We start from the raw sequence: 71,877 nt of genomic DNA, 5'->3' as shown, positions 1-71,877 counted from the left end.
AGGTAGATCCCAGGCCTCTCCCTCACAGCCCCGAGCTTGAGACCTTCTGCACTCAGAGAGCAGCTGGTGGTGCTGTCAGGCCTGCAGGCCTTCTCTGTGCTGGCTCTCTCATTGCCCCAGCCATCTAGAAAAATGAATGCAGATGATTCTGTTAGCAACGCACCGTCTGTCTGCTCTCCCAGTGACTGTGCTGTGCTTCCCCAAGGGGCAGAGGTGCTCCCTTCCCAAGCTACAGCTCTGCATGGGCAGTGGCTGCTGTAACATCATGGGGCACAGGAACATCCCTGTGCATGTGAAGCACCATGTAACACCTCAGGGTTTGTATGGCTGTGGAATACAGCTCCACAGTGCTGCTGGAATATCAGTCACACGGCACTGCTGGCACTGCTGCAGCCTCACGACCACCCAGCCCTCACTGCCATGTCACCTCACATCCAGCTGGTATCAAACACAGGGGTTCTGTAGAGCAAAAATGAAAAGAGAAAGCAGTAACTGTGATCACATTTGGGCCTTCTGGCTCTCAAAGCACTGCAAATGTTACCACACCAACAGGATGCATTCCTACATTTTATCTGAGTGGGAAGAAACCTTCAGGGAAGAAACTCCCACTCTCTACACAGAGAGCAACTGACCCACCAGGGTCTGGGGGAACGCTCTCTGCCCACATGCTTCGCATGGCCACACTCTCAGAAGAGCTCTGTGGTGATGGCAGCAGTGGAGCTGCTCACAGGGCACAGGGAGCTGGGTTGTGGGGGCTGTGAGCAGCTGCAGCCATATCAGGGATCACTGAGGTGGCAGCCAGCTGCCACTGAGCTGCTTGCTCTGAGCAGGCCCCGTGTGCTGGAGCGGTGGTTTGGTTTTGGTAGGGAAGGCACTGTTGGAAGCACTGGGAGTTCTGCAAAGGCTCAGAGCTTCCTCAGCATCAGTCAGACATGGATTATTTTCCAGCCATTAGGCTGGGTGGCAGCATTTGGCTGAAATGAAGAAGCCAGCAAACAAGAAAACGCTCTCACAGGTTCCATATATTATACAGTTTGGAATCGAAGCTGTTGATGTCCCCAGAGCTCATAAGAACCTGAATTTAACAGGGATATGAGTGCGTCCCAAATGCCTCAAGATAATATGATTCCTGAAGAGAAAATCTGGCAATCTACAGCCTTGCTGCAAGATGTTGCTGCAGGCACAGCATTTCTGCAGCAGTGGGTTGTGATGCACAGCACTGCTGCTGTTAGGAGTAGTGGGGTAGGGGCAAGGAAGGCCCCGCCGTGCCCGGACGGCGCGGCACGGGGTCACCGCGGGTCCGCTACCGGCGCACCCAGCAGCACCGCCCAGCAGGCCCGGCACCGGCTCCCACCTCGGCACACGGGGCCGCTGGGGAGAAACGCAAGAGGGCTGCGGGCTCACACGGACCCTTCCGTCCGACAACCGGCAGCTCCGGCCGCGCGGAGGCGCCGCCGCCCCCCGAGGTTCCACTACCGGGACCTCTCTGCGGGCGGCGGTACCCAGAGGCTGCCCCGGTCCGGGCGCGGGGCGGGGCGGGGCCCGGCGGCGGTGCGGGCTCTGCGCACCCCTCGGAGCGCGCTGCGGATTGGCGGCGGGCAGGGCAGTGACATCAGCCGGCGCACTTTCCATTGGCCGGCCGGTTGCTGGGACGGCAGGGCTCCCGGCGAGACACTTAACCCGCGAGGCGCTGGGCGGCCCCCTCCGAGCCGCCCCCCCCGCCCCGACACGCGCCCCCCGCCCGTCCCGCCGGCCCGAACCGCGGCCTCCCGGGGCGTCCGCCGCGCCCGCCGCCCCGCGGGGCCGCCGCCGCCGCCGTCCCTCCTGGCCGAGCTCGGCATCGCCCTTTTAAGCGGGCGCGGCGGGGCGCCCGGAGTAGCACGCGGCCTGCGCAGGGAGCGCGGCGATTGGCGGGGCGCGCGGCGGGCGGACACACCCCCCGCCAAAAGGCGCCCGCGAGCGGCGGGGGGAGAAGGTAAACAGAGCCGGGCGGCCCTGCCCGCCGACCAATCGGGGGGGCGGGCGGGAGGGGGCTCCGCTCCTGACGTGATGGGCCGCGGCGCGGCCGTGCCCCGGCAGCAGCGTGCGGGGCGGGCGGGCGGCGCGGCGGGCGCTCAGCACTCCTCTCCCGCGGCGCCCGGCTCCCGGCCGCGCCGGCTCCCCCCCGCCGGCTGCGCGCCGCCCCCGGGGGGCGGCGGTGAGGGCGCTGCCCGCCCGCCCTCGCGCCGCCGCCGCTCTTTATCTGCCCGCCCCCCGCCTCGCCGCCCTGTCCCGCTCGGCGGACGCCCCGCGCCCCGCCGCCCCGGCGCCCGGCGGGCCATGGCGTGCGGCGGCGCGGCCCCGGCGGCCCCGCGCTGACGGCCCCGCCGCGCCCACGGACCGGGCGCGGGCACGGCGCGGCCGCAGCATGTCGGCCGTCGCCTACGTGGACTTCGTGGCGGCGCAGTGCCTGGTGTCTATCTCCAACCGCTCGGCCGGGCCGCCCTCCCCCGAGGCGGCGGCGCGGCTGAAGGTGCCGGGGGAGGCTGAGACGGGCCGCGAGATGCGCGACCCGCGGGACGCCTGGAAGGACTACTGCGCCCTGCTGGCCATCGCCAAGAGCCTGCTGGAGCTGAACAAGTACCGCCCGCTGCCCGCGCCCTCGGTCTGCAGCGACAGCCTCGAGAGCCCCGACGAGGACGCGGGCTCCGACAGCGACGCGGCCGCTACCTCGCCGTGCTCCGGCCCCGAGCCCGCGCCGCCCTCCCGCCTGCGCGGCGCCGCCGCCGCCGCCGCTCCCAAGGCGAAGCTGGCGGCCGAGAAGCGGCACAAGTGCCCGTACAGCGGCTGCGGCAAGGTGTACGGCAAGTCCTCGCACCTGAAGGCGCACTACCGGGTGCACACAGGTCAGCGCCGCCGGGCGGGAGCCGCGTGTCCTCGGGTGAACCCGGCCAGCGCCGCGCCGCCCCCCGCCCCTCCTCCCGCTGCCCGCGCGCGCCCCCCCGTGCGCTGCCTTTCTCCGCTCTTCTCCCTTCGCTCCTTCCACCGTTTTCCCCCTGCTCCTTTCACCCTTTTTCGCCCCCCTCCCCGGGCAGTGCCGCGGGCCGGGACCGGGAACCGGGGAGCGGGGTGGGAGTGGGGTGGGGGGTGGGGGTGCGGCCGCTCCGGGCGGGGCCGCGGGGCTGCGGCAGCCGGGGCGCGGGCTGGGGGCGGGGGGCAGCTGAGTGGGGAGGGTCCGCCCGGCACACGGCGCTGTCCTGGGGCGGGTGCGGCGCTTCCCGGGGCCGTGAGGGAGGAGGGCGTGGCTGAGCGGGACCGGGCGCGGGGAAGGAGCCGCAGCGGCGCTGCCTCCGGATCCCGGTTGCGGGGGATTCTTTGCTGCTTTTTTTCCCTTTTTTTTTTGGCTCCCCCCCTCCCCCTTAATCCCTTCAGTGCGAGCGGCCGAGCTCAGAATGACGTGTGTGAGCCGCTGTCGGGGTCACTGTGCAGCGCAGCTGCCTAAAAACTGCCTCGAAATCAGGGGTTGTGCGCTGGTTCAGGGAGGAGCGGCTCACGGCGACAAACGCTGCCCGCGCGTATTTCATGCGCTTCGTATGTACAATAGGCGGGCGCTGCTCTCCGCGCTGTGTCTGTTGGTAGCGACAGTCAGCGGCCAAGTACAACGCCCCGCTCCCGGCGGATCGTACCGCGGGCGCTGCCCGAGTCCTGAGCGCCGCGGGGGTCGCTGCGGCGCGGTGCTGCCCGGCACGGAGCTGCTCCAGCGGCGGGCGGTGCCGCCCCCTGCCCGAGCCGCCGTTATCGGCACGGAGAGCCGAGCCCCGGGGAGCCGGAGTGTAACCGTGCCCTGCTTGCTGCAGGAGCTTGGCTCGCAGCGGCAGAAAAAAGGGATTGGCACCGTTTCTACTTAGCGCCCAGTGCCCGGATACCCGCCCCGGTCTGGGAACCAACGCAGGCACGCACGGGGCGGCGTGCAGGGGATGACGTGCGGAGCGATGCGCGGTGCAGCCCCGCGGTGCTGCAGCGGGCGCGGTGCGCGCAGCCCCCGTGTGGCGCGGGAGGGAGGCAGCGCCCCGGGCGGGGGTTCGGTTCGGCCCCCGACTGCTGCGTGGGCAGAGCGCTGCCGGCTCCGGAGCACCGAGGTCCGGCGCCTCCCAGCGCGGACAGGTAACTGCTGCGGGTGGGAGCACGAGCGATGTGGCTGGTGCCAATTGTTTTTATAGATGGCAGAACAATTCCATAGCAACAGTGGGATTCGATTGGACCTCCGGAGTTATTCATAGCGGCATACTGCAGAGCATTAGTACTCCCTTCTCAGTACCATTTTCTTCCCCCCCGTTCCCCCTGCCCAACCCCCCCCCCCTTTTTTTTTTTTTTTTTTTTTTTAATTATTACTAAATATTTTCTCTCTTGTTTCTGAGCCTCTTGAATCACTCACTCCCATCCATCTTCCGTCAGGCCACCAAATTAAATCACTTGCTGCTTCATTGCCTTTACTTGAAGCAGTTATACTGTCGTGGGAAGAAGCTTCCTTGTCTTACATCTTTAACATTTATTCTCTGGTCTCCTGGTCTTGGAAAATAATCCTGTTCATTTTTGAGCTTCCTGTAACAGCATCTGCCCTTATTTTGAATAGACACTCACTGGGGTGTAGAGCTGGGATCTAAAGCTGGTGGGACAGATGGGGAGTGAGAGACAAAGTGTCCAATGAAGGCAGAAGAGCAGAAGACAAGAGACTTGATGCCTGAAGTTGGAAGTCTGTATCTTATGAATGGTGTTTTAATGTTGCTTGTTCAGAGGTTTCCCTTATTTCAGAAACCAAAAACACCTGTACGCATTTCCTTGGAGTTTGGCCCTATCAGCTGAGCTCACGCTCCAGAGGGCCCAGGTTGGCTGTGTGTCAGAACCCATCAGTGGCACTATCCTTAGTGGTGCCAATAGCACTGCACACCTTCTACCTGCAGTGAGCTGTGCTTAGTGGGACATGGTGGTGTGGGATGAGGAGGGAGCCAGGCAGCCTGAGCCTAACCCTGTCCTGCAGGGATAGCTCCAGGTCACTTGGTGCTTCTGCCATATGAACAGGCACTCCTTCACTCATTCATGCGTGCAAACCTGAGCGTATTAGCATGCAAAAGCCCATGAATGTGAGGACAAGCCTGCAGCTGAAACTAAGCCGTTGCCTTGCCTGTCTCATCACTGCTATGCAAGTAGATTGGAATTGGTTGTTTGGGTTCTGAGGGCGTGAGTAGGAACGTGGCTCGCTAAGAGCTCTGCAGCAGCCCCGAGGGGTGTGGCACTTCGTGTAGGAGAGCCGAGGTGGCTTTGTCCCTGCAGCTCTCAGACAGAAGCTGTGTCAGGAAGGCAGGTGGAAGAGCAGGCCTACAAAGTGACCTTACCTTGGTCTCATAGGCATCCCCTCCCTCCTGGGACGGTGCTAGTTTGCTCAGGATGTGCAAACACAGCTGGAGTTCGGCTGTGGCAGGGGAGGGTTACAGGAGCATTGTCTCTGCAAGATAGTCTCCAGCATGGAGGTGACATGGCCAAGTCCTGCACAGTGCTCCCTGGGGGCCTGCAGAGCAGAGGAGAGATGCGAACAAGACCAGAGCCCTAGTAGCAATGCGGAGGTCAGGAGGCAATGAACAACTGCCAAGCAAGAAAATGAACAGTATCAAATACATAGAGGGTTACCGTGAAAATGCAGAGACTCAAACAGGTGAATCCATGCCAGTCAAAGAGCATGTGGCTACCGAGAGCAAGCCCTCATGGTTAGGAAGGTGGGACAGAGGATACTATGAAGCTGGACTCTAAGATGCCTCTTGCAAGACCAATCAGTTTACTTGTCTGTGGAAGTACACCCCATTGGATGGGGAATTCATATTTACATTAGATGCCCCTGATAATGAGCTTAGATGCTCCAAAACTGTGGCCACCTGAAAAGTCCACCCTCATCAACTGGCATCCAGCCCTGTCATCGTTGAGACCAGATCCAAGCCACACGAAGAACTTTGTCATGAGGCAGCTGAAGGATCCTATAGTTGTCCTGGCCATGCCTCTAAGGGACATTCAGCAGGTGGCTGTGGGCAGAGGCCATGGTTGGCATTGGGTGAAGGGAAGCTGAGGAGCATTTCTGGTGGAAAGAGAAGAACACTGCAGCTGCTCACTGCTGCTGTCTAGGTATCATGTTGTCTTCCCAGCCCTGTATCAGTTTGGTTCCGACTGTGTTGCTTGTTATTTATGTTCTAGATTACTGCTAGCTTGACAGACTGTACAGATGCTGATGTGTTGACAATCCTCTGCTTGCCCAGAGCTTTTTTGGGTATTTTGTGGGAGCATAATCTGAAATTTAGCATTTTAAGTCCTTCTTATCCAGCTCATGCAATGTCACATTGCCAGTTCCTTTAGAAAAAGATGAGTAGGAAATGGAGCCAGCAGGACATTTTTGACAAAACCAGACCTCCATCTGAAGCTCCCTTTTACAGGGGTTAACAGAAATGTGTAAATTGCTAGAGTTCTGCTAGGCACCTTTCCAGGGCTCAGAGAAACATGACTGTACTGACTGGAAGAGCTGCCAGCTGAGTAAGGTAGGCACGAATCCTCAAGTGCAGTGTTTCCTGATTTTTTTTCAGTTTGGTTTTCACATGTGTTGTTTGTTGTTTGTTTTTTCCTTTTAAAATACAAACATTAAACAACTGCATATGTCACAGTGCAGGAGCACTCCAGAAATATTTTTGTGGGTTATATTAAATTTAAAAAGTCCTGTTTAATGGAGTGCACGTGTAGGACAGAAGCAGTAAGCAGGCATCACCCACTCCTGTTTCCAGATGGCAATACTGAAAATGCAGCTCTATTTCAGTTCCTAAACACTGTTGTGACACTGATAACTGTGGCTGGGTGTCAGCTGCGTCTGTCAGCTTGTGGTCCCAGCTGTGTGGATCCACCTGAGAGTGACCACTCCCCACCATGGGCTGCCCTTCCTTGCCTCACCGAGTTCCCAGGCCTGTGGCTGGAGAAGCAGGGAAGAGGTGAGCTAGGACTAACAGGCCAGACTGATGGCAAAGCAGTATGCTTCAAGTAGCTTTTGTTTGTGGTGGCATAGTACATCATCCAGGTCAGATAAGGGTAAATAGCCTGGGAACACTATCTCTACCGTAATTTGAAGGGTCTGTTGAAATACTGGCTATTGAATTCACACCAGATTGCTGAAAATCATCTTCCTAAGTGCATGTAAAAGTGAGACCAGTGTACAATTTGTTTCTGAAGGGATGGACACAAGTCATTAAGCACAGTCTGTGTGCACTGCTGGCCTTCAGTACTGAGATCATCTGCACATGAGCAGTCCAAAAAGACAACTACTATGGGTCCTCTGCCCTGGAAAGTGTTTAATTATCAGGATGGGTCAGGAGCCTAGGCCCAGTGTTCTTTGATCCTATATAAGTGCCCTGAGCACGAGATCAGAAGTTGATTTCTCTCCATTGCTCAGTCAATATTTAAGCATTACTGCAAAATGGAGGAAGTTCAAATGAAGATAAGATAGACAAGGAAAAGAGGTAGAAACTTATCAAAGGCCCGTAGAGTCTACTGCCAAGGACACTGCTCACTGATGACAAGTGTAGATTAAACTCTCTGATGAGATTGTTCACCTTCCAGAGGTCCTCACTGACTATTAAGTACAAGGAAGTACAATTCCACAAAGAAAGGCTTTTGTAAGACAGACAGAGAGGGGTGCTAGTAGAGAACCCGAAGGATGCAAAGACTGTTTACATGTGGTGCTTTGGGGGGTGATTTAGTAGAGCGTTGTTAGAGTTAGGGTAGTATGGTTAGGTTGTGGTTGGGCTTGATGATCTTGAAGGTCTTTTCCAACCTGAGTGATTCTATGATTCTATGTACCTTACATCTGGTGATTAGTGGTAGGATTAAGTCTTACTAGACTGGAGGGATGAAGAGCAGCTCAGCAGTGCTGGCTCTTAGCAGGTGGTTTTGCATCTGCTCCTTTGAAAGAAACTCATGCACCTGCATTTATAAGCAGCTGTTGAATGGTGGTTTTAAGAATGTCAGGGTAGTGTAAATACATGCTGAAAGCAGCATTTTAACATCTTAATCTTCCTGTGATGTTCGGTCCCGAGTGCTGGTGAAATAAACACCTTGGTGCAACCCCTGTGCCCATTGCATATCCTATAAGCAGTGTATGATCTTCATGCAGGATGGGCTGGCCATGGTTTAAGCATTCTAGGAATCCTTATTCTGTGCAAACAATACCCAGCGTCCTCACTGCTCTGTTGTTTCTCATCATCTTCTCTACTCTGTGGCCATGTGTTTTAATGCTTTGGTTTCTTGGAACATCTTGGAAAAGGAAAATGGCAACCTGAAAAGCCTTCAGTCTGTAGGCCTAGAAATAGGTGTTTGTAAGTTCCATCTTCATCATAACGTCTTGAAAGAGGACATTCTGTCAGAATCCAGTGTAACAAAGGAAGCTGTTGATTCACGTATGTGGGGCAAGCAACTACGCTGGATGAAAAAAAGCAAGAGACCTAAGAGACCTGTCTTTTGGCAAGGAAGAAAGACTGTCCTTACTTTCAATTTATTTATTTTTCTTCTTGTAATGAGCTGGAACATGCTTTAGATACTTACTTGTCTACGGAACCTGTGATCTTCAGGGGACACTGAGACACACAGGAACAGCAGCTGAGTGAGTTCACAGGAAAGCATGGAGAACATAGGAAAGGATATAATTGTTGTATCTAAGCCAGGAAATTATTGTTCAGGACCAAGTCTTCTCCAGGTACCATGATTTCGTGCAAAAGTTCTGAAGGCAGGAATTACATTTTCTTATTTGAACCGTACAGAGTTGGTTATACACACTGAAGCTATGGGCATGCTTTTTTTTTCCCCCGTTTTTCTTCTGCCTTCATGCAAACGTTAGACCTGGTTTCCTAAGATAGGTCTTGCCTCATGGCAAAAAATTTTACTCTTTGAGCTTTCCTTGTTTGTTTGCTTTCTCTTTTCCATCTTTCCTCTCATTGTCTCAGTTTTGATGGTATGGGTCAGAAGCACACAACCTGCTCTACACCTGGGCTTTCTGGCTGGTGCTATGAGCAGAAATGGATGCTGCAGCAGAAGATGGTGGTTAACTGTGCTGTGTCCCACGGCCAGAGACAAAGTGAGAGTCAAGCACATCTGCTACATCCCAGAAGTCAAACTTGGAGTGATTCTTCAGTTTTAATGCTTAATACTTCATTATTTGCTGCTATGAATATCAGGCAGAATAGTTCTACCATGTGCCCGGCAGTCTCTTCTTTAATATGCAGGTTTGTCGGGGGTGTCCATTCATGCAGCTGTAGCTAAATCCATTTGGCTGTAGTGCTTCGATGGCAATCTGTCCTGTGTTACCATAGATCCTAGTGTGCAACTTTGCTTCTGTCAGCCAAAAAAAAAAAAAAAAGTACAAGGTTAGCAAAGCATCCATCTTGGTCAGACTGTCATCCACGTTCAACAACAGCCATCTCTGAATGTCTTTTGTGAAGTCAGTGCTCAAGCAATTTTTGTAATTCCCTTAAAATTAGGATCTCATCACAGAAGCTCCATTTGCTCCAGTACCAGTGCATGCCCTGTTACAAGACAAATGTAGAATTGTCCGCTTTGTCTTCAGCTATTCCAAACATGGCTTTTTTTCTTCCCCTGCATGGGAAAGCTATAGACCTTCTCTATCTCTTGCTTGCCTGAATAAAGTCAGCTTTTCTAAAGACACCATGAGCTGCTGATCCTAACCTCGGTCATCCACATCAAACACAGCGATTTATAGCGAGAAGGCAGATGAGAAATCAGGATCTTGGGACTACCTGCACTATTAACAAGACTGCTAATGCCCGTTCTCTCTCTCTCTATATATATGTATATTTTCCCCTTGAAGCCCTTGCTGCCTAAGAATACCAAGTGGGAAAATCAGGAACATTTCAGGGTAGAGCGAAAAGCTAAGTAATTTTCGGTCTAGTCAGAATAAAATGGAAACAAAATAATGTGGCGCTACCTCAGGCTGTACAAAGCAACCTGGATTTAGAGTTTAAACTCTCAGAGAAAGAAGGTACAAACTACTTGCAGTGGAGAGCGAGGAGGAGAAACAGGGGTGGAAAGTCAGGTAAAACAAGAGGAGCAGTTTGAGAGGATCTACAGTGGTCTTTGTATCTATAGGGGATTTAAAGCAAGCCGGGGTTGCAGGGGCAGAGAAGGCCCCTGAAGGGCCAACATTGAGTTGCACTGTGATGTCATCTTGGCATAAACTGTTTCAGCTCATACTTCTGTGGTTACTTGTGTAACCTGAATATTTCTATTGAAGATAATTACTTACACCTTTGTATATTCGGGCAGAGTCTGTCACACACAGTTTTAAGGTACTGTGGCGCACCACTGGCCCTCCCTTCATTGATTGGCAGAAACCCAACATCAGGCACGCTTTAGAAATATAAGTAGCATACTGCCACCAAAGGCAGCCACGTATAGCAACACCCTGTTTTAGTGGTTTGTTCTGTTCATTTCAAGCCATAGCCATACTGCTCTCAAAACCGATGGGGAAAAATCATATGGAAAAAGTACCTCAGGATTAGACATAGAACCAAAATGGATGCCTCTGGGTGGAGGCAGCTCAAGTGGTAGCGCAGCCGTGCTGTGGCTTGCCCACCTCTGCTATACTCTAAGAAGCAGCGAGTTAAACTCAGCCAGCAACTGCAGGGTCCAGCTCTGCCGAGCACACAGCCATCGCCTGTCATCAGGCATCTCTGCCTTGCCTTGAGAGCCTCCCAGTGCACAGTCCGCTGCTGTGCTGCATCTACTCAGTCAGTGAAGTGCTGTCGCTCTGAGTTCATGTAATTGGCGATGGCTCCGTAACTGAGGGGAGCAGCAGGTCTCCAGGCTCGGAGATAAACACCCTGAGCCTGGAGAAGTCTCCCTCCCCCTTGTCTCTCTGCTTGTGGAGTTCTAACACTTCCTTGTGTCGCGGATTATGCCTGGCCTACTTTTACACATGCATTTCTGAAGCAGTTGTGACAGTCTTCTAGAGTTTGCACCACCCAAGTGAGGAAACCCTTTGCTGCTGCTGCGCTCTGGTGGGTGGCAGGAGATGGCCTACATCAGGCCCCAGCTCCGTGCTTCAGGAATCACCACCGTCTGTGTCCGTCAGTGCCCTGAGCCCAGGGCATGACTCCACCACACCAGGCCCCCATGCAGAGAGCAGAGAGGTGTGGTTGTTTCTGCAGGGAAGATTTCCTCCCTTCCCTGGGAAGCGATGCTTGTGTCTGGACACTGTGATACTGTGATCTGGCATGAGGGATCCCAGGCCAGTGCTGCCTCTTCCCAAAGCCTCATGGATACCTTGCACCCCACAGAAGGCAAAATGGCTGTGCAGGGCAGCGATGCTCCCATCATATTCCAGAAGGAACCAGAAAATAGGCTCTGTATTTTTTCTTAACTTCTGCAAGCACCAAAACCCTGCTTTAAGCAACCAGTTTGGGATACTGCCATGCCTAAACAGCAGAAGGCCTGAGCCCCAGAGACCATGGCCCACAGGCTAGATGCTTGGTCCCTATAGCAAATCTGGCACTTGTCAGGCTGAAGATCTGTCCCGAAGCAGATGATGGGAATGCATCTTCTGGTAAGGGCTGAGATGCTGAGCTGCCTCCAATGCCCTGAGCAGTGCAGCCTTATATGAGATGTCTCATACATGCAGGAAGAGCAGTACCACTACCAAGTACACCAAGTGCAGAGGATGCTGACTGTGGGCAGTGGGCAGAGTACGGGCAGATAGGACCCATGACCCCATCACACGGTGCCTGCTGGTGCTGCACTGACTTAGCTGCAGCCAAGGCCTTCATACATGTGGGCAAATATACAGCTTCAATTAATATCTTTTACACAGGCAGTGGTTGTTCGGAAAGGCTTCCAGACACTTTGAAAAGAGCACAGCAAGGAGATAAGAGGTCTGTAAGAAAGCCCTGCCAGCCAGGGTGACTTGGGGCTCCATCTCCTCCACCAGGATGTACCAAATACTGATCAGCCAGGCTCAGAGCAGTCTGTGCAGCAGGGAGCACTGTGTAAGTAGAAGGCTGAACCATTGCAACATCTGTGTTATTTGACAGATTTCCACCAAGAGCTCATTTATCTCTGGAATCTCAGCTTATCTGATCCACTGTCAGATGACTCCTCACCATGGCATCTTTGGGATGCCAAGACCCATTCCCCTGGCCCCTCACGATACTCCATTCTCCTCCCAGGACCTCAGTTTCACTCCTGGCTGTCCTTCTGCCTGCTGCACTGTCTGTGCTGGTCTTTGTTCTCAGCTGTTGTGGCTGGGGAGTTCTCAAGGGCGCACACTCTTGTAAAGGACTCTTCTTCTCACAATCTGCACATGTAAGCAAGAGAAGTTCGTATTTTGAACCAAGAAATACTGGAGTTCTTCAAATTTCTTTCCAGTTCTTCCAAGATGGAAGACTCCTGGGACAGTTTTTATATTTCATGGTTGACTATAAATAGCTGTCACATAGCTGTCGTTTGTATTCCCTTCAGGAGATTCTTAAGAAAAGGAATTAAGGCATCAAACAGCTCTGGTACATGATGTATGTGACTGAAAGCTTTTGTGCAAGCCTTTTATTTCCTTTTGTGTCACAGAATAGTCAGCTTAGCAGACATTTGTGCAAGGTCTGGGCAGCCTGCAGAGCTGAACCACAGGGATCTGGGGTGTCTGGAAGGTGACAGTGGGTACTGTTCGCTCCTGACAACCTTGCTTTCAAAACAAAGGTGCAGCATGTTCAAGGTTAAGGTGTTTGGTTTGGTTCCTTGCCACCGCTGCAAACGTTTGTACCAGCAGAGCTGTGATAACAAAATAGTTGTCCTGTCTTTAGATAGACTGCAGACATTTAAGATACAGAGGGGAGAACATCGCCTGCTGGAACATCTCAAACTTATGGGGGAAGGGAGGTGAGGGGGCAGATGCCTTCCACTGGCAGGCATCATGGTTTCTGCTCTGCAGATTTGCAGCCCTGAGGCTGCAGTGCTCTCCCAGTTCCCTCCCTGCACAGTCCTTCCTAGGCAGGAAGTGCAGGTGAAGGATTTTCTTTGGCTGCTTTTCTAATAGTTACAGATGGTTCTGTTCAGCAGAATGGAAGTACCAGAGGAGCAATACCAGCATTCCCCTCTCAAACCGCCGTAGCTCACTCGACATAAGGAACACAGAGGCGTAGGCAGGTCTCATCTGTTGTTATGACAGTCTGCGGGGTCATGTAAGGCTCTGCACTGGAGCTCGAGCTGCATGCTGTTAGAGGGGTTTTGGCTCGTGTGGGTGGTGAGAGCAACACCTGACTGAGTGAATTGTCAGCAGCTCAGCAGGCACCTGTGCCTGGTGGGAAGCAAAGGCCACATCCCTCCGGTCAGTGCCGCCCGCAGTTCCCCCACCGCTGCTTGAACACTTTGTCATGCTTCTCTCCCTACAGGCGAGCGGCCGTTCCCCTGCACATGGCCTGACTGCCTTAAGAAGTTCTCCCGCTCCGACGAGCTCACCCGGCACTACCGCACCCACACCGGTGAGAAGCAGTTCCGGTGCCCTCTCTGTGAGAAGCGCTTCATGCGGAGCGACCACCTGACAAAGCACGCTCGCCGCCACACCGAGTTCCACCCCAGCATGATCAAGCGATCCAAAAAGTCCAGCTCTGGTTCCTCGTGAAGGCAGAGCTGGCCCAGGAAGGGGAGCGGGGCGCGAGAGCCACGGCTGTGGCCCGGAGAGCAGCGGCAGAGGAGGCCCCCGCTCACCATCAGGAAGCACATGTAGCTGATGTCCAAAACCTAAGCACTCGGCGTGCTCCGCTCCTGCTCTCCAGTGCTGGCTGGGAACAGCCATCTTGATGAAGGGGATAGCGGCAAGAGGGAAGGACGGGAACACCGCCCTGCCCAGCCTGTCGCATTCGGACTGGCATACGTATGTCCCTCGGGACAGTCCGGCCAGTGACACCACAGTAGCGTGACTCCGAGGTCTTTGTGATTGCTGTGTCATGAACATGTTTTGTTGAACAATGTAATGCTGCTTGTGTTTAGAGTCTGTCAAGTAAAACCACTTTCCGAGTCACATAAGTAATTCTCAGATATAAACTCCATAGCACATTGTAGAAGTGGGTTTACTTCTATCTCAGAACGATCCTTCATTTTAAAAGACTGTTAAGAGAAACATTACATGTGTTACTAATAGCATCTGATTGATATTCTGAAATAAGGTGAATTTATACTCAAGAAGACCTGTGAAACTAACCGGGTCTTTTTAATTTTTCTTTGTATTAACTATACTTTTGAATATAAGCTGCACTTTTCCAGTAAAAACATGTGTAATTCAAGCAGATACTTACAGCAAAAAAACAAAAAACACCAACACACAACAACTCAGTCATTTTCTGACCATACGTGTATTTAGCTCTGTTATCCGTTTACCTGGAAAAATACAAGTCAGCCTACATAATGTGGCGGGGAGGATGAGGGCAGAAACATACGTCTCTCAATTGATCTATCTTTTCATTTGTCAATAAATACAGTACTGTACTATAGAAATGCCACTAACAGTGCTTTATTCTGCTGTGTTTCGTTTGAATGGATGCATAACAGCAGCTACCACCTTTATAAATTGCTGCTTTTTTACAGGCTTTTTCTCTTCATACACTTGCCTTAAAGATTTATTCTCTTCATACACGTGCCTAACTCCTGCCACATCCAATGGGAGTTCCATGTGCTTATGGAGAGAGTAGACCTTTCCTTAAGAGAGCTCTGCTGATGGAAACAGCTGAATTTATTGCAAAGAGCGCTTCAAAAGGGCTCCTGTATCTCTTGATCGCTGTTTCTGTAGAGTATGAGGGAAAACCATGAGCTAATTGGAAATACAACACAGAAGGTGTGTCCTAATGTTCCTTCTGGCATCAGCTTCCCTGGGTACCGTGCAATCGTACCTGTGTCATACGTGACACATCCAATACTGATCAAGGCAATACTACTTTTAGTTTAGAGCTGCATTTTGCTCTCCACAAGGAGCAAAATGATCACTGAAGGGAAACTTCCAAATCATTATAATTTTCTGTGCATTTCATCTTTTTTCTTTATGTTAAAAGCATGAACCATACAAGGTTATTGGTGTTGATTTTGTTGTTTTGTTTTTGTTTCTTTTCCCCTCCCCAGCTACTTGTAGGGGGGAGAATTATGTTTACACATTATTTCTTCCAGAATCATTCTTTTCCTGTTCTGTTTTTACTCCTTCCTCCAGAAGAGGAAGGGGAGGTGCAGCCCTGCTATAGAGACTTAGGGCCCAATTCATCTCGGGAGTAATCACACTGAAGTCTGAAGTGTTTCCACTGCAGATGAATTTAGGTCATCTTGTAAAATTCTGTACATAAAGATCCTGTTAGTACACCTGCAGTTACAGTATCTTATTGTTTTACCTGATAAAAAAGCTTGCTTCCTAGAAACAGATGTTAAGAAATGAACTCAGAGAGTAGAGTATTTTCTTCTACAGTTGTATAAGGCTTTCAGCATTAGAAATCAGTTTGCATATAGTGTTTTTACCTGTGTAGTTCTTGATAAATTCCGTCTATGTGAAGAGAACTGCTTTTAAGGCATTAGGGATACTGAGCAGCCTGTGGAGTAAAAGGGATGTGTTTTCTTCAGTGAAGACATCAGGAAACCAAGCACACTTTCTACCTCCGTTTCAGCTTTGTGAAACATTTGTTTTAGAAACCAAACTTTAATTTCTGGTGTCCAAATTGAGTTGTAGGAATGTATGTTCTTCCTAACAAACAGAGGCAGCCTCGGTTATTTCTACTGGTCTAGGAATACAGAAATCATTCTGCTTACCAGTACTGTTAACGCTGCCTTCTTGAGTGGTGTCAGGGCCATGCGTCACCCAGTGAGATCCAGTGGAGCGTGCGTTCATTTTCCGTCTTCTCTGTGAAGATCATAGTAAGCTTTTGAGCCTGCCCCACAGTCTGGGTTGTTGCAGTTTTGTAGGACAAAGGCAGTAATCTTAAGGCCTGATCCTGTGAAGTACAGAACACCCTCACGTGCTGTCAACCACAATGGGAAGCCACATCCGATAAGCAGCTCCTAAACCAATATGCAAGTGTTTTGGTCACTTAGTTACCTACACATGAAAGTAAATGGCCAGATTCATGGATCCCAGCTTCAAAATTTGGGGTAGAATGCACATCTAAGGAAACGTCGTCATTATTTCTTCCATTTCCAAAAGAATTAATGGGGGAGGGGAAGGTACCTAGGTCCACAGAAGAAGGGAAAAACAGACTTCGGTTGTTATCACCGATGACAACATCCTGTTTCCGAAACAAACAAACAAAGAAAAACCCTTCTGAAGCAGTAACCAATTTGCTGTAATACACACTGTGTTTCAGCGTAGGACAGACGGCATTAACGTGATTCATTAACCACTAGCAGAGTACACGGGGAATGATCAGGTTTAGGGAATCCATTTCATCGTGTTATTCATTAGGGTTTTTAGTTGTTCTTCTGGTAAAGACAAAGAACGGATCTAACACATGAACAAACTCCAGGTTAGTTTTCTGCATCTTGAAGTTAAGTTCTGAAGAGTGTTGCGATGTTGGAAAGAAAAGGAAAATCAAGTTCTCTAATACCATTCGTACTTACTGTACTATTTTGGAAGTAATTAATAGTGCTGAAGTTAGGACAGCTCCTCTCCTTGGTTAAGAAAGCCCATTACTATAGAGAAGTCATGGCTTTAAAGGTAATAGCTATACATAACTCAACATACTTCATTTTTTGAAACAGTTTTTCCATCACCGTTATTACAGATCTGTTTTCAGTTTGCAGATGGACCTTTTAGTCCAGCACACACCAGACTGGACGTGCTCTTCAAAATGCTGTTTTACAGATTCGTGATCTGTAACACTGTAAAATACCAACTTCCAGCAGTTTGATCAGTTTTATTTTTGTACAGTATTCGTATCCTTTATAAGTTATTTTGCTGTCCTGTTTTGTAAATCACATGAAATTGTAAAAAAAAAATAAAAAAATAAAAAAAAATAAAAGCAAAAAAAAAAAAAGAAAAAAGAAAAAGAAAAATAAGTAGGCATAGATGTTTTTGTACATATGTATATATATATATTGTCCAAATCAAAAAGGAAAAAAGAAAAAAAAAAAAAAAAAGAAAAAAGGAAAAAAACAAATGTCGTTCTGAATGTTTGGAGTCAAAAGGTGATCATGTAAACCAGTTTGGATGATTATTAAAAAACAAAAAAATGCTGCTGCACACGATGAACTCCATGAGTTAAATGCTATATGAACCTGGCATCAAAGGTCCTGGCATTGCTTGTTATTATTAATGAAGCTTGGGTCTTGTTTCTCTGCTTTTCTCAGCTATTTCCACAGACGCTTCCTCCTCCCCTTTGTGGGCAGGCACAACTTGTTGTGGCAGTAGGGGAGTTCGCCACTGGGTTGCTGCGTCTGTGCAGCCTCTGAAGAAAGGAATGGCAAGGAGCCTTGCCTAAGAAGCTCACTGTCACTTTCAGCCAGGACTAGCTAAAAGCTACCGACACAAACTAACATCGTTTGGCACCTGGGAACCATGCTAGGGTACAGCACAGCAAGATGGGACCCAAGGGAACACCACTCCCTCATCGGGTGGGCAGAGATGGAGGGGTCAAGGAGTGCCATCCAAATCTAGAACTAAATGTTAAGGGTCTTACAGATATCGGCCTGAAACTGCATTGGCATTTTCTGCCTTTGTCTGGGTAGTCAAAGGACAAATACAGTAAACTCAGCACGGAGAGTTTTCTTTTTTTAGTTTGTCATTGCTTCTAGAAATAAAGGACACATTGAAGGGTCCATTCCCCAGAGCTTATTCCCCTGCTATCCCATCGTAAAGGATGCTCCATACATTTCTGATTCTTACCCTGCGTTAATATTCGTTCTTAGTGCTCTAATTGGAAAAGGTACTGATACAGACAGTGCCTCAGCCTGAGGAGGACATTTCCAGCCGCTGAGATGTAGTACATTCTGCTGAACAGTCCTCCCAGGAATGATATCAGTCTTGGCTGGAACAGGCGCAGCATACGAAGACCAGCAGCGCTCCCCTCCTGTGGATGCTGGCAGTAAGACTCAAGCACCCACCTGTGGCAGTGTGACCCTGAACGGAGCCTGAATGATTCAGGCAGAACAATTAGTTCTACAAGGAGAATTTCTTTCTGCTGAGGAAACGAGATAGGAAACATGCCGCCCAGTGCCATGAAAGCCCAGTTAAAATGCCTGTGGATGGTTCCAAATGGGTTCCCATGCAACCTGTGCCTGCTATAATGAATTTCCCTTCTGTGAGAGAACCCAAGGAGATTCTCACAATAAAACTTACTGCAGTAGTTTGTCATGAGAAATTTAAGGCATACTGATGCTTGGGGAACCACACACACACTGGAGCCTGTACTTCCGTAATTATTCTGGTGTCAATCCAGGACATTTTATACAGAACTTTGAACACTACAGATAGTCTGACCATACACACAGCAGTCAGGCTCAGAACACAGGTGCAAAGTGGATCCAGATTCCTTAGTCACTGGGTTCCATAGCATCAGTGGCTTGCTATTTAAACAGACCTGTAAGTGTCATTGCAGCAGCACAGAGGGGACTGATGCTGACGATGGTGACTGACAGCACATCCCGTCACCCTCTACTGATCATCTGCTTTGGTTTTACCACGCTCACAGTTTGTAAGTCTTGTGGGTGGACAGCGTGGGCAATGAGAAATGCATGTGAATAGTCCCCCATGCACTTTGGTCATCCATGAGAAAGCTACCACACAGCCCAACTGAGGTAAATGGTTATCAGTAGATTGTGCTCAAAACAAGCAGCATCATGTTCACAGTCTAAAGCTTTGTTTGGGGAATGTTAACAGTTGATGTGTGTGAGGTTTCCTCCTGGAATCTCTTTGGAATACTTTTTGCTCCTCACTTCCTCTTAATGATTCGAGAGCAGTAAGTGCTCCTTCTCACCACTGGGTGGAGGAAGAAAGACTGCAGCTTCTCTTGGGCTGAAAGCACTGCTGCTCCAGCTCCTGGGAAGAGCAGTGCCTCTTCTACACTACCTACCACATAATGGCCTAGAAGTACCTGTTAAACAATATCAGCTTTAGAATTCATCCTGTTCTGGCTTGCTTCTTCTGCTTGCCTTCCCCCACTGTCCAATATCCTTCCCTATTTTCACCACTCTTTTCTAGAGCTTTTACACACTTACACACTTCCCTTTTTAAATTACTTGACCCTGGATTTGTCGAGGCCCGTATTCCCTTCATGCTGCCTGTTTCCTGTATCCCCATCCTCTCTGCCCTTCTTCAAGTTTCCTTGCTAGACAGCAACGATTTTCTCAGCTACCACCTGTTCCCTTCTTGCTACCAGTAAAGCCAGCTTTTCCCACTACCATGCACACTCACTCTCGACAAAATGAGTTTTGTATTTCTGTTTCAGCTTGCATGCAATGTTCTTATCTCTGTGTGCCACAAAAGACTGACAGTCTGCAAGTAGATGTCTTGCTTTTCTCCACGTACACACCAGGCACATTCACCAAGAATTCATGCAGCTCCAGGTGCAATAGTTTACACAAACATATTTGCAATACTAACATCTATCTTATGTGTTATAACATTGCCTTATGAGACTCACACATACTGTCAGCAGAACACTGGTTTAAAAGTGTTCACTGATCAACAAAAGAGAGGCTGGACAAGGGAATTACACTGGGAGCAACGGAGAAGGAAAGAGAGGAAAAGAAGATGGAATCTCTTTTGGGGATGGGTTTCTCTTCCCAATCTCCTTCCTCCCCAGATCGTGATGTTTTACGTGGTGGTTTTATTCTGAGTTAGCAAGACACTGGGAAAAAAAATGCTCTGTAACAAAAAGTTCTAGGAAAATTTATTCTGGATGCTATGTTTCAGTGAGTCAGAACTCAAGAGAGTAATTTTGGCTCAGTTATTTACAGTGAAGCTGGAGTGCCAAGGTTTCCCCCAGCCTGCAATGTAGGCTCTCTCCAGACACCTCCCACTAGGTATAATGCCAGTTAAATCAGACAGACTACAGAACACCTCTCAAGAAGCAGGCCTTTCTCCCACACCTCCTTCCCCACAACATTCTGCAGGTCATACACATGGACAGCATCAGATATCTCAATGCTAGGCACACTTGTAAAGCAGAATGACAAACTGCACTATTTAAATAACTGCTAGCTTTAACGCTTGCTTTCAAGAAGACACAGAGAACTGGCACAGGAACTGGTCAAGGAAGGTAGAAATGAAGGCCCACTGTTAAGTGCTGTTCAGGTAATTAAGAGGCCCCAGTATGGGAACAAACAAGAAACTGCAAGCAAATGCATGAAACCCAAGTCTGTTTCCACAAGCCGTAAGAAGCAGTGTTCAAAGACAGCCCAGAAGCTCTACAAATGAAGCATCAGCCAGACAGCTTACTAACAAGAGAAGACAATTAGCATCAGCCATAAACAAGAGCCTCCGGTAGCGTTGATTCTAAGTATTGTTAATTCTAAATAACATTTGCTATCAAGCCTACAGCAGATACGTATTCTGGCCATCAGTGAGCATCTGTCATATTTTTTCAGTGAGCAATTTGCAGCACACACGAGTTCTGTGCACCACGTTATCTCTAACTCAAAAGCCTGTAGAAGCTCCCAGACAGCAACAGCCTTAATATATTATATTTTTCTTTCAATAAAAGCACAAGTTTCAAGTAGTCAGTGCGGTTGTGCAAAGGTCCCTCTTCAGTCTGGTCTGCTACTTCATGCAACTAAATGCCATGTTCTTGCTACTAATAGCATACGTGCACAAGTAACATCTTCCATCAAGAAACAGAGCTGAAAGGTGATTTATGCATGCTTTTGAATATTCATTTACTCAGAACTCTTTTATTTCTCACACTAAATCACAATTTCCATGCTGCTTCTCTTTTTGCCTCAATATGTGAGCAGACACAGATGCTTCCCACAGGTCACAGATAGGAGATCATACTCTTCAGCGGGCCTGAACAAGAAAGAGTACCTGTTTTGGAGAAAGCCCAGTTTATATTCCAGCTTTCAGAATGCCTTGGGTTCTTTCCACTTCCATATTTTTGAGGTAATCTACTGATCAGGAATAGCTGGATACTATATGCATATTTAATCTGAACTCCCACTCATCCCCTCCCCTTCAAAATCATACTGAAATGATCGTCACTCATTTTTCAAGGAAGCGTGTCCAAGGAGCTTAATAGCAGTAGCCAAGTGCAAGAACAGCAAGAAAGCTGGCAGCAATTAAGCGCCCAATACACAAGTAAAGAATACTAAGGAATGCCACTGCTACTCTCAGTAACTTAATGTGGATTTTCATGCCCTAATACACTATCTAGTCCAAAATACTTCTCTGTAAGCCATAAAAGCCCTTATGATGGATGAGGATGTGCCTGTTGCATAAATTAGCAGGTTACCTACTGGAGGCACATCATTACAATCTGCAGCTCGTTTGCAAATAGCACTGGCTGCTTTTAAACACAATGTATGTTTCATGGCTCTTTTTTAAAAGCTTCAGCTGGCAGAGTCGCTGAGAGGTGATGCTCAGCTCATCAAGACAACACTGAACAGTTTTACTGCTCATTGCAATGCAGTGGTAACAGGTAGAATGAATGACAGTCATATTAGGATTGTAGCCAGATGATGTCAAAATCAGAGCCTTCAGTCAGTAGTGACATCTCCAAGTAAGTAGTAAACACTCACAGATCCATCATTCACAGAACTGTAGGAGTTGAAAGGGACCTCCTGAGATCAGATTCCAATCCCCTGCTAAAGCACATTCCCTACAGAAGGTGGCACAGGTAGGCATCCAGGCAGGTCTTGAGTGTACCCAGAGATGAAGGCTCCACAACCACCCTGGGCAGCCTGTTCCAGAACTCTGTTACTCTGACAATAAAGTCAGTGTGTTTGTGTGTAATGTCAGCAAGTTTGTATGGATCTTGTGTTGCAGTTTCTGCCTACTGCCCCTTGTTCTATGGCTGTATGACACTGAAAAGAGTCCACCCCCAACAATTTGACTTCTTCACTTCAGATATACTTATAAATGAAGATGAGACTTCCTCTCACTCTTCTCCAGGCTCAGTGGTCCCAGGTCTCTCACCCATTCCTTGCAGATGTCCCAAGCTCTCAGTTACCCTTGCTGCCCTCTGCTGTACTCTCTCCAGCAGTTTTGTCTTTTTTGAACTGAGAAGCCCTGGACTGCATTGCAGTAAGTGTGCATCCACAGAATAGAGTTTTTTGAGCCAGGATCAGAAGTGCTATTCTCCTGAAGTCACTTTTATACCTCACTCAGACTGAAACATGAAAGAGGAACAAAATTCTAGGAAGAAACCCCATTAACTTCTACAATGACAGTACTAAGAACTGATAATCGGTGCTATTCAGCCTCAGAAAATTTGAGTCCTAAGATAAAAGTATGTAAGAAGTTTCACCTTTTCAAACACTGAAAACAAACTGTCCTCCTCATTAAGTGATCCTCAGAAACTAAAGATTTTTCCACTTAATAACTACAGTAATAAAAATTTACCTTACAAGTTCAGGGTTATGAGAAACCTAATGTTCTGAAGACCAAAGAACACATCTGAGGACAGATCTTGCAATAGACAGACAGACCTTGTACACTCAATTATATCAAGGATATTTCAGCAGCCCTCTAAATCCTTGGACTGCAGCCCCAGTTTCCACACTCATTAACTTCTGTCAAGTATGTGTGTACGGATGCTAACCATCATGGAGATAATTGCAGGAAGTCCACAGTGAGACAGAGCTCCACAGATCAGTAGCTGTCGGCCATCTGACCTGGGAGGCAGGTGTATGCAGTTCTTACCTAAAGGTTATCTCATTCAAAACAAGAATTCTTTACTTTTAGTGCTTGAAAACCCTCATATCCTGGCTTAAATTTTGCAGTGAGTAACTCTATTTCCACTACCTCATTCTTGTGTGAAAACCCTGACGTACCAATTTTGTGGGCCATTTACTGACAGAATGCTGTTAAGAAAAATTCTCATTTAAAATCAAGTGGACACCAAATTATGTACAGAATCCTACTTACAGCATCTCTCCCGGTGAGGAAGAGAATACTGCACATTTTCAGATATTCTCAGACTCACTCGTTTCTGTGTACATTTTAGATATCAATCGTAGTTTTCATCCATTTACAAAATACATAGCAGTTAACTAATGAACTAGAAATGTATTTTAGGTATTCAGTGTGCTACTGGTAGTGTCTACTTAACTATTTAACAGCTGTATTCAATGTTCTATCGATAACATTTACTTTCAAAGACTTAACACCTACAGCCAAAACTCTACTGATTAATTCTGTAGTTAAAGATAAAAAGCTACGGTATGTACCATCACTCCAGCACAGCTAAAGACTGCTCCTGGTCATATCTAGTTTTACTTTAAAAAAGTCACACATCACTGAGTTTCATCTCTGCAAACTCTGGCTTCAACTGTTTCAAAAACACCTGGCTCTGTCACATCTTCTTGCTGTAGCAAAACAAAGACCTTATCCTTCCAGGAAGACAAAATGCAACAATGGCTAAAAAAAGTTTTAAAAGTAAAAAAAAAAAGGTAAAAAAAAGTTTAAAAAAGTAAAAAAAGTAAAAGTAACAAAGTGTATTACCAGCCTATTCATTAACATAGATCTATTTTCACAAAACAAAAACCAGTGCACAGCTACTTACAGACCATTACCTTCTCACACATCTTCTGTTTCATTCATTTATTCATTCAAAAACTTTCCATTTCATTCAGAAAACTTGGGAAAACATCCTTAATGGTGTTAGGGGAAAACAGTTTAATAAGAGTAAACTCCAAACTTATAAAAAAAACAAACTTCAGTTTACCGCAATACAACCTAGAACAATTAAACATATTTTTGATATTACTGAAAGTAACAAAATAAAGAAACTTCCTTTTTATTTAAAATATTATCTAAACAAGACACTATGAACTTTACAAAGTTTTAAGAACCAAAGCTCTTAATCATTGACCCTCAGCAGTTTCTCATCTCTTACAATTTCTGAAGATCTGAATGACTGATGCTATAAAATATTCTTCAAAAACACCAAATATTTTATATGTGTGCATATATGCATATATATATATATATATATATATATATAAACACATGTATCACTGTTCATCCACCCTCCCAAGTCGCCGCCGCCGCCTACAGAAAGACTTTAAGTTCCATTTGTTTGCCTCCAGCATATAAGGTCCATTGTAGACAAACAGCAATGTCATCTTTTCATTGTAAGTAAGATTCTGCAAGAGCTGCGGAAAAACACAAAACTCAAAGTCAAAACAGCTAGAAAAGATTACGTTCCTGAACTTAAATTATTAAATTAGATTATCTAAAAGTGGTGAAGAAGGTTAATGTCAAGTTTATACCTTAAAAGGTCAACACTACAGGATTAATTTCCTAATTTTTCTGACAGATGGTGTATAGATTTTTCCCTGAAACCCCTGAAGAGATGTATAACTCAGGTGATTAACATGTTTCACTTATTTCTTACAGATAGAAACATTTTCGCATAGTACCTTCTTGCTGCAAGTGAAGTCTTCACTTACTTGCCCTAGCCAGAATTACCTAATTTCAGATTACTTTGACCTCTAATCTTGCTCTGTAGGAAAGAAAAATTGATTCCCAATATGATGGTTGTTTGTACCATAGTTCGATATTACAACTGATTTTCAAACCCAGGACTCAGTCATGAGGAACACACTCACTTTTATAATGATTACAATTATCCAGCATACAGCTTCCCCTATCTTTATTCACATTAAGTGGTATCTCAGTACAATTCCTCCTAGTAGACCACTACAACTTCAACATATGGTTATCATCTTCTTATGGCTGATTTTACTGAAAACAAATCAGATTATTAAAAAATAAAAAAAAAAATCAAACAAGCAAACAAAAAAAAAAAAAAACCCAAAACACAAACACAACCAAAAATAAAAACAGAACTAAACAAAAAATATAATACAGATATAATACAGTCAAACGAAATCCTCAGTATTTTCTCTTCATAATAGCATGATGCTGCTAAACCGTGGTCCTACATACTCTTTGGTCTTCCTCTTACCATAAATGTTAGACCTTTTTTAAACTCTGAAGTTTCTTCTTGCTTCTCATCTTTGCTCTGATTTTTGGCTAACTCTACAAGTTCAGTTTTTTCCCCTTACCTATTCTTTGTAATCTGACAATAAGCTCAACTTTTAAAACAGACTCCAAATCCCCAGTCATCTCCTATAGCCCCCCACACATGAGAAGCACCTCTATTGGTAGAGCTATACATTCAACATCCATTCAAATAACTGTTGTTCCTTAAAATAAGAAAGAGTAAAGTAGAACAAATGGTAAGGACAGAAATCACAGAAACGCAAAATGAGACAGATATACAGAACAAGACAGACAAAAATAACACAACAAAGAAATGACCAACTGTGTGGAGATAAGTGAATTGCAGTTATCAGAAGGAATAACAAGCATCACTTCCCCTCTATTTTTATTTATTTTAGGAAAGTGCTATAGCTGGCTTTGCCTAGTTCTTTCAATTGTTCTTTAAAGGAAAGAATAGCACATAATATACCAGATTTTCTAAAATGCAGTAAAGGTGGGGATGTAGGAAAACTGACATCTGAATAGGAAGTATAAGGCCCATTCTTGCCTCCCTGGCACACAAATAATTTTAGTGCTTCTAGCTGCCTTGTGTTAGTTGAATCAGCCTCTGTTCAAAGCACAGCTGAACTGCCATCCTGTGTGATAGCCTTTTCAAGCTATGTCATACAAACTCAGAAAGTTAAATGCTGTTTTTTTCTTTTGTTTGTTTTAACATATATACATGATTAAGAACTGTCTGTTCCTGACTGAAAAGTCCTTTTCAAGCCATTCTCCATGGTTCATAACACTGACCCTTTCTATGCTTCTAAGCTCCTACTAGTCAACTGGGTTTACTCCATGAATGTGAAACTTCTCTAGCTGTTCTGAGGCCAGCAGCACAATCTAGTAGCACTAGCCTTATCCACAGTCACGTTCAGAAATTGGTTTCTGTTACAATCACATTTCTTTTTCAGCTTGAAGCACATTTGACAGTCTCATTACAATCAACCCTATCCACCAGAGCCTACCTTGGTCTGTTTCCACTCAAGCCAGATACACAGACTGTCTTTATGAGGGCATTAGTTTTGAGACATACATACTGGGAGAACTCTTGGCAAAACAGTCCTTAAAACTGACAAATTTTGTTACAGTTACCCATTTTTTATGAATCCCTTAAGCAATATACTCGGCGCTTACAGAGGATCTGCCACACAAAATTCAGATCTCCTACACATAAAACTTTCATTTTCAGCCACATACCTTCGGTGTAATTAAGAAGTACTGTGATGTGCTTTCTTTACAAGCAGTTTTCACAAACATTTCAAAAACTCTTCGTTCATTCACTGGATCCATACCCTTAATGGAAACAAATAAATAAATAAGGCTGTTAACTATTTCACAAGTGTCTGTATAATATGTAATTATTCTCTGCACTATTGATCCTCACCTGATTTATTTCATCTACAACCCTGAAGGGACATCTGTTGAGTTCCTGTAGAGCCATCAGGTACAAGACAGTTGAAACACTTTTCTCACCTCCACTCTGATGAAAGGGAGTCAGTTCATGAAGATCAGTGAAGTTATGGAATTTGACTCTTATGCGGATCCCATATTTGTCGTATTCCTCCTATAAAAGTCAGACCACTCTTTCAGATGAGAAATTTTTCCTAATATCCAACCTGAACCTCCCTGGTACAACCCCAGGCCACTCTCTCTCCAATGTCACAAGAATATTTACAACCATAGCACTACTGCCTAGAGGGCCTCTCCTCTCATGCTTACAGATCAGGGCAAAAGAGCCTTCTGAAAAGTAGAAAGATAAGAAACTTGAGAACTAGAAGACATTTTCTGTTTCTTATATTACAGATATAGATCCCTTGAGTCAAAAGCTTTACTCATTGGTACAGTAACACTAGTTAACCCCTGAAACTAATTTTTACAACTTCCCAGGAAAAAGGCCAAGACCTTCCAAAGGAATCACAGAATCACAAGGTTGGAAAGGACCTACAAGATCATCTAGCCCAAAGAGACTAGGAGATAGAAAGTCTGGGAGATAGAAGGCATTACTTTTGGAGCAGCCCTCATATTTCATTGTGTCATCCCACGATGTCAGAGTTAGATGTTGGTACCATGGCAGTAGAGTTTGAATCTTATCAGCAGTCCATTACACGCTGTTGCTGGGCAACAGATAGCAGCAGAGAAGCAGTCTGACTGAATGGTGTTTGACATGGAAGTGTATATGAATCATAGAATGGTTGAGGTTGGAAGGGATCCTTTAAAGATTATTGAGCTCTAACTTCCAAAGGTTGTCACTGAATCCTACCATGTGGCAAAAATGTGTACCTACTTACAATCACTGACAGCTACTAAACATCTATGGAGACAAAACAGTGTATGCTAGAACAGAGAGGCACTGGCTTACCTCTGCTGGTACCAACTTTCACAAGTGTAGCACACAGGCTCTTCCTCATCACCAGTGAAAATGAATGCCTAACCGTGGTGACTATGATGAAAATAGTGTTCTGTAGTTGAGAATTTGCTCTATCAAATGTTGTTGTGCTGTTTTGTTTTTGTTGTAGTTTCCATGGAAACAAATAGGAGGTATCACTTTCAGAGCAACCAGCCAGTTGGACAGACAGTCCCAATTCACTCTACTTTCAAACTGCTTTGCTGTTTGTCTGTGCATTCTCTTACACTTTATTTTTAGATAAACGATAGTATTTGTATAATACATAACCAACTTTGTAAATAACTTTTAGAAGAATTGAAAAACCTTTTTTTTTTTTTTTCCCCCCCCTCCCACCTCATACTGGCTTTTATGCATTTTTAAGCACTGTTCATATACAAAGCTTTTCCAGTTACTGTTTTGTCCCAAACAATAAGTAACACTGCAAATATTTGAAGAGCTGCTGGAGTAATTTTCAGCAAAACAAAACAAACAGTAAAAGAAGAAGTGCATGAGCTATTAATACTGCAAAATGAATGCAGTACATTAAAAAAAAGTCTTAAGGTCATCATTACGGCAGTTAATTTCAAACAAAACCACCAATTTCTCTTCAGCTCACTACAATGAATAGTCACTCACTCCCCAGAGTGCCACTGGAGCTTAAAGCTTTTCATATTAGTAATGATGTAACAGGCTGATTGTACTGCTTTGAAATAGTCAAAATGCCAAAAGCTGAGAAAAACCATAGATAAAATGATATCATTAAAACTGTTCCAGCTTTTAGCCACTAAATAGTAATACAATAGCATAAATTACTATAAACAAATAAAAAAAAAAATACAGAAGTGTACCAGTAACAGATTTACAGGCAAAGTAAATGTAATGCTTCTTGCTGAGCCTTGAAAAAGAATAACAGAGAAAGGAAAAAAAAAATATGGAACTAAAATACACACTTCCACTTCATTCAATAAAAAGAAGGAAACACAGACTAAGTTCTCTAATTTCAGATCATGCACTGCTCAAACAGCCACTGCTTTCCCTGAAGGGGGCACTGTTTTGGCAGAACACAACCACATCCAGAAATTCAAGATCTAAAAGAGCATTCTCAAAATGAATCTTCAATGAAAAGAAGACAAACAATAATTCTGTGTTTGAGAATGCTGCATAGTTTATTCAGCTGTAGGAAGCATCCAGAAGCCAACGAGCTGAACTCCTATGCAATTGAATAAAGACTTGTTTTCATTTTATCACTTATCAGCCAGTTCCAGTACACTGGTTTTAAAAAAGAAACAAACTACAAACTTTAAACAACTTCTTTCCTACAATCCAAATGACAATTTGCTACTTAACCAATATTTAAGTGAAAGATGCATGCAAATGTGAATGTGATATTTTTCTAGGTGAAAACTAAGTAAATTAAGTCATACCTCATTTTCCACATGAAGATCAACTTCACCAACACTTTCCATAGAACTAAAGAAGGCACTGAATTTCTCATTAATGCTTTCAATCATCTTTTTCAAAGGGTTTAACCATTTTTCTTTTATCTAGAAGTGAAAACATCCATGCAACATAATTTTCTGTCAGTGATTTTTCTTTAGAGATCAATAAAAAATACCATTATTACAGAAGCTAACACCTCACTTTATGCTCAGTTATTTTTCTACTTATGTTCTACTCAGATGAAGACACACTAGTACAGAACTGCTAATTTCAACTATTACCTTTAAAATACTTTGCTTATAGTTATCCAGTTCCTTTTTATTTTCTTCTATATCTTCCGTCAGCTTTTGTATTTCTTCCATTTGCTTACTGCATTCTTCAACAACCTTTTAGAATAAGAATGAAAAGTACACAGAATGTTACCAGCTCTAACAGTGACTGTAAAAATATGATCCTGCTCAAACACAATAATATAATTGTTACACTGCACACTGAACAAGACACTTCCAGCTTTAAGGCACATAAACTGCATTTCTTATTTCAGGTTATGGCAACTTCTAAGAAGAAAAAACAGGAACAGAACACACTGTTCTTTAGGAAGAACCTACTTACAATTCTAATGGAGGCAGAATCTGGCATTTTCACACATTGTTTCTGCTGTCTAGCTTATTAAACCAAAAAATCTAGTACAGAGTGGGAAGTAAGTACAATACAGGTGAAAGAAAAAAGGGTGGAGAGAAAAAAGTGAACATACTGAAGCACTCAGGCCCGTGAAACAGGACACCCTCGATCTCTCTTCATTCAGAAAAGCATCTATTTCCTCCAATGTGTTTGGAAGGGTCTGAAAAGCCTAGAAGAGAACAGATGCATGTATTTTACAGCAGCAGTAATGAAGAGCTCATTTGCTAAAAAGAAATCCAGTAAGACTGAAAATGTTCACTTACTTTCTTTCAGGATGTCTCATGTTCAAAATTTTAACAGAAAAAGATTTTCCCACAATCTCTCCTGGACAGAGAATAACCTCCATGGTGCCTACCAGAGATAGGCAATTAATTGCTCTTTACTTGCCTAACTTGTATAGGTTCAGGTGCTCAGACATGGCATAAGCCAGGGCTATGTTAGTTAAGCTGTACAAATGCTCCCAAAGGCTGTGAAGAACTTCAAGCAGGTAGCTAGACAGCCCAGATTTAAGTTCTTTCATGTTATCCCTTCAGGCAAGAAGCTAGAATAATATGGTCTTGAACTGCTTTTGTGAACACAAACCTAGAAATTTTAACTGAGATTTTAGATGATTTTTTATTTTCCCCGTGCAAATGTCAGAGTAATCCAGCTTTTACAGTCTCACCACTGTTGGAAGATGTTTTAGAAGACCAAATAGAACAACAACACCACTAAGATCATCTAGTCTGTCAATTCACCACCACCACACCCACTAAAACATGTACTTAAGTGCCGCATTTACACATTTCTTGAACACCTTCAGAAATGGTGATTCCACCACCTCCTTGTACATCTTGTTCCAATGCTTGACCACTCTTTCACTCTTTCCTAATATTCAACCCGAACCTCTCCCTGTAGCCGCTTGAGAATGAGAGGTAATGGCTTATCTCTAGTTACTTAGGAAAAAAGGTCACGTCTCATCTCACCCCAACCATTTTTCAGGGAGTTGTAGAGAACAGTAAGGTCTTCCTCGAGCCTCTTCTTATCCACACTATTGTATCATAGAATGGCTTGGGCTGAAAAGGATTTTGAGGATAATTTAGTTTCAAACTCCCACACAGTATGCATGGTTGCCAGCCACCAGACCAGGCTGCCCAGAGCCACATTTAGTGTGGCCTTGAATGCCTCCAGAAATGGGGCATCCACAACCTCCTTGAGCAACCTGTTCCAGTGTGTTACTACCCTCTTTGTGAAAAACTTCCTCCTAATATCTAACTTAAATCTCCCATTTGTCCTTGTACTGTCACTACCAACCCATATAAACAGCTGTCCCCCTCCTGTTTATACACTCCCTTCAAGTATTGGAAGGCCACAATGAGGTCTCCTCAGAGCCTTCTCTTCAAGCCAAACAAGCCCAGTTCCCTCAACCTTTCCCCACAGAGAGGTGTTTCAGCCCTCTGATAATCTTAGTGGACCTCCTCTGGTCTCATTCGAAGAGCTCTGTGTCTTTCTTATGCTGGGGTCTCACATCTGCACACAGTACTCCAGATGAGGCCTCACAGGAGCTGAGCAGGGGGACAGTCACTTCCCTCTCCCTGCTGACCACTGTTCTTCTAATGCAGCCCAGAACACAGATGGCCTTCCAGACAGCAAGCTCACACTGCTGGCTTGTGCCCAGCTTCTGATCCAGTCCTCCACAGGGCTGCTCTCAAGGGGTTCTTCCCCCAGTCTGTATCAACACCTAAGATTGTCCCAGCAGCACCTTGCCCTTGGCCTTATTGAACCTTATGAGGTTCACTTGGACCCACTTCTCTGGCCTGTCCAGGTCCCTCTGGGTGGCCTCCCTACAATGTACCAACTGCACCACTCAGCTTGGTGTCATCTACAAACTTGCTGAGGGTGCACTCAGTTCCATCATCATCAATGTGTCATTGATGAAGAAGGTGAAGAGCACCAGTCCCAAGACCGATCCCAGAGGATCCTCCACCCAGACATAGATCACAATCCTTCAGAGGTGAACAGCCAACCTGTTCTTATTCCATGGAGTAGTCCATCTTTCAAACCCACACATCTCACATTTAGAAAGAAGGAAGAAAGACTAAATAATCCCAGTTCCCTTTGCCAGACCTCATCCAACTAGTGCTCCAGGCCCTCCATCAGATTTACAGGCCGCCTTTGGACTCACTCCAGGGCCTCAACATCTTGTAGTGTACTTTCCTACACTGACTACACTATTTCTGACTCAAGACAGGATGCTGCTGGCTTTCTTGGCCACCTGGACTCACCACTGGCTCACGTTCAGCCGTCTGTTGACAAACACCCCCACATCCTGCTCTGTGCAGCTTTCCAGAAACACTGCTCTGGGCCTAAAGCACTGCATGGGGCTGTCATGACCAAACTCCAGGACCCAAGATCTGGTCTTTCTGACAGACAACCTCCTACAATTGGCCTCAGCCCACTGATCCTGTTTCCCTCCATAGGCCTTTCTGCCCTCAGCCAGACTGACACTTCCCCCAGCAGTCATCTTCATACTTACTGAGGGTGCGCTCCACCTCCTCATCCAGACCATCAATAAAGATACTAAAGAGGACTGGCCCCAGCACTGATCCCTAGTAAACATACCACATAACCAGTCACCAGCTGGATTTAACTCCATTCACCAACTCTCTGGGCACAGCCATCTAACCAGTTTTTTATTCAGTGAAGACAACACATCTCAGCCATGATCTGCCAGCTTCTTCAGGAGAATGCTGGGGAAAACAGAGTCAAAGGCTTTGCTAAAGTCTTTGCAGACTACATAAACAGCCCTACCTTCATCCTATGGGCAGGTCACCTGGTCAAAGAAGATCAGGTTTCACAAAAGTATGCTGGCTAGGCCTGATCCTCTGGTTGTCTCACTCATGCTGCATGACTATACTCAAAATGATCTGTTCCATGACCTTCCTCAATACTGATAGGCCTGTAAGGCCTGTAGCCCCCTCAGTCCAAACCTGCTTGTAGATGAGCAGCACACTGGCAGGTCTCCTGTCATATGGAACCCCCCAGGCTGACAAGGGCTGCAGGTAAATAAATACTGGGAAGTAACTCAGAGAGCGTTTCTTCCATCTTCCACAGTACCACTGGGTGGATCCCTTCTGGCCCCACAGACTTGAGATCATTTAGGTGGAGCAGCTCGTGACTAACTGATTCCTCCTGAATTATGGGCAGGGGTTATTCTGCTCCCCATGCCTGTCTTCCAGCTCGGGAGGCTACATACCCTGAGGATAACTGGCCTGACTATTAAAGACAGAAGAAGGCAATGAGTACCTACTCTGTTTCCTCACCCTTGGTGGTAATGTTCTCTGATGTATCCAGTGAAAAACAGAACTTCTCCTGAGCCCTCCTTTTGTCATTAATGTGTTTGTTTGGAAAAACATATTTTATTATGTTTTTAGTAACAGTGGCCAGATTATGTTCCAGTTGGACTTCCGCCTTTTTAATTTTCCCTCTGCGTACCATAGCAACATCCTTGTATTCTTCCCAAGTTGCTTGTCCCTTCTCCCGAAGATAGTAAAATTTCTTCGTTAACCCAAGTCTTAGCAAAAGCTCCCTGATCAGCCATGACTGTCTTCCTGTCAGTACATCTTTTGGCACACAGTAACAGCCTATTCCAGCACCTCTGAAGTCCTTCTTGAGGAATGTTTTGCCTTTCTGGATCCCTCTAGCCTTCAGAATGGTCTCCCAGGGGACTCTCTGAATCAACACCTAAACAGTCCAAAGTCTGCCCTCCAGAAGTTTAAGGTAGCAGTTCTGCTGACTTCCCTTTTCAGACTTCACCATGAATAGAGAACTCCATCATTCTTTAGTCATTATGCCCAAAACAGCTTCTGATCGCCACATCTCCCACTAGTCCTCTGTTTGTAAAGAGCAGGCCTAGAAGACACCTCCCCTGGTAGGCTGTCTTTACCAACAGTTTCAAGATAACATGAGTAAATACACACAAAAACATAAATGATCTGTTGCTAGTACCTTTCCAGCATTAAGTACAAAGCATTACTTGATGGTAAAATTAGAATGCTGTATGTTATCCCAAAATTAAGAGAAATACGAAGATTTTTGTACTTACGGTTTGAAACTCTTTTGGAAGAGGCTGATCCAGAGACAAATTGCACATCTGTCGAGCTTTTTTCATCAAATCCTTGCAGTTTTCTGTAAGAATCCGCTTTCTCTCATCCAGTTCAAGAAAACGTTGCTGTTAGAAAGGACATTAAAATACACATCTATTTTACTTTAAATTTCCTATTGCTGGCCACTCGGAACATTCATTCAATTTGACTGATTATTTAAGAACATACTGAACATCTAAACTTCAGAAGCTGTTGTCACACATTTCAACTTCAGTTCTAACCAGAGGCAACAGTACCTTACCAGCAACAAATGCTACTGAAATTAATGAACACAGTGAAACCAGACTCTGTAAAATAAATAATAAAAAAACTTCGACACACAGAATTCAGTCTGCTTTTCTGTTCAAAGCCAACACACATGAAACAGTGTGTCTAATTTGACAATTTTAAACTAAATTTAAAAATAAGCAACAAAAACAAAATAAATAAACCAAAACATAACTACATGCGAGCCTTATGTTTTATTAGCCCCCATTTAATTGCATTTATCTAAGTGGTAGAGATTATTTGAAACTGTGCAGAATAAATCTCAAGTACGTAATCAGAAATCCTCCCTTTGCTGTTTCATATTCTGCTTTTGTCACACAGCTAGCAAAATAGAAAAGAGAAATAATCACTGTTTTAAAATCAACACTGAAAAGTCAAGAATTGTTTTGTGTTTTAGTTAAATATAGGAGCCCTCCAGTGGCAAAAAAAAAAAAAAAAGTGTTAATTTCATGTTTATACAGTCAGATAAATATTTATTCTGTATTTTACAAATGCTAGACAGCCACTCACAGACAACTTGCCCTACTTTCTGGCAATGTAACTAACCTTCACTTACTAAATGCAACGGAAGCCGCAGTAACATATATGATCATTAGAGATTTTGGGTTACTGCTCTGTACAGCCTATGTCAACATAGAAGGTCCTGCTGTACCAAAACACAAAGGAAGCAGATTTTACATTAGACATAAGTGTCTCACTTATTACCACACTGTAAAGATTTTCCGATGCTATCCCAGAGAAGGAAAGAAATGCCTCACAGGTAAGAAAGGCTTTATTGCCACACTGATAAAATAGGGTTTAGTGGAAGATGGCCATCTTTTTTGCCAGAGCCAACATATTATTTCATTCAGAATTAACACAAATAAAACTACACCACAATACTTATGTCCATTACATATCTGTGTATGTCCCATTATACACTTTAAAACAGTATTTTAGGGATGTTTTACAAGCTTCTGAATTAAAACTAGTCTGTATTTTCAAACACAAACACAAACAAATTTTAAAGCCAGTTGACTTCATTAAGGATGTGTTTGATCTCTTCATAACAAGGCAAAGGATCCACTGAAAAGTCTACACAGCTGTGCATTCCCCCACATGAAGCATCACATGTTATCCTCATGCATTTCACAATTACCAGAACCAAATTCAATCCTGAAAAAATAAGAAGTAGGGAATCTCATCTTCCAGCTGCACAAAATAGTACACAAAGCTGCATGAAACAAGATTTTGAGATCAGGCACTGAAAATCTGAAATACTTTTGGCATAGAATAAGCCTACCTAAAGTCTGGGGTAAATAAAGTTCATCAGAATGTGAAAAAGAAAGACATGTTTAGGATGAGAAGAAAAATCTCAGTACTTAACAGGAAGACTGCAAAGTAAGTAGACACATGATGTTGTTGGCCCACATGGATGGAAATAGATTCCCATATAGTGGCTGCACCCTCTTCATTGGTGGTCAGGCTCCTCCTCATGTCTGCCAGAACCCTGAAGCTCCAGGTGTGGGCAAGAGGAGCTGATTATGTCCCACTTTAACAGTGGAATAATTTTGAGACGTCCTCATGAAACTCAACATATATAAGTCCATGGGGCTGGATGATATCCATCCTAGAGTTCTGAGAGAGATGGCTGATGTGATTGTCGAGCTGCTCTTCATCATATTTGAAAAATCATAGGTGTGAAAGGGAAACATTACTCCCACTTTTAAGAAAGGGAGAAAGGATGACCCACGGAACTACAGGCTGGTGAACCTCACCTCTGTACCTGGGAAGATCATGGAGCAGATCCTCCCAGAAGCTACGCTAAGGCACATACGAGACAAATAAGTGATTCATGACAGCCATCACGGCTTCACCAAGGGCAGATCTTGCCTGACCAAACTGATGGCCTTCTATGATGGAGTGATGATATTGGTGGATGGGGGAAGGGTGATGGATGTCACCTATCTGGACTTCTGTTAAGTTCCTCACTACATCCTTCTCTTTAAATTGGAGAGGTATGGATTTGAAAGATGGACTATCTGATGGATTAAGATTTGGCTGGCAGGTTGCAGCCGAAGGGTTGTAATTAATGCTTCTGTGTCAGGTGGAGACTAGTCACAAGTGGTACACCTCTGTGGTCGGTCTTGGGACCTGTGCTCCTCAACTTCTTCATCAGTGACACAAACAATGGCATCAAGTGCACCCTCAACAAGTCTGCAGCTGACACCAAGCTGAGTGGAGCAGTCCATATATTGGAGGGAAGGGAAGTCATCCAGAGGGACCTGAACAGGCCGGAGAAGTGTGTTCATGAGAACCTAATGAAGTTCAATAAGGCCAAGTGCAAGGTGCTGCACTTGGGCTGGGGCAATCTCAGGTGTTGATACATCTGGGCAAAGAACCCCTTGAGAGCAACCATGTGGAGAAAGACTTGAGGATCCTGGTAGATGAGAAGCTGGACATGAGCCAGCAGTGTAAACTTGCAGCCCAGAAGGCCAACTATATTCTGAGCTGCATTAAAAGAAGAAAAGGGAGAGGGAAGTTTCCCTCTAGTCAGCTCTTGTGAAGTCCCATCTGGAGTACTGCATCCAGATCTGAGGACCCCAGCACAAGAAAGGCACAGAGCTCTTAGAATGAGACCAGAGGAGGTCCACTAAGAACTAAGAACTCTGGAGAGTTCTGGAGCACCTCTCCTATGACGAAAGGTTGAGGGAACTGGGTTTGTTTAGCTTGGAGAAGCGAAGGCTCTGGGGATACATCATTGTGGCTTTCCAATACTTGCAGGGAGCATATAAACAGGAGGGGGAACAGCTGTTTACATGGGCTGACAGTGACAGGACAAGGAGGAATGGCATTAAACTGAGGCAGGGCAGGTTCAGGTTAAATATTAGGAGGAAGCTTTTCACACACAGTATGGTAACATACTGGAACATGTTGCCCTGGGAGGTGGTGGATGCCCCATCCCTGGAGACATTCAAGACCAGGCTAGATGTGGCTCTGGGCAGCCTGGTGTAGTGGCTGGTGACCCTGCACATAGCAGGGAGGTTGAAACTAAATGATCATTGTGGTCCTTTTCAACTCAGGCCACTCCATGATTCTACGACAGGTAGAAATAATATTTTGAATAGCCAAGGCTACCATGAAAAATAGCCCAGAAAGAGCTTCAGATTTGTTTCAGCTAACAGTGTAAGAACCAACTTGGTGGTTCCTTTACTAAAGGCTTTTACAAGTACAGGACTGTGATTACAGCTTTCTGAAATCACGCAGCAGGATGCATTTACATTCTATGTTCTCAGTTTGCATTCTATTGCACTCACTGATGGCACAATTGGCTTTGTGCAAAATGTGAAGCTGGTTATAGAAAATGCTGCTACCACTATCTAAATTCTTCTCAGGAATTAGTGTCAGAACACTTGACTTGTGGCAGTTGTTAATTATTTCAGGTTTGTAAACTTATACAAAGGTGAACAGATTTTACATGTTATTAAAGCCTGACTTAATGAGAAAATGCTGCAACGCATATACTAACACCAATAATTTGAACAAGTTTACAACAAATGAACCTAATAAATAGCAAGCTATCAAAGCAAGAGAATTAGCAGGACTTTTTCAAACAATCACTGTAAACATGTAGGCAACTGTGCCAATTATCTAATAAGCAGATGGAGCTAACTATCCTCCCTAATGCTCAATATAGGTCACAAACACATATTTACTTCTTAGGTTCACTGAATAAATTAAACACAAGATATCATTAAGATAACATGATGGTTTTAACTTATACTGCCTAAGTACTAATGTACAAGTACTAAGTACAGGAACTAATGACAAAACACAAACCACAGCTAACTTGACTTGTTCAGAAAAGTGCACTGCCTTGACCTTTTCAACTTAGTGGTTCTTCTTTTTTTTTTTTTTCAAACCACAGAAAAAAAAATCAAGGCTAAATTAGCAATATTAATATCCATTCCTACAGAACATTACAGAAACTTCCTCTTCTACACTATAAAGACACTCTTCTACACCTTTTACAGAGTACTTATAATAGAGTGTAGCTCCATTGTAGATATCCCATTATTCACAGAAATACTCGCCTCTGAAGCTCGCAGCTCTATACTTGCTGCCTTGTACTCTGCTTCTAGCCTGTTCCTCTCAGCATCCACTGCAGTGCTCTGAAGGATCAAATCTGCTTTGCGGATATTCAGTGATATGTAATTCTGTGTAGGAAAACAAACAATATGTTTTTCAGCTGCATCCCTGGTCAACTCCCCAGTTTTCTAGTTTTCCACATTACACCACATAGTGCAGAATAACCCTTTGATCAGCTGGGATCTCCCAGCTGTGCCCTCCCAGCTCCTTGCACCCAACTCCAGTCCCCTCAGTAGACTCAGGGCAGTACTAGAAAGCTGAAATGCCCTTGGCTTTCTGTGGCTTAGCTTAGCAAAAACTGAAACATCAGCCTATTATCAACACCGTTTTTCTCCTAAAGCCAAAACATAGCATCATATCACACACTATGAGGAAAATCATCTGTATCTCAGTTGAAATCAGGACAGAAGAATTCAATTGTAAGAGAGAAGCCTGTTACACAAAGGAAACAGAAATATCAAATTTAAATTGGTTAAAAAAAAAAAAAAAGAAAGAAAGAAAGAAAGAAGGAAAAGAGCTTTTAACAGTTCAAGATACAAGTTACAGGAGATATTTCTTAAGTTTTCTTGCAAAAGGAACATCTTCCCTACTTTAAGCAGTAAGATGGACTTTTGGAGGGTCTGCAACTTTTTTTTCCTCAGCTAAAAAAAAAAAATCTATAAAAAAACAGATTATAAATTGAGAAGAAACAATCTGTATAAACATGTAGTATTCCAAAAAATTACAAAGAAATGATTACACAGTTAATTCCTGCATCCACAAAAGGACTTCCACCAGTGAAAGTCTAAACTGAAGCCAACCAGAAAATTATCTATAAATTGTGCTAACAACAGATAAGAAAGCGCAAGTTTACAGAAGCTTTAAAAGAAAGCCTATCTTTAAGCAAGATAGCTTCCAAGCATTTACAAAAACATTCAAATGCTGCTAAACTCCTCCTCACAAGTATTAGACTTTTCACAATACTGGAACAAAACTAAGGAAAAATACATACCTTTATGTGACACTTTAATTCTGTCACAAGTTTTGCTTTCTGAATATTTATTGCTCTGATCTTTATTTTCGCCTGTTGAGATTCCTTTTCCAGGTTGATAGGATTTTGTTCCAGCTGCCTTATACTACAGAAAGAACCAACATACGATTAATTGTGATTAAAATAAATTGCAGAAAAATACCAAAATTCTTAATCTCATATATCGAAAACCAAAAGCTGGCAAAAATAAGAATTTGCATTTCTAAACATTCCCAACACATCAGAGGTATTTTCCTTCCAATCATAAGAAAGTTTAAATACCAAAAATCATAATTAGAGACACTCTAATTTTGTTTGCTGATGCTACCAGTGAGCAATTATACACTTTCTATAAATTTAAGACTTAAAAAAAATCAGTGCAAAGATGACATTCTTTTACTACTGCTACTTTCTTGCAACAATACGGCATAAGAGAGTTAAGGAGGACAGCTTAATTCTCACTACACATTCTACTAAAAAAAAAACATGCCCCCAACTTTCCCTATTTACTGCAGAAAAACAGAATTTTCATTCCTTTTAAATGCCCAAAACCACATAATCACAAAGAACTTCAAAAGAAGTAAGCATAGCTGCAAAACATTTTGAGATCTTCAAGAAACACCAAGCCAGCCCAAAGGACAATCCAAAAAACTTTAAAACCATCTTCCCATTTTAATCCCTGGAAAAATGCTGGAACAGGCACACTCTGAAAACATTTCTGAGAGAATGAGGAAGATGGTGATCAGGAATAGTCAGCAAGCCTTTACCAAGGGCACACAGCAGAGGAACCTCATTGTCTCTTTAATAAATTGGATTTGTGGATGATAGGAGATGAAGGGAATGCCATTTACTTTTATTTCAGTGCCAGCACTGGGAGCATATGCAGGGGTATGAGTGTTTATTCTATAGTGAAGACCAAGCCAGACTAGCTGGCAACTAGACGAAGTGACTTGGGAGCCAAGTGTGTACTTCTGACTCTAAAGGAGACCATGGGAGCTGGATATCAGACAGGACGGATAAGAACATCTTAAGTTCAGCACGAAGTGGAAAACTGAGGAACAGCTTTGAAAATCCTGGTGAGTTTCTACATTCAGATGCCAACAATTGGGGAGAATGGTATACAGGAGGAGCTACTGGGTAGGCTGTCTGAATCCACCTGCTGATGGGATCTACTCCATACATATGCATGCCTCATTAAGGAACCCTTGCTCTGCATATAAGGAACAAATCACTGGTGCTGCTTCTGTTTATGTGAATGCTGTTATCCGTGTGCATGAGCTACGTGGCTCACCATGTGTAAATAAGCATATATCTTTGTCTACCACAAATACATTCTGAACCTCACTAGCAGGTGGACTAGAATGTTAAGTTGCATAAGCTTCACACTTATTTTGGTCTGCTGGTTCTGGATCGATTCCCCTAGCATTTAATGCTGTCTCCCACAGCACTGTTGTACTCAAGTCTGGAGACAGCAGTCTGGATGGGTGGGAGACCAGACTGACAAAAAACAAACAAACAAGCAAACAAAGAAGTGGCAGAGTGATGAGAGGCATGGGGACATGATTATTCTGCTATTTTCTGCCTGGAAGCCAGAATCAAGTTGGGCACGACAGGAGCTGGTCACAAGAGCTGTCCTGTTTGACATTTCTGCCAGTAACCTGCAGGAACAGACAGAGGGCACTCCTGTCAAGTTTTCAGAAAATATTAAGTCACAGGGAAGCAGCTGGTTTGTTGCTCACAGAGACCTGATGAGGCTGGAGGAAGAGCAGACAGAAAGCTGATCAGATTCTGCAAGGCCAGGTTCTAAGTCCTCTCCCTGGGAAGAAAGCGACCATAGCAGCTATACATGCTTGACAGTAAACAGAGTGTAAGCCAGCAGTGTTCCCTAGCTGCAGGAGCAAAAACACAAGCAGGAGAAGAGATTTTTCCTCTGTGTTTAACAGGTTCAGCACTCACTAGATCACAGTTAAGCACTGCACTTAGTTTTGGCTACAGCAGAAACCCTGTGGGAACAAGATGAGGGTGCTTAGCTTGCTCAACTTGGAAAAGAATAGCTTCAAAAGCACCCAAAAACATCACTCATCATCCTTCCTCCCTGGGAAGTCACAGACTGCAAGGAATCAGGCACTTACAAGAGACATGTACTGGAAGGATGAGAGACAGTGGTCATAAGGTGAAGCAAGAGGTCCAGAGAGGATGACACTCAATTTTTTTTTTTCCACCAACAAAAACAAAGAGCTTGTACAGTCTTCACAAATGTTTTCAGTCCTGAAAGGGCAGTCTTCAGCACCAACCATGCACTAAGAATACTGACCACAGATCACCTCAAGTTCCTTCTGCAAACTTAATGATTCTTGTAACCTACCTTTAAAATTACATACACTTTTATTGAGGTAATCACTTCAACTAGAAACACAAATATTTAAGAAGTTATATTCAATGCAAGGTGTTATTTAACTCATTTGCATCTACAGTGAAGGGTATCCACGTTATACAAGAAATTATGTAAAATCCTTGCCCGTCAACAATTTAATCAGTATTTGTTCAGTTGGAGGATCTACCTTCTGCCCTCAAGCAGCATTCTGTGTTCCAGTTGAACACGACAATAAATCTACCTGTATGTCCATATGTAAGAAACCTGAGATCAACAGCTGGCTTTGAGGCTAAGCTCACATCCAGTCTTAAGGATAGCACTGCACAGCTACCTGGCCACTGTGACTGGTTGGCTCTGGTCTGCCAGGAACATCTCTACAGCCCTATAGCCAGGTTGGTGTTTTTTAAACACCTTTTTCAGATTAATGCACCAACAGTAACACAAGAGCTATGCAGGCAAGCAGAGAAATGTAATGCCTTCTTTGCCTCTGTCTTCAACACCGATGATGAGCTTCAGTTACCCAAGTACACCAACACAAAGGACCGTGGCTGTGGTAATGATCAATCTTCCCAGTCAGCTCCAGACTCAAGCAAGGCTTGCTGGTCCATTTTGATGCATGTAAGTTCACGGGACCCAAGTGTATCCATCCCAGGGTACTCAGAGGGATCATCAACGTCACTGTGAGACTTCTCTCAACCATTTGTCAAGAATCTTGGGAATCCGGAGAGGACCGAAGCTAACTGGAAGCTCACCTATTCCCTGACCTGATTCTCTTTCACCAAGTGTGCCTTTTCCTTTCTCCAGACTTTCACTCTGATCTCTGAGACCTGAGATTCCTGAAGGCCAATCATGCTAGCAAAGACTGAAGCAAAGAAGGCATTCAGTACCTCAGCCTTACACTCTACCAGGTACCTAGGACTCCCATTTCATTCAGCAGTGGGCCCATGTCATATTGTTGTCTAACATACTCGTAAAAGCCTTTACTTTGCACTTTGATTCTAGCCACAACCAATTCTATCCAAGCCTCAGCATTCCTAATTGCTTTCTCATATGCTCATAAAGTATCGCTATATTCTTCCTAGGTTACCCATCCTTACTACCACTCTCTACATATTTCCTTTTTGTATGAGGGCTGCTCCAGAAAGAATGCATCCTATTTTATTACTGCTGGGCTATAGCATCAAAGGCAGATATTGCTGGCATTCCAGTGGAGGTTGAAAACCCTCCCCATCAATCCACTACATTTTGTTGCCATGTGACAGACTGCAGCAGTGAGTGGGGCAATCTGACAAAAAGGTATCTGATGTGGAAGTGTGAATGAAGCAAAGAGATAGAACTGAATTCCTCCACGGTGAAAAAACGGCACCCACTAACATTCACTGGTGCAGTGGATGTTGGCACAGGGAGGTAGTGAATGGTGTGTTCCAGCAGTGGCAACAACGACATGAAAGACAAGGCACATTTCAGACAGCCATGCACATTCTTTTATGAACACAGCATGCAGGCTCTTGTGCACTGCTGGCAAAGATGTACAGCTAATGGTGGTATGCTGGAAAACAGTGCTTTGTAGCTGAGAATTTGCTCTATTCGAGAATGTTGTGCTTCTTTTATCTGCTGTAGTTTCCAGCAAAATTAACAGGAGGCATTAGTTTTGGAACAAGACACATGCTTGAGTTTTGCCAGTAGCTTCTTCATCCACACAGATCTCATGTCCTGTCTTCTTTGCTGGGATGTACATTCTTGGTAGGTGATCCTTGCATATTAGTCAGGTTTCTTGGGCCCCTTTTCAGCCCTTCAGTGCCTTATTCCATAGACGCTACCAAGTAGATTCTGAAAAGGCCAAGTCTGCTTTCTCAAAGTACAGTGTAGTGAACTTGCTATTTGCCATCTTTGCTCCCCTAAGGATCCTGAACTCCACCATCCAGTAAATGTAATCAAAGCTGCCTTTGACCTTCAAACCACTACCAAGATTCCTTGTGCGCCGAGACGAGTGTTAACAAGACAGAAGGCTCTGGTCATATCTGAGTAAATCAGTGCAATGATTTCTCACTGGAATCCTATAATACTATTAAAGGAAAGTATCATATTGTTATATGGCATTTTAACTACTACTATCTTCATCTCTTGTTCTACCTATATCTGACACTCACATACTGCTTACTTTTTCAGGTTAAAAGCACATTATATAATAACAAGCATATACTGGCTTCCTATTAAAATTGTTCCTATTTCAGATATAGGATTGTTTCCTACCTATCATACTTCACAGCAATTTTTGATTCCAGCTGTTTCCTTCTGCTTCCTCTCTCCAAAAGCTCCTTCTTCTGTTGCCTTAGCTCATTGTCTCTGCATTCCAGATGCTTCTGTCTCTCACACAACGTTATTAATTGCTTATCTAATGACTGCAATACCTGCTTGATATTCTGAAATAAGAGAAAACACATAAGCATTCTTACCATAAATCCACCACACAGGTACATGCAAGCTGATTAAGTATGCCACCAAACAGTAGCTGATATGGATAACAAAAGTAAATTCCTACCTGCTGCTGTTTTTCTAGCTGCCTTCTTTCATCTGTATCCACAGAATAATTGAGAAACTGGGCTGGCCTCAGAGACGTGTTAACAGAGATGGTTAATTTTGTATACATGGATATTCTAATAGCATATTTTTCTTCTGCTGTGTAAATTTGCTTAAGTTTAGTCTCTTTTATGACCTAAAAAAAACAAAAACAAAAACAACCCACAATCACATTGAAGTGTTATCTAAGGCAATGCTTTTCAGAGTGAGGAATAAACCAGCTAAAATCTAAAGTAAAGAAGACTGACTCATGAAGAATTCTGGATTGTTAGAAAACTTTTCATTAACAAGCCATTATCATAAAATAAATTTGACCACTACCTTTTACCTTTTTTTTTTTTTCCCTCCTTTCTCCAGACTACATAAAAAAGCGCCTGAAACACTGTTTATTTGGTTCCAGGACATGGAAAATTGTTCCTTTTGCTTTGCAGCCACACCACAGTGGACAACACTTCTGTTGTAATACCTTTTCTATATGCTCAACTCTATTAAAAATAGAAAAAATGGTCTGCTTTTAAACTAAAACTTGATTTTGTTTCAGATGTCTCAGATAAAAAGGAATAAAAACAGAAAGAACTTCCCACAGCTTGACAGAAAATGCCAAGCACAACACATTATGAACACTGGCTTATCTTATCAATGATTTTCTTATTCACTGTACACGGAGCTCTGGAAAGGACAAAGAATCTACAGAGTAAATCTGAACAGCCTATAAAATGTAATTCACAGACCTATAATACAGGTATCTGCTTCATCAGGCAATAAACAGAAAGATGGATGAACTGCCATTCTAAAAAAAACAAATAAGCAATGCTCAGAAAAAGCATTAAGTGAAAAGGTTTTCACTTAAGTCCCTCCACAATTTTACATTCTTCCTCACTCTCAAAGCATGAGAAACAGAAAGAAGTAGGAACAACAGCTATTCTAATGAAAACATATTTGCTATTCATTTAAAAAAAACAAAACAGCATTCTCAAAAATGCAACTCTTACTGTTCTCAGCTCATAGAACTGCTCTTCAGCATGCAGAGCTCGTTCTTTGTAAGAAGTATAAAACAGATATCAAGTACGAACAGGTAAGTGAGTAAGGACTAAAGCTGAAAACAGTCCTGTATGTTACCCAGTATAATCCACCATGATGAGCTTGAAGACTACATGAAAGAGCAAGCTAGGGAAAAGACTTTCAGTGGGAACTCTTAGCCTGTATCTAAGCATCCAAAAGCTTTTTATGATATTCACTGTATTAATTTTAACTGAAATTATAAAGCAACAGTGGCCACAGTCTGAACATCTGATGTAGAAAAATTATGAAGCAGCTTCATAATCATTACTTTAAACATTTAATGGGGCAGGGTGACTTGAACAAGACTCAAGTGAAACTCATCTAACTTTCTGTGAAATACTGTCTTAAGTTGACCGGATTCGTTACAAAGTCTTGCAGCATGTTTCCATATCACAAACTGTTCTCACTTCTGAACTCCAAATAGAAAGAAAATCCATTTTTTCTGTTCTCTCCACACTGTCTTGCCAGAGAATTTCAGAAGTAAATCTATAGTCGACAGGGGGTTTTGTGCTATTCGGTACATCTCACCCTTTCAATCATGTTTCTGGTCTTCTCTGTTCCCACAGGGACTTCATGAACATGATACTGGAAGCAAAGATAGCTCATCACAGGAACAGGAGCATCAAACAACTCTCGTAAATATGAGAAAAATCCATATCGGCTGAAGAGGAGAAAAAAAAAAGCAAGCATCACAAAATCTGGAAGACAAGTAAGGTGAAGTCAGTAATGGGTCAGAAAAGTCCCACTAATCCTTAACTGAATTGGTAAGAATTTGATTTGTATGGAAAATACCAGTATTACTGAACTGTAGAATGGCTTCAGTTGGACGGGTCATTAATGATCACCCATTTCCAACTACATCATCTTGGGTGGGGCCATCTGCCACATCAGGCTGCTTAGGACCTCACCCAAGATGGCCTTGAACACCTCCAGGAATGAGGCCATCCACAGATTTTCTAGGCTACCTGCTCCACAGCCTTCACTAAAGATTTTCTGCATAACATCTAACCTAAATCTTCCTTCTTTTAGTTTAAAGCTGTTCCCTTTTGTCCTATTACTATCAGACAGTCTAAGAAGTCATTCTCCATCTTTTTATAAGCTCTCTTTATACACTGAATGAAGGCTGCAACAGAGACTCAATACAGCCTACAATAAGGTCTCCCCAAAACTTGGCTGAACAAGCCAACCCTCCTCAGTCTTTCTTCACAAGAGAGGGTAATACATGGCAAAGATGTGGAAACATTACATTTAGTAATGTTTCCAATCAATGTAATCTAATACGTACTGTAATTCTTCAATAGGTCTTGAAGGCAGGGTTTCAGCACACGATTTATCAGGTGCACACACAGCATTCACTCTTAATTTCTGACGATCACGTAACTAAATACAGATTATATTATTTGGTTAAAAAGAACAGAAAAAAATACTATACAAAGACCACGTATTATTCTGAAAAGGATTTTACTAAATTTAAACTAGTTAAACTGACTTATTTTAAGCTAACTAACTTATTTTAAACTGGTTTAATGTATGGAAGAACCCACAAAAATCTACTCTTGGTCAGGCAGGACTGAGATCTCCAAAAGCTTATCTTTCTGCACAGAAATACTGGGCATTAGTAATAATAGACGTGTTCAAATTTAGACCCAGGTGCTCCATCTTAATAACTAAGCTAGGTGCTAGACTGTAGAGATGTAATAAGAAGCCTTCTCTTGGAATCCATTTTGCACAGACAATGGATTGCAGATCACTGGCTTGAGGCTGTAAAAAGGCTCTAATCTTAATGGGACAGAGAAGACTGAGTACGCACATGAAAGACCAGCTCATCTGGTTAAAGCAACCCAGAACCTCAAACAACCACTCACTTATATAAAAATGACTAGCTTCTGAGAAGGACGTACAGGTCTTCAAAAATTGCTAAATCATTTGCCATTAATCAAACTACTCCAAGGAAAGCACCAGGGAAGCACTATGATAGTTAATGTCCTGTCCTGTGGCTTCTTCCTATTTCGTCTGGCTCCCAGTGGGAGCAATTTCCCAATGGCTTCAGGAATGAGCAGCATTAGGAAAATAATTAGCCTGATTTGTTACTTGGACTACTGCCTTCTCAAGAAAGACCCATTTAGTCAGTAGGCACTGGAAATCCTTGGTACTGCATAAGCAGCTTTCTGCTCTTGCCATTTCCTTGTACTCAGTTCTTTTCCCCCCTCCTCAATGATTATAGCCTTATCAAAGAATACAAAAGCTTTTTCTAACAAGAAATATTTTCATAATATTCCTGCAATCCTCCACCTGGTCTAGGCTTTGAAAAATATTAATTATTACTTACTCTAGACAGAAGTCTGAGCACTCTGTTTAAGCTTCTCTGCTGATCTAACCAAATAATTAATTTGAGAAGAGTCTAACCAAATGAAGTTTACATAATGCTTTGACAGTTTCCAGACAGAAGTCTGTTGAAAAAGAATCCTAATTGAAGAGAATGCTGCAACCAGCAGCAAAAGTAAATGGATTTTACTAGCCAACATGGTACAAACACACAGGAAAGCTGACATATTTTCAGTTAAAGACTCCAGATCATGATTTTAATAATGCTGGGAAACACAGGTGGAGTCCTGTGCCTCTCCTTTCACCACACTCCAGACTAGCTGAAGTGTCCAGATGCCTTTAAGAGTGCATCAAATGAAAAAAAATAGATTGCTCCTTTATGCAGCTACAACTAAAACTGCAGTAGACTCCAAAGTATATGGCTCCTAAATCAATATTTCATCAGTTTTCAAAATTAATGCCTACTTGCCTCCAAAAGAAATAGTTCCATATCTTCTTGACTCTCAAAAACGAAAGCCTTCATGTCATTGGTCGAAATGTGATTTTCAATATATTTGGCATGCTTATTGTCTTTGACATTGATCTGCTCATATGAAAAAAAGGAAAGGTGATAATGAGACTGTTTTAACACAATTAACAATCCTTTCCCGGCACCCCACAGTCAGATGATATCCAATGATAATAATCGTTAATGAAAATACATTCAACATTTAAATGTCTTCTAAGGCATATTCCCCATCTTTATGCAGCCAGTTCCCTCTGGAGGGAATCTAAACTAACCAAATGCACAGGCAGCTGAAGAAGGAGTGGGTAATCTGGGAAGATAATAAGGATGCTGCTAGGCTATGTAGGCATGGTGTCCAGAAAGCCTGTGCTCAGGTGACCAAGAAGGCCAATGGCATCCTGACTTGTATCAGAAATAGTGGTCATCCCTCTCTATTCAGCTCCAGTGAGGGCACATCAAGTACTGTGCTCTGTTTCAGGCCCCTCACTACAAGAAAGACATTCAGGCCCTGGAGTGTGTCCAGAAATGGGCAACAAAGCTGGAGAGAGGTCTGGAGAACAAGTCTTATAAGGAACGGCTAAGGGAACTGGGATTGTTTAGTCTGGAGGAGGCTTGGGGAGACCTTATTGTTCTCTACAACTATCTGAAAGGAGGTTGTGGCAAGCAGGAGGTCAGTCTGTTCTCCTGCATAACTAGAGACAGGACTACAGAGAATGGCCTGAAGCTGCACCAGAGGAGGTTAGGGTTGGATATTAGGAAAAATTTCTTCTCTGAAAGAGTGGAGAGGTGCTGGAACAGCCTGCCCAGGAAATGTGGTTGATGGTGTTCAAGAAACATTCATATGTGGTACTAAGGACAAGGTTTACTGGGGAAGGATGGTAGGTCAACAGTTGGATGAGATGATCTAGAAGGTCTTTTCCAGCATTGGTGATTCTGTGAGGTGGAGACATTCCAAAGGTCAGACTGGACCAGGTTTTCAGCAACTTGATCAAGCTGTAGATATCTCTATTCAATGTGAGGGAGTTGGACCCTTCATTTGAAGACCCTTTAGGGGTCCCTTTCAAGTTAAACAATATGATTCTATGAATCACAGGCCCAGCAAAGGACCCTGGAACTCAGAAAAGCAGAATTCCACCTGCTTAAGGAATTATACCCTGGGAAACTCATCAGGGACAAAGGAACAGAACAGCGGCAAATACTTAAGGACACCTTTTTGACAGCACAAGAACTTTTCATACCCCGACATAAGAAATCAAGTAAGGGAGGCAGAAAACCAACTGACCAAAGAGCTGCTGGTTAAACTGAGGGATGCAAAGGAAATGTACAGGCAGAATAAGCATGGATAAGCAGCCTGAAGAGAACAGAAGGATGTGGTCCAGACATGTAGAGATAGGATTAGGAAAGCCAAGGCACAGACTAAATTGAACTTGGCAAAAGATGTGAAAAATAATAAAAAGGGGTTCTATGAGTATGTTGGTCAGAAGAGGCAGTCCAAGGAGAGTGTACCTTCTCTGATGTGTGAGAAGGGAGAATTACCTGCAGCGGGCATGGACAAAGGCTAAGGTACTCAAGTTATTTGCCTTGATCTTCATTGGCAATCAGACTTCCCATGTCTCTCACATATATGAACCTCTAGGTGGGGTTGGCAGAGCAAGATTCCTCCCCCTCTAGGAAAAGAACTCACTGAAAGCAGCCCTACAGAGAATGACCTGGGGCTTCCGGCAGACAAAAAGCCGGACATGAGCCAGTAGTGTGTACCTGCAGCCCCGAAGACCAACTTGGGTGAATCAAAGGAGGGGTGGCCAGCAGTGCAAGAGAGGTGATTCTCCCCTCTGTTCTGCTCTCACAAGGCTCCACCCAGAGCAGCATTCCCTGGTGTGGGGTCTCCAGCACAAGGCAGATGTGGAGTTTGTGGAACAGGTCCAGAGGAAGAACACAAACATGATCAGAAAGCTGGATCACCTCTCCTACTAAGAAAAGCTGAGGTATCTGGGATTGTTCAGCCTGGAGATGGAGAAGCCTCCAGGGATACCTTACAGGGACCTTCCAGCTTTTGACCAAAAGCAACGTTATAAAATAGAGAGAATGACATTTCATATGGTCTGATAGTGACGGGACAAAATAAAACAATTTTAAACTAGAAGAAAGGACATTTTAGGTTAGATGTTAGAAGGAAGTGGTGAGGCACTGGAACAGGCTGCCCACAGAGAAGTTGTGGACACCCCATCTCTGTAGGTGCCCAACAGCAGATAGGGAAGCTTTTTACACATTAATGAAATGTTAATATCATAATTCTGCACTAACTCATGAGCATTTAGACATTAAATCTGTGATAAACAATGACAAAATTACACAGAATTACATAATTAAATAAGTTAATGACCTAATTACAAAAAAACACGCAACTTAATAATCTCAGTATGACCAAAGGCTGGGCAAACTTACCAGCTATGCAGAACTAGACTATATAGGTAAATGAGACTATACTGTAACACGGGACACATGTTCAGACATGAATGGATGTTAAGCAGGTTAATAAGACCTTAAAGTAAAAGTAAAAGCCATGTAATCACATTATTTGCAAAAATAACTTGACATGATCTTATTGAAAGGATTAGACGATCTGGTAGAGGGAATTCCTGTGATTTTTCTTTTTTTCTACTAAATAAAAACCACTTTGGACAGCTCTACTGCATACATAAAGCAGAAGAACTGGCATATAAATATTCAACATTCAATACATTCAAACTGTACCAGTACACTACTAAAATGAGTATGGAGTTCAGAAACAGAGATGAAGAGCACACTGGGGTTCTTCATCTTGACATTTCAAGAAATTCAAGATTGCTGATAAACAGGTGAAAGAATGCAGAAGAAAATCATTAGGCTCTTTCAAACTTAGTCCTTCTATTATCTAACACAACATCTGTCAAAACAAAACACTAGACAAGGAATAGATTAAGTACTTCCTCGGTTTGCAGCTGGTTTTGCAACACAATATAAATGCCTTAGGAGTGAGATGTTACATTTCAGCATTTGCTGAGCATGTTGCTCTATAAGACTACTACTACTACGCTTTCAAGAAGACAATGAAACCTAACTATCTGGATGTATGTTGGAAGAAATCTGCAATGGGCATCTTAGAAGAGGACTTCCTACTGTGGTGGGGAGGAAGGGAATCAACTAATTCTACTCAAAAGTTGAGTATTATTACATTGCAGAATGAAAAACACAAGTAGTTCATAATACTAATGTATACTGCATGTAACTGGCACTAACTTTAAGGCATTTTGAAAGTTTTGAAGTCATTCTTAAAGGCTTGCCAGTATAAATAAATAGAAATTATAGAAATTAAACGTGAATAGTTAGGTAAAATACACAAATTTTCTTACTGTAAGCATCATCGGTTCGCAAACTTCTTTTTTGAACTTGTGTTTGTTCTTTCTTAGCCACAAAAGAGCAGAGTGTGTGTCTTGGAATCTCCCTTGAAGAGCCTCTTCCTTAATTTTAATTATGTTATTAAGTTGTCCAATGCGATCATTTATTCCTGTAATTTAAAGCAGTTCTTAAACAGAGTTCATAGAGAGGACACGTTACAATTAGTCTTATCCAGTACTTACTGTGTTACTACAACGGTAAGGCAGTTAGGAAATCATGAGAAATAAAAGTTTATCTTCCCAATTATTCTAAAGGAATCTGAAGAACTACTCAGTTTACATTCTAGAATAAAGCGACTTCTCCAAAGCATAAGGAAATGTGTAGTAGCACACCATTTACTTCAAGAACACAGAAGTTCAGTTCCTGCTCCACACAGGACCACACACAATTCAAACCTTATGCCTGACTGCACTGTCCAAATGCTTCTCAAACTCCCGTAGGTTCAGTGCCATAACCACTTCCCTGCAGTGCCTGATAACTCTATTGTTAAGAACCTTCTTCTAATACCCTGCTGTGACCCTCTCACGATAGTGTTCCATGCCATTCCCTTGGGTCCTGTCACTGTCAGCAGAGAGAAGAAATCAGTGTATGCCCCTCAAACTCCCATGTGAGGAAGCTGCTAAAAGGCCTCCCCTCAGACTCCTCTTCTCTGGGCTGAACATATCAAGTGATTTTTGTGACTCTTCTTACATCTTGCCCTCAAGATCCTTCACCACCTTCTGCTTCTGTTACTTTTTTACGAGTAGAGGACTACTCGTGCAATGTGTTCTACAACAAGAGCTTGGTGTAATGTCTCAAATTACTATAAGCAGAACAACAAGCAGATGTAAAAATAGCCTCTAAAAAACCTAAAATACATCAACAAAAATATAAAGGCATGTAACTTACTTTCATTCTCCCTCTCTTGGTTTCTTTTCTCTGTTGTTACATCACCAATATCACTGTCAATATTTGCCCTTTCTTCTTGTACATGTTTCAGCTCATTATTAACAGCATCTATTTGTGGCTGAAGATTCTCACATTCTGTCACTGTATTAAGCTCATAGTTCCATTCATCTATCATCTTATAAGCACTTTGTATTTTCTTTTTTCTGTCCATTTCTTCATCTTTCTTCATTCTGAGAGCTTGATTAATATCTGAAATCTAAGAATTTTGAATATTTTCAACATTCAGGGAATTCCGTATACAAATATGACAAGTAGTATAACAAATAACTTGTCTACCAGTGAGACAGTTACAAAATGCGGAAGTAACCACACATTTAAACTGTAAGAATACATTCTAGTTCCAATAGATGTATGGCAGTTTAAAAGCTGGTAAGATTTGTTAATATATGGAAATACTTGAGAAAAGCTAAAATAAAAACTTAATAATTTTTAAGTCCCTTTAATTCTACACAAGTGGAAGTTTAGAGTATAACACCTTCCTTAACACATCTGAAAGTTAGCCTAGGTGGCATAAAGCCTACAGCGCAAATTACAATATGCAACTTGAACTACACAGTTGATGTCTGAGCACTTAGATGAAGAACAGTAATTCCCCTTTAAAAAAGATTTTTGCTTCCTCTTTTATGAAAATACTGAATGTATTTAGTTAACAGACAGAATAACCCTAGACTCTCACAATGTAAATTTGAGGGACTGTTTAATGCTGTATGCACTACTGTATGACAGAGGCTGTAGCTTCTCAAGAATAACCAATAATGCATAGACATACACACATCCATTCTGAAAAGCTTTTAGGTTGAAGTAACAGATTTTACGTAATATAAACCTGTTTAATAGTTACAACCACTTGACTATGGGCCTGTCTCAGAAGATTTCTTCTCTGCTTAGAAGATACAAAGATTCATCCTGTACTGGAGGGCAAGAAGCATACAAACATTTGCAGATAGATTTCTCTTACTGCTGACAAGAAAGCAGAAAAAATACGTGTTTTACTGCCATACTTAAGGATCAGCGTTCTACCTGAATGCAGCATGTACCACAGCCAGTAATGGATTGATAAATAAGCAAAAAAACCACCAAAATTAAGGTGATAAACATCAAGGATCTTACTTGCTTATCTTTCACCTCCAGTGCATCTTGCTTTGTTTTACATTTTTGAGAAACATCTTTGATTTCATCAGCCTGCATATAAGATATTTAGATTAGACAGTAATAAAACATAGAATAAACACTTGAATATGTACAAATACAATCGTTTCTTTTTTAACATTTTTTTAAATTCATTTTTGAAAACAGAGCTGTAAGTGAACGTATATGACTGAGAAATGCAAACTCACCAGTTTCTTACCCTCACTTGTATCCAAAACACCTGCACTTTCAGCAATTTGTACAGAACTGAGTATTGGCATATAATGTGTTCATAACTATGCAGAATCAGCTATGATCTACAAATTCAGGTGTGACAGAAGAAGCCTCTTAACCTACAAAAATTCCACCTCTGACTTAAAAACTGTAACATTCACATCCTTAAACTGCAAGAACTGGACTCGTTTTCTAAATCAACTTTATCAAGTAAAGTTTATACTTTGGACCAAATCTTAAAAAGAGTTGGAAAAGCTTCAATTATAAGCTCAGGACAGCCAAAGCAGTTTGCCAAAGTTATCCTGACTCTGAAGCACACCATGCTAATGATGTATCCTTCAAAGCCAAGCATTACAAATTGCTGACTAATGGACAGGACAAGACAGTTATAAGGGACCCGCAAATATGGTCAAGTACAAGTGCCTTACAACTTCAGCGCTAAGCAGAAGTTAAAGCAAGTTAATAAGGGCAATATTCAAACTATTCAATATTCATTGAATAGTGACAGGCCTGGGGCATCAACTGCCACTTTAGGAAGCCCATTCTAATGTCTGACCATTCTCATGACAAAGAAATCTTTCCTAATGACTAATCTGAATCTCTCTCCTGGCATTCTGAAATACCAAAGTTACCTTCTAATAGCATAGGCAGCAAAGACCATGCTTCCTAAGAACTTCATTCCACAAACAATCAAAAAGGGTATGTGGGAGTTTCAGCACACAAGGAAGGCCTACCGGCGCAGAGTCCAAGAAGTATGAGTGTATAACATAACATCTAATAATGTCAAAAACTATTAAAAGTCTACCTACATTAATGGGCAACTACTTATCTCAAGGGTATTTCTTATCCAAACAATATCATAGGAAGATACACAGTTAAACAAAACCTCTCTTTAGTTTGTCTGTACAATCTTGTACTCTACAGGGGCTCTGAAGATGACATACTAATCATCCAAATTAGACTTGGGTGGCTTCATTTAACATCAGGCAAAAAATTCCCATTTTGGAAATGTTGTATCATAATGACACATACAATACTACATCACTGTCAAAATATTGGAAAGTAAGCACTGGAAAGCAGTATAAGAACATCTCAGTAAGACCTCTATAAGTTGTGTACTTCAAATGTCACTTCTCTCCTTTGCAACCTTTCTGTTTCTAGAATACTGTAAAACAAAAACACATGTAATTTATTCTCCAAACCCAAACATAATACCACTTTAGCATAAAGCTAGCCTTGTAAACATTTAGAGTTTAGACTAAACAGCTAGTCATTAAAGGGTGTAAAACAGTTAGAAAGCACATCTCCCCAGCTTTGCTTATACTGCTCTGCAGCAAACAGCCTATACAAAGTATGCTCTCTTCAAGATAAAACTAAAAGGCTCACAATTTTGTCATAGGTTTCTGATACAGAACCTAACTTCTAATTGAGAAGAGACCATAATTTCTATGAATTGTGGCAGCAATGGTTTGTAGCAGAATTCCTTCTAGTTTCAAACAGATTCTTATGTATCAGCATAACATTTAATTAAAAATATTGATGACTAAAACCAAGATAAAAGCAGACCATGAAAACAAAGCTTATCACTTCACAGAATGTAAGCCTTACAGTGTTATGAAAATAATCACTGCTACCAGCTGTTCAGTTTCCTCTAGGAGCACTTACTCATAAAAAAACAAAGAAAAATTACAAACAAAAAATCCCACAAGAAGCACACATACCACCACCAAAAAAACCCTGATGAGGTTCAGCAAGTGCAAGTATAGACTCCTACAGTCCTACACCTGAAGAGGAATGGTTGCATGCCTCTGTACAGGTTAGGGGTTGACATGACCTGCTAGAAAGAAGCTCTGCAAAGGATTTAAGGGTCCAGCTGGACAATAGGTTGGCCATGATCAAGCAGCATGCCCTTGCAGCCAAAAAGGCTTACTATATTCTAGCACGCATTACAAAGAGCATGGCCTGCGGCTCAAGGGAGGTGATCTTCACCCTCTACTCTGTCCTGGTGAGGCCACACCTTCAGTACTGGATCCAGTTCTGGACTCCCAGTTCAACAAAGACAGTAACCTTCTAGAGGGTCCAGCAGAAAGACAGAGAGGTAATGAGGAGCCTGGAGCATCTTTCATACAAGGAAAGCCTGAGAGATCTGTAACTTCAGCCTGGAGAAGACAGTGCTTACAATTAACTAAAGTGCAGGAGACAAGTAATGGGGCCAGGTTCATTTCAGTGGTACCCAGGGACAGGGAGAGAAGCAGTGAGCACAGGAAGTTTCAAACAAACATGAGGAAGAACATTTGTACTTTGACTGTGACAGAGCACTGGAACAAGCATCCCAGAAAGGTGGGGGAGTCTCTTTTTCTGGAGATATTCAAAACCCACCAAAATGCTTTTCTGTGCAACACACTGTATGGAACTTGCTTTAGCAGGTAGTTGGAACAGATGATCCCCAGCAGTCCCTTCAAACACCACAACTCCGCATTTCTGTGAGAAGCCACTGAAGTTTCAGACTCTGACTCTACATGCTGTTTCATTACAGCAGGTGCCACAGGTGTCTTCACAGCAAGTCCTTTGATCTGATCAGTTACCTTCAAACATAGCTAATTGCAGCAAATATTCTCATATTTCTAGCTAACTTGGGTTAGCTATTAAAACATTTTACTGCCTACACATACAATTACATCTGCAGACTGACTGGGTACTTAATAGTTAAGTCCTGCTGTGAATAACATTACCTTACTATTTGTCATACAAAAATTATAATTTTCTTACCCCTACAAAGAACAGCTATCCACAAACCAGACACAGCTGTAAAGCACAGGCATACCAACCACTTAAATTCTTCTCTGCATAACAATATTTGCAACTGATGGAAGACTGTCTACAGAAAATATTATACCCTACTCACGCAATAAAGGCTAAACATTAGAGAAAAGCTGTTAGACCAGAAAGGTTGAATTTAGCCTAAATTATCCACCAATCCGGCCATATTTTCAGAAGATACAAAGAGCATCCATGAGCAAAGTACAGATCAGATGAAAACACACTTCAGATTTAATTTAGTTATCTTAGGGAAGCTGTTAACACAATATCTCAGAAGTTTCTTTAGGAAAAATACAAAGTGTGCCTATTTTTGTAATGCCAAGAGTGGACTTTCAGAGTGGATGCTTAAGGTTTGTTAAGAAATGCATTCCTTATGCTTTGCTGCTTTAGCGGAACAGAGATGTGCAAAAGCCAGAACCAATACCTTCAAAAGCACATCACAGCACACTAGGAAGAAAGATGCTACTGTTTTACACTTTACAAAGCTGAACAAAGAACATCTGAATACTTTAACTGAAAGCTTACAATACTTACTGTATTTCTGATCTTTATATTCAGACTATTAGAAAATTCTTCATACTCTTGATTTTTTTTTGCCAGTGGAGATTGCTTTTCCTTCAGATTCTTCAGTTCTTCCTTGGCCTGGTCTCTCCTCTGTTTTACACTCTCATGCTGCTGACGAACAGTTTCATATTCCTTGGAGAAGTTACAAGTAACATAATTAAAGACTTTTGTCTTCCATTCCAATGATGCTTCAACATTTTATGTAATTGAACAAAAGCTTTAAGAGAAATACCTCATTCAGAACCTAGTACTAGGGTGACTACTTTAGTAACCCTCCTGTTATTGATCACTATAACCAAAAGATACAGAGAACATTTAGTCTTCAATGAACAACATGCACATTTAATGGCTCTTAGGTGACAGAATAGCAAAAGAAACTATGAATTTGCCTGAAACAAATCTTCCACTATATTCATCCAGGATCAAGGCAGAAAAAGTAATTATTTAGCCTACCTATGTTTTGAGCATGAATTAGGCTGAAGTTCTTAACCTAAGAAGCAAATAACCACAGAAAACTTTAGGAGAATGGATGGAGCTAGACAGGTGAGAGCTAGTACCATGTAACACTGCATTAAACTCAAGTAAGGCAGGGGAAAGAGAGAGACAGGGAGAAAACTTCACAGAGCATACACAGAAAAAAATTAAAACAAACAAAAAGCCCACAAAATATTTCCACCTTTGACTACAAATACCGAAGAAGTCAATATACAGGGTGTCCAACTGGAGAAGCACCCCAGAGAAGAAATGGAGAGCAGTGCAGTTATCAAAAATGCTACTACCAAGAAGCTGGGAATTCTGAGAAAGAAGTTACGGTTGAGACATTACTAGAAACAGTTTATTCTTTCACATTTTTATTTTTTTACATCATCTGGAGAAAAGAAAGGAAAAAAAGCAAAAAAACATGTGGTCCAATGGTTGTTACATGTTTAAAGAAAGAAAGAGATATTCAAAGGAGCAAAAGAAGATACAAGTGGGGATTACAGAGGAGGGAAAAAGCATGCTAGATTTGACAGGCGTGGAAGAAAGCCCCTGGTCCACTGCATATGCCCTTATTACTTTAAGCCTTGAATCAAAACAAAAAAGAACAGAATACAAGCTCCATCTGTAAGAACTAGCTTAGCATTATCTACCGCTGGATAGGATTTACATGGCAAGGTCTGGGAGGTGGGGACTGTACTTGTGGCCTCTGTGAGCAGGGCCCAGCACTGCCCCATGTTATACGGGAGCCAGCTTCAGCTGCTCCAAAAAGGACCCACCACCGGCCAGAGCTGAGCCATGACCAACAGCTGGGTGTGTTTCTGAGAGAGCAGACTGAAGAAAGGCAAAGACTACCACGCAACAGCAGCTGGAGGAAAGGAGTAAAAAACTATGAAATAAACAGACATATAATCTCCAAGGTCAAGAAAGGCAGGAGGTACACCAGGTATGGAGCATAAGTTTCCTGAAGCTCAGGAGTCCACAGAGGAGCAACAGGCTGTCCATCTGCAGGCTGGTGCAGAATCGTAAAGGAGCCCAAAGTGCAGTAGCGAGTGTGGCCTGAAGGAGGCTGCAGCAAAAGGAGAGCCCCAGAAGAAACAAGCCCTGGGGGTGTGGAACTGCAGCCCGTGGAGAGGAACACTTGGTAAAGCAGGATGTCAGGGAAGAATGTGTACATGGGGACTCATGGTGTTGCAGCACAGTCCTAAAGGGTGGGCCCCACAGTAGGGAGCCATGTTGGAGCAGCACTTGGAGAGCTGCATCCTGTGGGAAGCCCACAGAGGATTAGTTTGGGAAGGATGCCATTCCATGAGACAGACCCCATGCGTAACAGGGGAGTGCCTACAGAGGAGCAGCAGAGAGGAAGAGTTACAAGCACCCACTCTGTGCTACTCAGAGGAGAGGACGAAAAGCCAGTTTTGGTTTGCTTTTAGCTTCTCACTGCTGTAGACTATTAGCAGTAGGCAGTACATTATGTAAAACTGCTTATGCTGAGTCTGTTTTGTCAGTACCTGTAGAGCAATTTCTGTCCTTAACTCTTTTGAGGAGGAAGGGGGGAAATGAGAGAATGGTGTGATCAAGCTTCACTGCCCATCAGTGAGAATCTATCACAGACATCACTTTCTCTTAGTTATTTAATCTAATTGCAAGCATACATGATTAATTAAAAAAAATCTATTCAGGCTATTCAGTCAAAATTTCTTCTTCACAATACCTATTTCTAGGTATTTGAAAAACACCTAAAGAAAGTTGCTATAACCTAATTTAACACTAAGTCCTTTAACACAGCACAGTTCTAGCATCGCTGTATTAGGAAATTTAGGTTAGATAAGAGAATCACTGAATAGAAAATTAAAACTTACCACCCAAGGTCTTTTTCTCTCAAGCATATCAATTAGATCTAGATGGCGCTTGCATTCATGGTATCTATCAACATCTTGTTTGTATCGTTCAGCCCTCTGTTTCATTTTTTCCAAAGAGTTAACTTTGCCTTTGCACACAATCTGTAAGAACACACATTTACATATTTTATAGTATCTACTACATGAAAACACATTACAGAAGTCATCTATGCCTCACCTGAACATTAACTATGCCAAAACTTAACATCAGAGGACAATTTAGTACAGCAGTAATTGTAGGGAAACAATACAACCGGACTAGCTGTCCAGCTTTTTCAAGTAAGTTCGCTAAATATTTCCTGTGAAAACAAATCTAAGTTAAATCTGAAGAAAACCTTGCAAATTTTTTAAAAGTCTCCCAGTGTCATCCGTACAGGCTGATTCTGCTAAACACAAGCAGCAAAAATACTTAAGAAAGATCTTGAGGAGATCTGTAACAGAAATACTAAGATTGGTATTTTGAAGTACTGTGTACGAATGGAAGTGCGCATGTGTGTGCATAAACATTAGGAGTGGAACTACGGATTAAGAGAATCACCTGTACTAACAACAACAGCCGTTTCCCAGAACATGGCTCCCAAGATGCCATTCTCAGTGCTGGGAAACACATTATTTCCATTAAGATTACAAAACTTGAGATCTGGGAAATTCACAGCACAGATGAGTGCTAGGGAAAGACTCTGCACACTAACAAAAGGACAAGTTTGCTGCATACAGCACATGCTAATTCTTTTCTTTTAGTTTCCACAAATTATGGAAAGCAAGATAAAAACAAACGAATACATCTTCGCAGCTCATGGGTCCTAAACAGCATAAAAGGTATGTCCAGGAAGCAGTTACTGTCATTCAAGGAGTCCAGAAAAATCATGAGGACATCACAGCAGGCATTCCCTCTCTTCCATGTGCAGAATACTTGCCTTCATGTATCTTTAATGCTTGCCAGCTTGAGAGTGAATGAGACAAAGAAGATGTGCACTGCTGGGTAAAATGAATTTAACTATAGGCTCGGAAAATGAACAACAACCTGTAAAAAAATATCTAAGACCTCACATAAAATTTTTTTATGTGACTCCCCCTACAGTCATTCCTGTCTATACAACATGCAAGTTTACCTCTAGTTCTCTTTCTTTTTCTTTTAAGTTTTTCAGTTTACAGTGAAATTGATACATTTCTGGAGGACCAATGGATTTTTCAGTGGCTTCAAGTAATTCAATCTTACTCATTTTTGCAAATTCTCCAACTTTGTCCTACAAAATAACAACAAACAAAATCACAACACAAATACAGCAATGGTTGAAATAGTACAGAACAGTAACAATGGATTTAAACACAGCAATACTACTTCTCACCAATAGTCCAAGTAAAGTATAGGACAACCACCTGATAGAAACACAACCTAATCTTCCTTTGCACTTGAAAAGATTTCATGCATGGCTTTCTCTGAACTGTTCTGGCATAATTTAAGTTTAAACCTTAGCTATTAGTTGTTATTTCAGCAGCTGGGGACAGCTCATCAATTTTCAACTGGCTATCATTTATTCTGAATGGAACAGTTCACTTCAGGTAATTTATGTTTTTTGATCTGTATTCTTGAATACACTTCTCCTGGAAGAGATGAATAGGCAAGACTGACTAGGTTCTGACAAGGTTCTTTACTACCATCTGTAAAGATCTCTATGAACTGGAAAGGAGAAGAACTATCTGCCCAGAAACTCTGAACAACGTAGCTATCTGCAAAGAAACTCTAACCTTCCTGAGCATGGATTCTGATGCCCCCCCGCCCCCTTCACCTTTTGATTGGCCACTAAATTGCTGAAATGCTGTGATGAAGAAATAAGAAGCTACAAAACCCTCTGAAAACATAACAATCCATGCACCCTCCATATTTCAAAGTATTTCATACCTGAGGAAGAAATTGGCACAAATTGTCCACCTGGATATTTAACGCTGCAACCTGCTCCTCTACTGTTTTCAGGGTTGCTAGTTTCTTATTGATATGCCACGTTGATGTGTTGGTCACTACTTGAATCTCACGTGTGATAATGATATTCTCAGGTACTTTAAACCTGATTAATAAAAGAAGTTTTTAGAATTTTGAGAGTACGCAAAGCTTAAAAAATGCCAAAGTATGTTAGCTAGCACATTAAAAACTTCTCTGATGCTTAAATATTTAATAACTGAACATTTGTGGAAAATTTTGTTTCAGATAGTATTCAGTACTTTAGTGATGAATTAATCCCACTGCATCTCTGTTGCAACACTGAAAACATCACAAATACATCCAAATCTCAGCTTGGAGGTACTTATATAAATAACGTATTCCTAATGAATGTATGAACACTTTAAAAATTGTTACATATGGAACGGTTTATATAAAAGCATAACTTAATAAAAACATAATATTTGAAATAGTAAGCATTAAAATTAGCACACAGGAGGTATAAAATGACTAAATTCTTAAAGCAAGCAATATTCATGTACAGAACTCCATCCGTAAACTGTGTATAAGCATTCCACCTGGAAATAAAAACAGCATCGTACTGAACAAAAACACAAATATGCTTTCATTTTCTGCTTCTAAAGAACTGCAATGATGCACCAATTGCCCACTCTGTTCCCTACTTCAGCACTTCAAAAAATTTCGTCAGGTTAACATCAGAAACAAACGAGCAATGAGACAGTCAGGATCTAAAGACTGGTGCAACCCTAAAAATAAGAAAGATGGTAGGAGGCCTGCATGGATGAGCAATGAACTTGTAGATAAACTAAAAGGAAAGAAGGCCCACAAAATGTGGAAAGAGGGCTTGTCCACTTGGGAAGAATACAGAAACACTGTCAGGACTGTAGGGATGCAACAAGGAAGGCTAAAGCCCACCAGGAATTAAATCTTGCAAATGAGGTAAAGGACAACAAGAAATGTTTTTTAAAGTACGTCAACAGTAAGACTAGGGAAAATGTGGGTGCCCTACTAAACGATGTGGGTGCCCCAGTGATAGGGGACACAAAGACCTTTGTGGAAATACTGAACACCTTCTTTGCTTCAGTCTTTACTATGAAGACTGCCCCTTGGAAATCCCAGACCTTAGAAGTCAGAGAGAAAGTCTGGGAAATGGAAGGCTTCTCTAGGGCTGAGAAGGAGATGGTCAGAGAGCATCCAGCCAAAATCAATGCACACAAATCCCCTATAGGATGCAGCCATGTGTGCTGAGGGAGCTGGCAGAGATGGCTGCTGAACTCTCTATCATGTCTGGAAGATCTTGGAGAATGAAGAAGTCCATCGAGACCAAAGGATTTAATGTCACTCCAGTTTTCAAAATTCAGCAAGGGCATCTGGGAAACTATAGGTCGGCCAGTCTCACATCTATGAGCGCAGGGCCAGTAAACATAAGTTACTGACTGATTTTACAGACTAACTCTGAATTACATTTCAGTTGCTCTATCTTGGGTAAGCTTACCTAGAAGACCGTATTGCCAAGAATTAGTCAGATCTAGTTTTAGCCTTCTGTTTGGTTTCAGTAAGTAGCGTTTCCAGTAGGAACACTGAAGAACCCCTCACATCAAGTCAGCATTATTGGTGAAGGCAGAATACCTGGTTTTAGAATATACATCATGCTCCTTTTTTTTTTTTTTCTTTTTAAATCACTTCCAACCACTGTATCATGACAGTAGTACTGAGTCAATTCCTCCCACACCATCAAAACCTGAATACACTATTCATATACATATGTATATATATACACACACACACCAGCCTTTTTCTAAATACCCTTTGTGCACAAAGACAAGGTAAAATGCTTCAGAAAGCAAAATTAAGACCAGCCATCACCGTCTACTTTTGAGTTATATGTTTTCAAGCTTAAAATGCTGAAGTTTAAGGGGCAAAAAAAAAAAAGAAGAAGAAAAAAGAAATCAGCTTAGAGAAAGGTCTCTATACTGTTTTTTTTTCACAGCTGTGTAGGAAAGTGTGCGAGAAAATAATCTAATTAAAAATTCATGAGGAAATACAATTTTACTACTTACAGTTCGATTTCCACTAAACCTTTTAAGCAGCCCTGCTTTACAAAGAGAGAAACCTACAAAATGAATTACAGAAATTATTATTGCAAAATAACAGTTTTAAAATGCAATCTCTAACCAAAATATGCATTTGAACTACTGACTGTAATGGTATATGTTATTGAAAACCTTATTTTTTTTCTGGCTGCATATTAGCTAAAAATAAAGGAAGATGCTATTAACTTCCTCTTTAAATAAGAGCACTAGAACTTACTCCACAGATTATTTTTCTGGTCAATTTCAACCTTCAGAACAAATTTTAGCCAGCAAATCCGCAGAAATGAACAAGTTCAGTGACAAAGGCAATAAAAACCAATGGCACTGGCACATGTTAATACTAATAGCATAGGAGTACACAATCATAACAACATCAACACACTGCTGCCACGCAGGCAATTTCAATGTTTATCTTAGATCAAGATAGAGCTGTTATCACATAATATGCACAATCATTTAAGTAACCAGACTGAGCGCTCCCAAGAGCTACTGGGATGTATTTCATGTAACTGAAATTGCCCAGAAAGCAAGAGAAAAAAAGTTTTAAAAAACTGACAATACTAATAAATTTTCTGTCTTAATGTCACTACAATCTCTTGGAAGCAAACATGATGAACCCTAAAATAAAATAATAATAGCAGAATTGAAAGTCATCCAGATCAATGGCTCCCAGCCTTTATAAAACACCCTTATACACAACAAGGAAATCTTACTTTATGGTTGACACTCTCCTGCATTGCGGAAGTCAGTTATCTTTAGATATAACATTTTCACTACTCAGGTTTCAGTACAATTAATGTATTTTCCAATTTTTTAATGCTTTTAATTCAATCAGCAGTTAAGTAAGGCAACCCCTTTGATAATGGCCCTTGTCTCTGGCCCAAGTTATTCTGCAGCTTCAACACTTTATACATTCTACAAAAGCAAATCATCATTCCTTTCCCCTCCCAGCAGGACAATGCTCTCAATGAAGTTCACATTAAACATGCAAATTAAAAATGTTCATAGTCACCTTTTCAGCTCGCCCTAAGAATGAAGGTTTTCCAGCCAGTCCCAGACAGATGGCACATACAATGCTTGACTTTCCTGTTCCATTAGCTCCTATGATCATGTTCAAGTTGGGTCCTGGACGTAATTCACAGACGTCATATGTTCTGGAAAGCACAATATTTTCTTCATAAACAACACGTCATCTTAAAAATAAAAATAAAAATTACTTGCTCAAAACTATTCTCATTATATTAAATACGACAGATCATGATTTTACAGGACAGACTCCTTGTTTAACCGTTATTTTGTAAATAAACCCCACAATGAAACACAGTAGAACAAATTCCTACCTACTGGAGCATTCATTGGTAACAACTTCCTTCAGAACAAATGGTTATAAGGAATGAAATCCAGCCCAAAAAAGTGACAACTCCTATTAACTTAATAGGACTTGATATTACCCTCTCTGTTGCCTCTCATTGCAGTCGCAGAAGGAGATTACAGCCTAAGTTGTACAATATACATCATGACTTCTGAGTTCTGCAAGAAGTCTTTGGGTTCTGTGGTACTACTCCTCCTTGAAGGCTGGACACGACCCAGTAGCTTTCATTTCTTACAAGCATGCAAATGCAAGGCAAGCTAATATGATCAGTAACATCCTAGATCTGTAATAAGCTCTAACATTTGTAGTCCTGCCCACAGCCTGTACCAGACACAGAGAGAAAACAAGGTGCTGTCACTAAGAAGGGAACAGGAGTACCAACAACATGACAGTCACACCACGATGTACTTCTGGTACTTCTACTCAAATCCTTTGCCCTAGGACTTGAAGATGTTTTAGGACCCATGATTTATGCTGAACAAATTTGTTCTTAAGGCTGACAAGGACACACAGGACGCTAAGAAACGGAACTGAAAGCTTTCCTGGTAGCCAACTCCAAACAGAGCTGTGCTCCCAGCATGCAGAGCTCAGAACCGCAATAATCAGCGCCACGGACACTTTATTCCAAGGGTTCTCAAGCCCAGTCCCCGTTGCCACCGGACGCGTTCCGCGCTCCTCTTCCCTCCGCGGCTCCACAGCCGCCTGAATAATGCGGGAAAAGGGATGAAGGCACCGACCGGGACCAGAGGAGCGGCACGGCCGGCACGCCCCGGCGGAACGCAGCGCCGCGGAAGCGACACCGCCCCCCGAGCGACGGGCAGCCCGCCGCCCGCACAATCCCTCGTCTGCCCCCCGGGGCGGCAGCGTTACGCTCCCCGCAGGCGGCTCATCACACGTGGGCACCGCAGCACGCCCCACCAGCCGGCGGAGGCTGCCCCGCGCCCGGCGCTCCCGGCCCGCAGCCCGCCCGGCCCCACTGGGCGGACGCTCCTGGGCGGACACGCGCCCCGCGCCAGCCGCCGACCTTCGCCCCCAACGCACCGCGCACCAACAGCCCCGGCGCGACCCGCGGCCGGCGCCAGCTTCTCAACTACCGCCCGGGAGAAGAAAGCCCGCCCGCCCGCGGACTCACAGGAAGTTCTCCATGTAGATCCTGACGATGGAGCCCTCCACGAAGCGCGGCTTCCCGCTGCTGCGGCTGCTACTCAGACGCAGCTGGGAGCCGTCCACCCGCAGCCGCGCCTGCTCCGCCATCTTACCCGCTGCCCGCCCTCACCCAGCGCGCGCTCCGCACCGCGCTCCCATTGGCGGGCGGCAGGGAGGGGATGGGGCACGCGCGCTGCAGCGAGAGGATCGCTCATTGGCTGGCTCGGCCGCACGGGGGCTCCCGCACGGCGCAGGGCCGGTGCCCATTGGCTGGGGGACTAGGGGCCGGCCCGAGGGCGGGCGTTGCGCTCCTGCCCTCAAAGGGGGACGTGAGGCGCCGCACGCTGCGGGTCGCGCTGGGCGCGTGTGGGCAGCGCGTGTGGGCAGCTTGGGCCGAGTTAAGTACCGGCTCCCGTCCGGTACCGCGGGTGTTGGGCCGGCACAGACGAAGCGGCCGCACGGAGTCGGCGAACCCCGCTCTCGCCTTATCGGCCGCGATCTCTTGTCTGTCGCCGCCTGCTGCCGCTGCCGGGCGGTGTGAGGTGTGAGGTGCTGCCCGCGGCCGTGCCGCCAGGTGGCAGCTGCAGGCCGGGCCCGGAGGCGGCCTCTGAGTGACGGCGGAGGGGCTCGGGCTGGGCGGGATCCTCTCGTTCTCTCGCTACCGCGTTTGGTTCGATCGCATTTTCAATTTAATAAAATGCCTGGGTAATATTTATTTATTTATTTTACGCGCGATAGTTTTGTGTTGAGGAAGGCGATGCAGAGGATGGGTGGTGGCGGCCTGCTGTTGTGTGTGATAATGGCAGCTGTCCCGAGGGCTGCCCGCGGTGCCTTGATGCTCCTTGCCCTTTCCATGTGCCTCGTCCCACAGGGAGCCGGGGGCTGGTGAGTACTGATGGAGGCAGAGATGGCAAAGTGCTTCTGTGGTACCAGGAGCCTGCCCGTAACTATCGCTGTTTGACAGAAAATTTACATGGGAAGCAACGTGACAGCAGAGTGAACCAGGATCTGGTGGGAGGATTAGCATGCAGATGCTGTGAGGCCACCTGTGGCTCAAGCACGTCTGTAATACTCTGCAAATGCTGAAGCTGCGTCTGTTAAGATACAGGCCTATAGAATTTTTGAGCTTCAAAGGATCGTAAGAGGCCCATCTAGTCCAACTGGCCTGTACCAGGAACACCTGCAGCTCAGTCAGGGTGCTCAGAGCACCATCCAGCCTGACCTTCAACGACTGCAGGGAAGAGGCTTCTGCTGCATCTCTGGGCAACCTGTTCCAGTGCCTTACCACTCTTTGTAAAAAACAACTTCTTAATAACCAATCTGAATCTCCTCTCTTTTAGTTTGAAACCATTTTTTTCTTGTCCTGTCACAACAGACCTTGCTAAAGTGTCTGTCCTTTCTTATAGGCCCCCTTTGGATACTGAAGGCTTCTATCAGATCTCCCCATAGCCTTCTCTACAAGATGCTCTGTATGACTGAATGTAGCCAAACTGGGACCAATGAGGAAAAACTTTGTTGATGCAGTTTGTTTCCCTCAGAGAAGAGGTGGAGAGAAAGCAGAAAGGGAGTGAGAAAGTTATTTAGAATACAGGGGAAGGAGCTGGGGAGAGGAGGAAAGAAGTTGGGATCAGCTGAAGAGTGAATTATCTTCAGCAACAATACGACTCTCTTTCAGATCCATGTCCAAGACAAAAGAACAGCAGTGTGTGCTAGTAATATCTGTGTATGGAAGGATAGTGAAAATATTTGTGTTTCATTTGTGAGATAGCAGCTTTGTAATTCTTTTTAATAAAAGTAATTCCTAAGGAACTAAAGAAATTAGAAATAGAAGCTTGGAAGGGACCAAAAGGGAGCTTCTATTCAACAACTTGAGTTTGAGAGAGAAAGTGGGGGAGGTGGACCTGGTCCTGCAGAGTCGGGGCTGCAGGATGTTTTACCATACGAGCGTCACAATGCAGGCAAAGCAAGAAATTGAATCATTATGAGAGCTGACAGGGAGTTTGCAGAACCAGCTGCATGATGCTTTTGTGAGACATCATGAATTATAGTTAAAAGCTGCTGGCTTGTTGGAGAAGAAGATGGTGAATGACTGTGGCAGTCCAACTAGAGAGCAGGAGATGCTTGGAAGGGAATTAGCTTGCCATTAAACAGTGGAGGAAATGGAACAAATAAAATCAAGATATGATGGCAAAGCTGCCCTTCATCTTTGTCCTCCTGTTAAAACAGGATATCAGTATGAGGATAGGCAACCCATAGTGCTAGTAGCTGGCCAAGCTGCAGGAAAATACGTGTGAAGAGTTTCCTCAGACTGTCAGACACCATTCTGTCAGTACCATTCTGAAGCAACCTGGGGCAGTGGGAACACCCAGAGGAGAAACAGTCATTGTGAACTTAAAGATTAGGGAATTATAGTCCCCACCCGCTCACCACGTAATTCCCATGTTGCCAGTTAGGAAGCCAAACAGCAAATTGAGGCTCATAGTCAATTATCAGAAATTAAATGCAAAAATGGATCCTTTAACTGCAGCTGTACCAAACATGGCTGATTTAATTGCTGCCATTCAGAAGCAAGACCATGAATTTCAGACCACTACTGATATCAAAGATATGTTTTTCATAGTTCCTTTCAGAGAAACAGACTGGGATTGTTTTTCCTGCTTCTAGGATACTGCCACTCACACTTAGAAAGCACAGCATTGCAAGAAATACCCAAGAAAAGGTACAATCCCCATCTCCAGAGGCCACATTTTGGTGGAAGGGTGATAGATAGACTCTCACTCAGATCCTGATTCTCCAGCATCTTACAGTCTCTGGCACTGATGAAGTGGGGGAAATGGCTGGCGCAAATCAGTATAGCCTTGCTAATTGGGCTTGTGCTCTTGATAGTTGGCATAGCTGTTGTTCAATGTATGATCACTCGGCTACTTTCTTTCATCTCTCTTTACTCCTTCAGTCAAGAACTTGACTCAACAACTTGAGTTCAGGAGAGAAGGTGGGGGAGGTGGAGCGGGTCCTGCTGAGGCATCTCTTACTCCCTGCCAACCAGGGAGTGCCTTATTTGGGGAATTCCAAAGATTTACCTTCCCTGCAACCCACTGAGTGGGGCTGGAGGAACCTTTTGACTCATGTATCACCCTACCAGAGGAGCATGCTGTCTCTGTGGTTTTACCTTACAAGGCAGTCCTTTAGCAGCAGTGTTTGTCTTGAGCATGTTCTCACACTCACTCCTGAGCTGTGTTAAGGTCCAAACTAATAAAATGCCAGTTATTTAGCATTCAGTTTGTGCTGTTTTATTAAAGCCTCGTGATTATAAACCTGTGTTTACGTTAGGTTTATTTTGGTGTGATACAGTACTCTCCAGAATGCAGTTTGATTTGCATTAATATAAATCTAGAGTAACAGTGATATTCTCTGTTGTTTTTCTGTATTTCCATTGGTGCAACTGGGATCAGATTCTGGTGCTCTTTTTAAAGTAAGGATAATAACAAAATGTTAACTAATGGAAAACATTTAAAGAGTATAGAAGAGTATTGTGCAAGAGGGTATTAAAAGACCTTTTCCTCTGCTTTGAGGACAACTTCAGTTCCACTGCAGCACAACTCTGCAATTACAGCAATCTAATATAAGCTTTCTAGTGTCTGGGGTGCTTCAGCAGCTTCTGAAGTTCTCATAGCTGTTCCTATGGATTGTGCCACAACTGGGCTCAAAGCAATTACTTGTGGGTTCTCCAGTTGCTCTTGGAAGAAACGTTCAGACAGTAAGTAGGCTGAGCGCATAACAGTCCCAGAACTGGTCTTTGCCCTTCTGTGCTCCCTGTACAGTTACTGCTGCAACAGAGAGTACACAAAAATGGATCCAGGGCAGAAATCAGGTGTGGGGGGGATTTTGTATTTGGACACATCCTCTGTTCTGAATGGATCAAAGGCTATTTATTTCCATTATTCAGGGTGCCCACCTTGCAGAAAGAGCTTGAATGTTTGAATGGCTTCTATGGGTCAGTACAGGAGCTTCCTGTCATAGATCAAACCATTTTCCATGTTACACAACCCACGCTCTTCCCTTTTTCACATTCACAACAACAAATGCAGGTTGATATATTAATAATTAACTAAGTTGTTCTTCATTGCACCAATAACTAAAGTCTGAAGCAGGCAATTTTCAAAGTTATATTTTATTAGGAAGTTTTAATATTTTCAAAACAAACTTCGAACACAAATATTTAAAAAGTCCTCAAAATTAACAACTTGAGTGAATTTGATATCTACTTAATACAATTGCAAGGCACTGTGGTTGGGTAAAGTGTGAGTACATTCTTTGTGAGTGTACGAACTGTTTTATTTGGCAGTAGGTTACGCTGATTTATACTGAAACACGAGAAGTGAGCTTCTTATTGCTAAAGATGACAAATATATTTCTTACAATAAAAGAATACAAAAACACAAAAATTACCAGCAAAGTGTTAAGAGTTTCCCAGAGAGAATTGTCTTATGAATAATTGCACTTAGCCTGTAGGATATTAGTAGTATCTAATAGTATTTTCTTTATTCTCTTTAAGTATTTATTCTTTCCTTAACATAAAGCCATTCTGTACCCAACACAAAACATTCACTGAATGCAGATTTAAGATAACACAATATTAGATTTTAATTGTGCACCTTTGCTTTCCCCTTTTTTCCTATATACCAGAAAGATTTACACATACACACGCACGCACACACACACACACAAAAAAAGCACTAAAATACTGTGTTGAATGATCTGTGCAAAACGGGAAGCCTTGATATATAATTGATAACCTCATGCAAAAGAGAAAAAAAAAATAAACATTATAAAACAGTCTAAGAAGCCCTGAGTCGATAATTTCATTGCGAAGGCGAGGAACGCGAGTGCTCTGAGTTTCTCCTACACTTGGGTGAGTATCCGAATGAGTCCAGTCTTCACTTAAAGCACATTTTAAAACAGGCCGTTGTGCAGTTTCTCACATAAAAGCTTCCTATGCATCCCACTCCTTTCAGCAGACTGTATTTAATACTCAATTTCATTTAAGCTGTCTGGATAGCCTGATGAGAACTGAATTTCTTCCACTTCTAGAATACAAAAAAGGGGAACTAGTGTAAATGCCAGTATTTTTTAATATATAAGTCAGAATGTAATTACTGTGTTAGACTTAAATGGAACTCCCACACAGCTTTTAAAAAGTGCTACAAGATTTTTACTAGACCAAACTCTGAAGAATGGTTTCACATGTTCATAAAAATTCTACATGAACAGCAACACGACAATAAATGCAGATCCATTCAGAGGGGCTTCAAGGAACAACATATCGCCCGTCTAAGTGCAACGAAACACCACGCGACTTGCTAGATGTCTCCTAAGAAAAGCAAAGTAAGCTTAAACTTACCTAAACAGGGTCCTGCTTGGAACAGAACATCATCAATAGCTGTGTCACTTCTCATCGACACCCCACGGATTGCTTCAAAAATAATCTGTAAAGATAAGACATAACTTCTGATGAATACCCCACCTAGAAGGAACGACTAAAAGAACAATCCCTCCCCCCTAAGACCATGCAGTCTGTTCGGGGATCTAGTGAGTGCTGAAAGCCTGGCTCTTGGGAGAACACCTCCATCCTCCATTACTGGACTAACTTCCTTGGTCACAGA

At 43.1% G+C, this 71,877-nt stretch overlaps 3 protein-coding genes across 3 annotated transcripts in view; 1 reads left to right on the top strand and 2 right to left on the bottom strand.

The window, feature by feature from the left end:
* The first annotated feature begins 2,354 nt into the window (after positions 1–2,354).
* On the top strand, positions 2,355–16,275 carry KLF9 (Kruppel like factor 9). Its single transcript, XM_015849132.2, has 2 exons — positions 2,355–2,885; positions 13,452–16,275. The coding sequence occupies exons 1-2, from the start codon at positions 2,408–2,410 to the stop codon at positions 13,679–13,681; spliced, it is 708 nt and encodes a 235-aa protein (XP_015704618.1). The 5' UTR covers positions 2,355–2,407; the 3' UTR covers positions 13,682–16,275.
* A 7,492-nt stretch (positions 16,276–23,767) lies between these two features.
* On the bottom strand, positions 23,768–66,373 carry SMC5 (structural maintenance of chromosomes 5). Its single transcript, XM_015849143.1, has 24 exons — positions 66,201–66,373; positions 64,709–64,850; positions 63,664–63,716; positions 61,547–61,709; positions 60,756–60,890; positions 59,605–59,745; positions 57,236–57,397; positions 53,630–53,701; positions 52,460–52,715; positions 51,526–51,680; positions 48,098–48,211; positions 46,589–46,683; positions 45,832–45,964; positions 44,204–44,377; positions 43,915–44,084; positions 39,270–39,393; positions 38,224–38,346; positions 33,823–33,948; positions 29,812–29,907; positions 29,339–29,443; positions 29,042–29,161; positions 26,616–26,795; positions 26,429–26,524; positions 23,768–24,336 (listed from the first exon to the last, which is right to left on the bottom strand). Exons 1-24 carry the CDS (start codon positions 66,320–66,322, stop codon positions 24,196–24,198), a joined length of 3,198 nt encoding a protein of 1,065 aa, XP_015704629.1. The 5' UTR covers positions 66,323–66,373; the 3' UTR covers positions 23,768–24,195.
* Positions 66,374–70,366: 3,993 nt separating this feature from the next.
* The window catches only part of MAMDC2 (MAM domain containing 2), a 60,910-nt gene continuing 59,399 nt past the window's right edge, over positions 70,367–71,877 (bottom strand). Inside the window, exons 13-14 of the mRNA XM_015849145.2 lie at positions 71,616–71,700; positions 70,367–71,301 (exon numbers count right to left, since the gene is read on the bottom strand). Coding sequence (XP_015704631.1) covers positions 71,240–71,301; positions 71,616–71,700 — 147 coding nt within the window. The 3' untranslated portion in view covers positions 70,367–71,239. The remainder of the gene's footprint in view (positions 71,302–71,615; positions 71,701–71,877) is intronic.

The sequence above is a fragment of the Coturnix japonica genome, chromosome Z, assembly GCF_001577835.2.
Source record: "Coturnix japonica isolate 7356 chromosome Z, Coturnix japonica 2.1, whole genome shotgun sequence".
Taxonomy (NCBI): Eukaryota; Metazoa; Chordata; class Aves; order Galliformes; family Phasianidae; genus Coturnix; species Coturnix japonica.
The sequence above is the reverse complement of the archived record's forward strand: the minus strand, read 5'-3'. Positions and strand labels throughout refer to the sequence as shown.

What these genes read in the sequence shown, in the direction of transcription:
- KLF9 (XM_015849132.2), top strand. Translation starts at nt 2,408, where the DNA reads ATGTCGGCCGTCGCCTACGTGGACTTCGTGGCGGCGCAGTGCCTGGTG. An exon ending in GCACTACCGGGTGCACACAG is followed by an intron (nt 2,886 to 13,451) that starts GTCAGCGCCGCC and finishes CTCTCCCTACAG; the next exon opens with GCGAGCGGCCGTTCCCCTGC.
- SMC5 (XM_015849143.1), bottom strand. Translation starts at nt 66,322, where the DNA reads ATGGCGGAGCAGGCGCGGCTGCGGGTGGACGGCTCCCAGCTGCGTCTG. An exon ending in ATTGCTGTGAAGTATGATAG is followed by an intron (nt 39,394 to 43,914) that starts GTAGGAAACAAT and finishes TTCTTTCTGTAG; the next exon opens with TATAAGGCAGCTGGAACAAA. An exon ending in AATTAAAGTGTCACATAAAG is followed by an intron (nt 38,347 to 39,269) that starts GTATGTATTTTT and finishes TTTCCTACACAG; the next exon opens with AATTACATATCACTGAATAT.